The sequence below is a fragment of the Sorex araneus genome, chromosome 8, assembly GCF_027595985.1.
Source record: "Sorex araneus isolate mSorAra2 chromosome 8, mSorAra2.pri, whole genome shotgun sequence".
NCBI lineage: Eukaryota > Metazoa > Chordata > Mammalia > Eulipotyphla > Soricidae > Sorex > Sorex araneus.
In genome coordinates, this window is record NC_073309.1 from 47,091,637 (window position 1) to 47,163,532 (window position 71,896).

The window sequence follows — 71,896 nt, forward strand, 5'->3', positions numbered from 1 at the left end:
GCACAGCTGAGATATGGTCGGGACAAACCCGTTTTCCTGTCCAGTGCACCTCACTTCACGAAGCTGCAGGGGCACTGTGGTTAATAATCATCGTCAAATTGTCAGAATCCTCTATTGTTTTTTTTTAAAATAATTTATTTATTTTTAATTAGTGAATCAACGTGAGGGTACAGTTACAGATTTATATATTTTTGTGCTTATGTTTCCCCCATACAAAGTTCGAGAACCCATCCCTTCACCAGTGCCCATTCTCTACCACCAGTAAACCCAGCATCTCTCCCACCCTACCCAGTCCCGGCTCCCCCCACCCCACACTGCCACTATGGCAGGGCAGAATCCTCTTTATTGTTTTAAAACTGGAGTTCAGGTCCTGAGAGCTAGTAAAGAGGCTACAGCGCTTGCTTTGCCTGCAACCCACCCCAATTTGGATGCCCCGCTGGGACCGCATGTGGTCCCCCAGCACCGCCAGTAGTGATCCCTAAGCGTAGGTCCAGGGAACAGCCCCTGAACACTGCGAGGGTGGCACATCCCCCTTCCTCGACCCCCTCCGCAACCCCAAAATAAATTAAGTTCTTTCTTCTTTTTGGGTCACACCCAGCAATGCACAAGGGTTACTCCTGGCTCATGCACTCAGGAATTACTCCTTGGCGGTGCTCGGGGGACCACATGGGATGCTGGGAATCGAAACCCGGGTTGGCCTCGTACAAGGCAAACACCCTCCCCACTGTACTACCTCTCCAGCCCCTAAGTTCTTTATTTGCCTTTGAAGGCCCATCTGCTGTTGGAGGCTGGAGCGATAGTACAGCAGGCAGGGCTTTTGCTTGCATGACCTTATGCGTGTTCGATCTGTTGCTTCGATATGGTCCCTTGAGCACCGCTAGGAATAACTCCAGAGTGCAGAGCCAAGAGGAACCTCTGAGCATTGTCGGATGTGATCCCCACCCCCAAATAAAAGCCAAAAAGGTCCGGCCACCCACTGGCCGTGTCACCTGACTCCAGCCTCACCTGCAGGTTTCCAACTATATCCTTAGAACGCTTTGTACCTAATCCCTGTGAGACTCACCCTCGGAGGACTTTCAAGGTGGAGTCTGGACTTTTGAAGGATGGTACCTCCTTATCAGGCTTACCCCAGCTCCCCTTGTGAACTGGCAAACAGTCCAGTCACTTCCCACACCCTACTAATCACCTTTCTTTTCGATGACAGACATTATATTCTTTTTTTTTTCTTTTTGGGTCACACTTGGCGATGCACAGGGGTTACTCCTGGCTCTGCACTCAGGAATTACCCCTGGCCATGCTCAGGGGACCATATGGGATGCTGGGATTTGAACCCGGGTCGGCTGAGTGCAAGGCAAACGCCCTACCCGCTGTGCTATCTCTCCAGCCCCAGACATTATATTCTACAGGTGTATTTGGTCTGTGACTTACCAGCCTTCAACACTTGTCAGTTTCCAGGGGGAATTTTTTGTCTGTATTTTGGGGGCACACCTGGTGGTACTCAGGGCTTCCTCCTAGCTTGCTCTCAGGGATCATTTCTGGCAGCGCTTGGAGATGATACAGATTGCAGGAGATTGAACTTGCATGAACCACGTACATGGCAAGTATTGTCTCTCCAGCCCTGACTGTATCAGATTTTATTTGAATCTGAAAATCAATCTGCAAATGTAGCATCTGTACAGTAGAGCCAAGCCACATGTCAATTCTGTATTTTATTTCTCAGTAGGATTTTGAAGGTTTCTTCTTCTGTCTTTCGATATCTTACTAAATTAATATGCAGGATTTCGGGGGGCATCTATTATGAATAAGTGTAAACCCTTTTGTGTTTTTTTTTCTTTATGGGTCACACCTGGCAATGCACAGGGGTTACTCTTGGTTCTGCACTCAGGTATCACCCCTGGCGGTGCTCAGAGGACCATATGGGATACTGGGAATTGAACCTGGGTCAGCCACGTGTAAGGCAAATGCCCTACCCGTTGTACTATTGCTCCAGTCCCAACCCTTTTGTGTTTTATCTGCAAACAGTATTGCTAATGTGAGGAAAGGCTCTGATATGTAGGCAATGTCATGGATCATGAGAGTTAATAGTACAGGGGTTAAGGCACTTGACTGGCATGTGGCTGACCCGGGTGTGATCCCTGCACCCCTAAGCACAGAGTGACTCTTGAGTAGAGAGACCGGTGGCAGCCCAGAAAAACTGCTGGGTGTGGTCCATATTGAAGTAAAATTAAAAATTAAAAGATCAGAGTACCAGTTCTAGAATTGGATTCTTGGACTCAGTCCCAGCTCTGACCTTTTGATTTAGATAAATTATGTAGTATTTAGGGTTTCCAGTTCATCATCTAGAAAATGAAATTAACAATGTGATTTCTGAAGAATTGCTTTGAGGATAGAATGATATATATGGATATGCATATCTATGACCAATGCATATCTATGATCAATGAACAGTGCCTAGTAAGAATGTTACATAAATATTACTTTCTACTTTCCAAACTACCTGTGATGTTAATGTTTATTTTTTTAAATCTCGTTCTCTTAGGTCTTATTATCTTTTTACTTTCATTATATGATATCATTATAATAGAGCATTTATTATATGAGCATATACCAATGGGCAAGAACGATAGTACAGCAGATAGGGCACTTTCCTTCCACATCGCCAGCCCAGGTTCAATCCTGGGCATCCCATATTGTTCCCATTACCTGCCAGGTGTAATTCCTGTGTGCAGAGCCAGGAGTTACCTCTGAGCATCTCTGGGTGTTGTCCCCAAACCAACATATATACACGTGTGTGTGTATGGTATATATCATTTGAAATTGACTAGGGCCATGAAATTGCCTTGCATGCAGCTGACCCAAGCTCAACCCCAGTCACCACATGTGGTTTCTTAGCCCCGCCAGGAGTGATCCCTGAGCTCAGAGCCAGGAGTAAGCCCTTAGCACACCAGGTGTGCCCCCCAAATTAAAACAAATTATTTTTAAATAAAATTGATGGGCTGGAGAGATGGTTTCAGGGCTAGAATGGATTCATTGCATGTGGGACCCCCTGGTTCAATCCCCACTTGGACTTGGTCTTTCGCCTGGTCTTTCCTTGTCTCTCTCACCCTGGAGAGCAGTGTTTGCTTTCAGGAGTTCCTGAGAACAGGAAATCCAGAGCCCTGACTCCTGAGGCACCATAGACTTTCTAGAAAAAGGAGACCAAAGATTTGTCACAAACCCATGGGCTCTAAATGCAGGGAGACATAGGTGTGGGGGGGTGACTGAGGAGAAGACATTCCGTGGGGGTTAAAGATAGATGTTCCTGTGCCTTTGCTTCTCACTCTGCTTCTTCAGTCATGGGTGGGAGAACCCATTGGGTCTGTCCATTTCTGGGGTCTGCAGGGAACAGAACCTCTGTGGGCCTGAGTGGTGCACATGCTGCATATTTTCAAGAAAGGCCCATTGTCATCCCTCCAGAGCCCCTAGGGACCGAGTTGTATGAGCTGTGTGAGATGTTGTGTTATGATGCCACTGATATACCGGATTAGCACACCACATTTGATAGGGTGTAAGGAGAAGACAACAAATCTTTTTTTTTAAATTTTATTGAATCACTGTGAGATAGTTACAAGTTTTCATGTTTGGGTTACAATCTCACAATGATCAAACACCCATCCCTCCACCAGTGCACATTCCCCACCACCAATATCCCGGGTATACCCCCCCTTTCCCACCCTCCCCCTGCCTCCATAGCAGACAATATTCCCCATACTCTCTCTCTACTTTGGGGCATTATGGTTTGGAACACAGACACTGAGAGGTCATGTTTCGTCCATTATCTACTTTTGGCATGCATCTCCCATCCCAACTGGCTTCTCCAGGCATCATTTTCTTAGTGATCCCTTCTCTATTCCATCTGCCTTCTCCCCTCTGCTCATGAAGCAGGCTTCCAGCTATGGGGCAATCCTCCTGGCCCTTGTATCTACTGTGATTGGGTGTCAGCCTCATGTGATGTTATTCTATACTCCACAAATGAGTGCAGTCCTCCTGTGTCTGTCCCTCTCTGACTCATTTCACTTAGCATGATACTCTCTATGGAAGACAACAAATCTTGCTTTTATATATATATATATATATATACATATATATACATACATATATATGTTGTTGGACACGGAGCGGGGCAGGAGCAACTCCATCTTGCCTACTCCTGCTCTACATCTTGTTTTTGTTTTTTTTTAAACATCTTGTTTTTATTTAAATCCTGCTCCTTCCTCCCTTGGTCATCTGGGAGGGAAGGACACCTGGGCTGATAACTCGACCTTGGTTCTCAGAATTCTGCTTCTCCCTGCCGACCATCTGCTGGGAAGAATGTCTAGACTGGAAACTTGGCCTTGGCCAATAACTCTAAAGCTGCCATTCTTTATCTATAGAAACCACCTGGACGGGAGCAGGGGAGGGGTGAACAACCGCCAGAATGGCCTGGGAAACAGGATAAGATGAACTATCTGTAACTATTCATTGTGTTGTATGAAATCATGCTGAAACTTGCAGTTTTACTTATGTTTCTCTTTGAACCTGTAAGCGTGGACTATGACGCATACATTGACTATAAAACTTGCAGCTTTTCCCTTGTTTGAGGTCTTGCTTTGGCCTGTGTGCCTGAGAGCTTGACCCCAGCTAGCTGGCTTGAATAAACTCCGCTTGTGTTTTGCATTACTGGCTGGACTTTTGTGTGGTTCGGAGAGGGGAGATTATTATCCTCGAATCCTAATAATATATGTACACCCCCCAACATATATATATACATATATATATCTCACTGTCACTGTCATCCCACTGCTCATCGATTTGCTCGAACGGGTACCAGTAATGTCTCCATCGTGAGATTTGTTGTTTCTGTATTTTGGCATATTGAATATGCCACGGGTAGCTTGCCAGGCTCTGCTGTGCGGGCAAGATACTCTTGGAAGCTTTCCGGGTTCTCCGAGAGGGGCAGAGGACTCGAAACCAGGTTGGCCGCGTGCAATGCCTTACCCAATGTGCTAGACTCAAAACTCTAACAACATGTTAATGATCTCTAATACAAGGGCTTAATGACTCCCAGATGATATACAACAAGTTTCACACACTTTCCTCTCAGGCAACCTTTTTGGATCATTTTTGATCAATCATTCATAGCAAGCAATACAAAATAAATTATTTAGTATCTGCCTTTTGGGTAGGCTTGGGTGGTGATGGTGGAAAGGTATAATGGCCTGGGATTGATGTTGAAATATTGAAAGTAATCAATTACTGTGAACAACTCTTTGAAAATGAAAATTATATATATGTGTGTGTATATATATACATACATATATATATGTATATGTATGCTGTTTCTGAAGGCTTCTGGACCATTGCTTTGGTGGACCGATGTCCACATACATCCTGCTACAGTCTTCCAGCTGCTGGTCCTGGAAACTTGGCCCTTTTCTCTTATGTTTCTTTTTTCTTCTTTCTTCTTCTTCTTCTTCTTTTTTTTAGCCAACTAGTTACCTGTTAGTTTTTTAATGATAAAGCAATACTGTGGACTGGAAGAGCGAGGGAGAAAAGCTTCACATTCCAGGGAGCTACTACATCACTTTTATCCTCTCTTAACACTTCCAAATTGTCAGTGATCAGGGTTAGGAGAGAGAGTACTGTGAGAAGGGTATTTGCCTGGTTGGCCTAACTCCAGTCCAAGGCACGGGACATTTGCCAAGGTTGGAGTTCTCTGATTCTCATGGAGGTAATTTCCATATTCTTCACGCAAAAGCCATTCTGTTAAAGAGAGAATTGGTGATTGACATTTTCTGGGTGGGCCCCTGGGTCAGCTTGCTCTAAAGCCCTCAATTTAAACAGGCTGGCACACTCCTTCCCCCACCCTTGGAAAATCCAAAGATCTTTCTCCTTTTTTAACTGCACTTCAGACACTGCTTGAGTCCCACAGTGGCCCAGGGAAGGCAGATTTGGTTTTGTTTGTTTATTTTTGGGGCCTTCTCCTAGCTCTGTGCTCAGAAATTACTCTTAGTGGTGCTCAGGTGGGGGGTGGAGGACAACATCATATGGGGTGCCAGGATCGAACCCAGGTGGACCATGTGCAGAACAAGTGGCCTCCCTGCGGTACTGTTGCTTCCACCTTCCTGTATCTATTGAGACTGACAGGGTGACCCCTCACTGTCCTGGGATCCCTGGTAATAAGCAAAAGCCTCTCCCAGAACTCAGGCCTGGGAGCAAGGAGAGACCAATTTAGATGTAATATTTCCAGGAAGACCTTTTTTGTTCTGCTGGTGAAAAGGGGAATGGTAGGTTCCCTCCATGTTACCCTGGCAAGGAGTCTGAGTTGCTAAGTTTATGCCAGTTCACAAGCCCTTTAGATAATGAAGCTGTTCTGGTGGTGTCAGGGTTCATTCCTGACTCTCTGCTCAGCGATCACTCCTGGTGGGCTCAGGAGATCCTATGGGGTCCTGAACCAGGTTGGCCACATACAAAGCCAGCATCTTGTCCACTGTGCTATTGCTTCAGCCCCTTAAAAACTTCTTTTTATTATTATTTTTTTTACATTTTTTGGGGGGTAACACCCAGCGATGCTCAGGGGTTACTCCTGGCTTTGCACTCAGGAATTACTCCTGGCAATGTACCAGGGGACCATATGGGATGCCAGGAATCGAACCTTGGTCGGCTGCATGCAAGGCAAATGCCCTACTCACTGTGCTATCGCTCCGGCACCTTAAAAATTTCTTTTAAAAGGACAGAATGAGAGAAAACAGAGTGGAACTGATGACAACCCAAGGAAAGAGAAAAAAAGACAGTGGAAACCAAGAAAGAAGAAAAACAGTGAGGAAGGAAGGAAGGGAGGGGGAGGAAGGGAGAAATGAAGGGAGGGAAGGAGAGAGGGAATCAAACAGGGAAGCAACTCTAGAAATGGAAGTGAACAAAGAACAAATGAATTGCAAGGTAGGACACAGAATGCAGAGGAATAGAAATAAAGTAAGATGAAAGATAAATGAAGGCTACTGGGGACAGCACAGAGGAACGAATAACATGGTGGGGAAATAGGAGCAGGGAGTGGATCTGATTGTGGGTGGAAAGAAGAGAAAATGGGATGAGAAGAAAAGGCATGAGAAGGACATAAAGGGATACAGCATAAAGGAGTTGAAGAAGAGAAGGTAATGGAATGTGGCAAAAAAAAATGAAGTGGGAAGGGCCCTGGGTCTGCAGAGACAGACCTCCATGAGCAGTTAAAGAAAGAGCTATTAAAGAAAGAAGTTAAAGAAAGAGCCACCAAGGCGCTGTGTCACAGGAGGTTTCTGGGGATGTGGTGTCCTGCTTCCACGCCACCCACAAGAACTCAAGTCAGTGGCTATAAGCGTGAGAATAAGGGGACAAAGATGGGGTCAAGTTCAGTGAGCAGAAAGAAGGCAGCGGGAGATGCAGGAGCAGGAATGGTGTCTCAGGGAGTAGAGTTTTGGCCTCGGGAGTAGAAGCAAGAGTGGCCTAGAGAGGAGAGGCGAGAAGTTCGTGGGGCAGAAGTGAGGACACTTGACAGGAAATCCTCTTGATGATTTCTCCTAATTTGCAACAACAGGTTAGGAAACCATCAGACAAGGACTTAATGTCCCCAGGTGAGATAAAACAATTTTCAAAAGTTTCTCCTATAGAAATGATTTTGATTATTCTGTTAACTATTTGGTGGTAACAAATAATATAAAACGAATTATTGTAAGGGGATGAATGATAGTACAGCAGGGAAGTTATCCGCCTTGCACTTGGCTGACCAGGGTTCGATTTCCAGCATTTCATTTGGTCCCCCCAAGCACTGTCAGGAGTAAATTCTGAGTGCAACGCCAGAAATAACCTCTGAGCATCACTGGGTGTGATTGAAAAAGCAAAAATAAGTAGATAAATGAATAAATAAATTATTGTGGACAAGTTATGGGGCAGGTTTGAGGGGTGTTTGGGAAAATGGAGACATTGATGGAGGAAGGTGACAGTTGTGGTAGGATTTGGGTTGGAATACTCAATGCCTGGAAAAAATCACCACAAGCAGCATTGTAATCAGGGTGTTTAAATAAAGTGGGGAGAGAAACAAAACAAAGACTTGGATTTCTATCACTTACCTCATAATCAAACCTCAGAGTTTCTTCAATTTCTTCATGCTCCTGCTGGGAGAGAGAGATATTGTTGAGGTTCTCGTTCATGTTGTGTTTATGTTTGGGTTTCTGAGGCCACGACCTGGCTCTGTGATCAGGGAAATCATAGAAATATGATTTCTGGGAGGAGTATAAAATAATTGATTGCGAGGTGGCCTGAGAGATAGTACAGCGATGAGGGCATCTGCCTTGTAGTTGGTCGACCTGGCTTCAAACTCTTGGCATCTCATATGGTCCTCCAAAACACCACCCAGAGTTATTCCTGAGTGCAGAGCCAGGAGTAACCTCTGAGCATCACCGGGTGTGACCCAAACAGCAAAAATAAATAAATAACTACATAAATTATTGTGGGCCTGCTATGGGGCAGGCTTGAGGGGTGTTTGGGAAAATGGAGATATGGTGGAGGGAAAGTGACAGTGGTGGTGGGATTGGGGTTGGAATATTCAATGCCTGGGATAAATCATCATAAACAACTTTGTAATCAGGGTACAAAGTTGGAGAGAAACAAAACAAAGATTTAGATTTCCATCACTTACCTCATGGCCTAAGCCCTTGATTTTTACAATTTCATGGCGAAAACGACGCCCCAAGTTTAGTACAGGTGAATTCCTCTGCAAGGAGAGAGAGATGTTGTTGAGGTTCTCATTTATGTTGTATTTTATGATTGGGGTTCTGAGGCCACTTCCTGGCTCCCTGCTCAGGGGTCACTTCTGGAGGTGCTCAGGGAGCCCCTTGGTGCTGGAGATCAAGTTCGGGTCAGTTGCGTGCAAAGCAAATGCCTTGACCCCATTACTATGTCTGTGGCTTCCAGGAAGTCAGTTGGGGTGAATCGATACAGATGCCTTGGAAATACAATGTCTGGGAAGAGACAAATATCACTTTTCAGAAACCCAGAGAGGAAGAGCTTGCCCAGATTCTTGCAAGCAGCCAGAGGTGGAAGTAGGGCTCGTGGGGCCCCAGGGCCTTGCCCCTGACCTGGGGCAACACTGTTCTCCCGCCTGACTGGTCCTGCACCCTTGACTCTGAATTGGGCCTCCACCGTTACACTCATGGCCAGCCTAGGATTCAGAAGCCACTCGGAACAGTAACCAGAGTCCTCAGGTTTAATCCAGGTCACCATTGTGTCCTGGGTCTCATTGTCCCTGTTCACAACCCTCTAGGGGCAGAGGAGCATAAGTGGACAGAGAGGAGAGGCGAGGGGTGCCTGGGGAAGAGCGGAGGAGGCTTGACAGGAAGTTCTCAGGGTGGTTTCTCCTATGCAGAGAGTCAATGGCGGGCTGATCCAAAGACTCCGGGTTCTGTAACCACTCCCACAGCCCTGAGCTGCCGCCATGCCGTTGGCCCGACTTCATCGCGTCAGGACTGAGCCTCACAGAGAACTTAGTCTGTGGAAAACTCTAGACACCTGGGTTCCTGTGGCAGAGAGCGCCAGGCCTTCTCTGAGTCAGGGTGGGTGGCCTTCTCCCTGCACTTCCGGAAGCCCTTGCAGCCTCGCCACATCCCAACGCCACCATGCCCCTGCCACCACCACCATGGAAGCTCATCCACTGGCCTTGTTCCAGAGACTCATATCAGTCAAAAATTTAACTCCAGCTGGACTGCCCAGTTATGAATTCTGGGTTTATGGAGTGCAACGTTGCCACCCCAGTAGGAGCACACCAGACTGGATGGGATGTAACGCAGAAGCCAACCATCTTGACTAATATAAACTTTAACACAGAAGCCTTCATTTGCAGTAACAGCTTAGGAACCTCTGACAAGGACTTAATGTCCCCAGCATGAGATACAACAATTTTCACAAATTTTCTTCTATAGAAATGATTTTTGATCATTCTGTTAGCCATTTAGGGGTAAACAGTACAAAATAATTTATTTCGAGGGGGCATGAGCGATAGTACAGCCGGAGTGCATCAGCCATGCAGTGGTTGAACTGGCTTCAAACTCTCGGTATCTCATATGGTCCTCCAAAACACCACCCAGAGTTATTCCTGAGTGCAGAGCCAGGAGTAACCTCTGAGCATCACCGGGTGTGACCCAAAAAGCAAAAATAAATAAATAAATACATACATAAATTATTGTGGGCCTGCTATGGGGCAGGCTTGAGGGGTGTTTGGGAAAATGGAGACTATGGTGGAGGGAAGGTGACAGTGGTGGTGGGATTGGGGTTGGAATATTCAATGCCTGGAACAAATCATCACGAACAACATTGTAATCAGGGTATTTACGAAAAATGGGGAGGGAAACAAAACAGACTTGGGGTTTCCATCACTTACCTCATCAGTTAACATTCTGTTTTCTGTAATTGTGTGGCAAACATGATACGAGTCTGGTGCAAATAGATTCCTCTGCAGGGAGAGAGAGATGGTGTTGAGGTTCTCATTCATGTTGTGTTTTATGTTTAGGGTTCTGAATTTACATCCTGGTTCTGTGCTCAGGGGTCACTTCTGGAGGTGCTCAGGGAGCCCCTAGGTGCTGGGGATTGAACTGGGGTCAGCTACATGCAAAGCAAGTGCCTTGACCCCATTACTATGTCTGTGGCTTCCAGGAGGCCAGTTGGGATGAATCAATACCGATGCCTTAGAAATATGATGTCAGGGAAGAGAGAAATCTCACTCTTCAGGAACCCAGAAATCTCACTCTTCAGGAATCCAGAGAGGAAGAGCATGCCCAGATTCTTGCAAGCAGCTAGAGGTGGAAGTAGGGCTGGGGCCCAGAGCCTTGCCCCTGACCTGGGGTAACACTGTCTCCTGCCTGCCTGGTCCTGCACTCTTGACTCTGAAGTGGGCCACAGCCCTTGAACTCCGTGGCAGGCCAGGATTCAGAGGCCACTCAGAGCAGGAACCAGAGTCCTCAGGTCTAATCCAGGTTCCTGTGGTGTCCCGGCTTGTTGTCTCTGTTCTCAGCCCTCTGATGAGAGATTTTGAGGATAGAGTATCCACCTCTAAATGTGTCAAAGTGTTTTGTGACTGTGCCTCTGTTCTTTTTCCCTGGAAACTGAGAAGGACCCTCTATGGTTCAAAATAGACCTGAATTAACAAGTCTGTAAAACAGTACAGAGGGCAGTGTGTTTCCTTGCATGTGGCCTACCTGAGTCCAATCCCCAAGACTACACATGTCCCCTGAGCCCATTCAGGAATGATCCCTGAATACAGAGCCAGGAGTCAGCCCTCAGCACTGCTGGGTGTGACCCCTGAACCAACCAAAGAAATAGAAAGTTCTCCATTGTTTTTCCTTTTGTATTTTCTCAGTCAAATCCAGCAAATTCACATCCTTCATAGACCCATGATTGTTGGCAGAAGTTACCAGGAGGGGGAGGGGTGGTGTTATTGAGGCTACTTCTAAAAATTTTCATTATCACCTGGGCCTCCCCCAGGACATAGAGGGAAATCCAGACTGGCCATGGTCGTGCTAGAGAGAGAGAGATAAGAACAGGTGGAGGCCAGAGAGGGGCTGGGGATGCCCAGAGTGCCAGGAGAGATGCAGAGACCCAAGTGCCACTGGGCATCCTCCAGAGAACATGCTTGACCTCATCCCTAAATGGAAGGACCCAAAGAATCCTCCGTGTCTGGGGGGACTAGATAGGGGTTAAGGAGGGTCTCTGTGGAACATCACCCCTTGGGTCTGTCTCTGGGGTTCGTCTGTGTTTGGACAAGGCCCAGCCTGTCTGGAGAAATGAGCCCATCTTGAGTCAAACCAGCGCTAGAAAGAAGGTGGAGGGAGAAGAGGGGAAGGAAGGTGGAGGGGGAAGGAACATGTTTTGGGGAGCAGCTGCGTGTATGGGGAGGGAAAGGATGAGAAGAATGAGGGGCCGGAGCAACAGTCAATTGGGGAAGGCAGTTTCCTTGCATGTGACTCACCTGCGCTAAATCCCCCGCATCTCACAAGGTCCCCAAGCTCTGCCAGCAATGATCCCTGAGCACAGAGCCAGGAGCAAACCGTGAGCATTGCTGGGTGTGGCTAAAAACCCAACCCAAACCAAAACAAAGGAATGGGATCAGCAGAGAGGAGAGGAGAGGGTGTTGGGTGGGGAGTTGTTGGCTGGACGGGAAATTTTCTTGATGGTTTCTCATCTGCAAGATTGGCAAAGCACTCAGGGCAACAGCAAGCGCCTCATACTCTGAGTCCCTGTTTCCTGGGGGAGGTGACTGGTCCTGGTCCATTCTTTCAGAAGACTATCACCTTTGCAAGTGGAGAGAGGCCAGATTACTTTGTGTTTTTTCTTTTCTTTTCTATTTTTTGGTGGACGGGAGCGGGAATTTTGAGGCCACATCCTGGTTCTGTGTCCTGGTGTCCCTGCTGCAGATACCGGGATGGAACTGGGCTCTGCTGTGTGAGAAGCACGAGCCTTAACCCCATCCTGTCTCTCCAAGGGGTCTGAGTACCTGAAATGCTGGTGCCATGGTTAGGGAAGGGAAGTCTACGTCCTCTTCCTCAGATGAATAATCATTGATTTGAAAGCGTGGGCACTCTGCAAGGGGACAGAGAGAACATTCAGGGCTAATCAGCACAGACACCACGGAACTGGGTGTCTCTAGGGGGAGACAGCTCTCAATCTTCAGGGACACAGACGGCAAGAGGCCCCCAAGAGAAAGGCATGGACAGTATTCCTGGGCTGTGGGCGGCAAGGTCAGGGGGACTCTGGTTCATCAGCCATGTAACTGTGGGGTCTGTCTCTGGGGTTTCGGGGTTCTGTGGACTCCAGGTTATCTAGAGAGAGAGAGAGTAAATGAGAGTCGCTGGCTGGAGTTAGGGATTACAGGAGGAAAAGGGGTGTTTCCCTTTTTTCCCTCTTTTCTCCCCCACGACACCCGATCACCTCTCCAGGAAACCTGACCTAGGAATGTTCTAGAAGTCTGGTTCTGCATTAGTCTGGTTCTGCATTAGTTGAAACTGGTGGTGTGAAGTGGAGAGAATGCTAGAATTAAATGCCCAGGGGCCGGCGCCATAGCACAGTGGGGAGGGCACTTGCCTTGTAGGCATCCAGCATCCCATAGGGTCCCCCGAGCACCACCAGGAGTAATTCCTGAGTGCAGTCAGGAGTAACCCCTGAGCATGACCAGGTATGGCCTCAAAACAATAAATGAAAGAAAATTAAGAAAAATTAGGTGCCCAATTATGTGAGTGGGCTCCCTGGCTGGAACCTGTGTCTATCCATTTTTTGGGGCCTGGGGGCACACCAGGCAGTGCTTGGGGGACCTGAGGTGGTACAGGGATGGAGCTGGGGTGGTGGCAGCATGCAGCAAGCGCCTGAAGCCCCAAACTATCTCTCTGGGCCTGAGTCTGTCCTCATCCTCCTGGCCTTGGTTATCCTCGCTGCAGTCCTGAGCTGGCCTGGACCGTCCTGCCATTTCCTGTTCTTCCAAGGTCTTCAGCTGAGCTGACAAAGGTATTTTTCTCTCTGCCTTTCCCCAGACCAGGGAGGTCCGTGGTTGGGTTTGGAGTCCAAGGGGAGGAGGGTGGGACGGATTCCTTCCACAGCCACCAGCAGGCAACTTTCCTGAGTTGGTCTCGAGGAAGAGGACAGAGCCTTTTGCCCATGGACGGAAGTTGGTCACTCATTCCACTCACCCATTTCGCAAGTGGGGAGCCTGAGGCTGGGAGGGAGCAGAGCATGGCTGCACTTGGGGGAGGGTTGCAGGTGGGAGTAGAAGCTGGGGTGTCTGACAGTGCTCCCTGTGGCCACCAACATCACTTACCCATTGAACCGGACACCGAGAAAATCTTCTCTGCCCTTCTGGGTGGACTCTCTCTTGTTCTCATGGGCGGACTCTCTCTTGTTCTCCTGGAGGTCAGAGAACCTTAAAGCTCTCACTCTTCAGTGCTCTGCCACCCACCCAGCCCCACTCTCCAGCAATGCCCCCAAGCCCACTAGGCCCCGTGGGGGCATAGTTTGTGACACTGCTGCCTGGTGGCCCCCACCCCACCCACAGCAGGATCCCCCCCACCCCAATATCCAGCTTTACCTTCTGAGGAGGAAGAAGAACAGCAAGCCCAGAACAATGGCTGCTAAGATCCCCAGGACGATGCCAGCGATGGCCCCTGCAGACAGGCTTGTGGAAGGACCTGGGCAGAGACGGAGCAGCACTTAACCGAGTGGGCACCTCTCATCCCTGACTGCCCGTGCCCCTCTCCCCTCTGTGGCTTTGTCTCCTTTGCCCCGTCTCCAGGCCCAGAGGCAGCTGTCGGAGGAACTGCAGGGAACTCCACAGGCTGGAGAGATTGGACAGAGGTCCAGGTGCTGGTCCCATCCGGGTACTGCCTTTGTTCCCCAGCACCTCCAGGAGTGATCGTGGACATAGTCAGGTGTCACCCCAAAATCTCTCCTTCCAAAAATGTCTGATTTCAACTTTCTAGGGTCAAAAGTCTCAATTCACATCCCAGCTCCTGGTCATGCTCATATTTAATACATATAAGGCTCAGTAGCACCAGCAAAGTTAAATTGATTATTAGTGTTATTATTATTATCATTACTATATATTGGGGGCACACCTGCAGTGCTCAGGACTTACTTATGATTTTGAGCTCAGGGATCACTCCTGTTGGGACTGGGTTAATACTATAGGGATGTCGAGGATAAAACCCAGGTGAACCGTTTGGGAGGAAAGTGCCCTCCCCCTGTGCCATGGCTCTGGTCCAAAGGTAAAGTCTGTAGACCCCAAGAGAGGCACAGAGAGGTGCAGTGACACGCCCAAGGTCAAGGTCATACGGCACCAAGATGGGTACCCAGCTAATGAGCTGCCCTATCCTGTCTGGGCAGAAATGCAGGAAGAGGCTGTCCGTCCCAGCTGCTTACTAATATCATCCCAGACCACCTTAGCGGCCTCATCACAGCCTCTAACTCGTCATGGTTCTCAGCCACTCTGATAGGCAGCCTCATAGTGCCACAGCAGTAAGGGAAACTAAGGTGGGAGAGCATAGCTAAGCCGAGAGGCAGGAAGGAGAGGTTTGAAGGTCTGAGCACTAAGGGCAGGGGGCTGCAGGAGCCAGGCAGAAGGTGAGGGCGCGGGCCTTGGATGCGACTGACCGTGGGTCCAACGCCCAGGGCAGCAAATCCCTGGGCACAGAGCCAGGAGCCAGGAGTAGTTCCTGAATACTGCGGGGTGTGACCCCCCAAACACGCGGGCCTTGGATGCGACTGACCGTGGGTCCAACGCCCAGGGCAGCAAATCCCTGGGCACAGAGCCAGGAGCCAGGAGTAGTTCCTGAATACTGCGGGGTGTGACCCCCCAAACAAAACAAAACAACAACAAGAGATTGAAAGGGATCAGAGTGGTAGGATGGGGGCGGTGGGAGGGTGGAGGGCCTTTGCCTGCACACGGTGGCTGATCTGGGTTCAGCCCCTAGCCATATGGTCCCCTGAGCACGGCCAGGAGTAAGTCCTGAGCACTGCCAAGTGTAGCCCCAAAGCAAAAACAAACAAAAAAGGCTTAATACAAGAGATAAAGGACCAACCCATATTTAATAAGCTAATTTATTATTTAGGGGATGGAGCGATAGCACAGCGGGTAGGGCATTTGCCTTGCACGCGGCCGACCCAAGTTCGATTCTTCCATCCCCGGCAAGCTACCAAGTGTATGTCGTCTGCACGGCAGAGCCAAGCAAGCTCCCTGTGGAGTATTCGATATGCCAAAAACAGTTACAACAAGTCTCACAATGGAGATGTTACTGGTGCCCGCTCGAGCAAATCAATGAACAACTGAGGACAGTGCTGCAGTGCTACCATGCATTTGTTATCTAATAATAAGATAAAAAGGTTAAGGCACTGGCTTTGCCCATGGCTGACCCGGTTTTAGCCTTAACACTACAAATGGACACCCTGAGTCCCACCAGGTGAGACTCCTGAGCTGGTGTGACTCCCAAATTGCAAAAAAAAAACTAACCTAAGTTAATAATAAACGTGATGCATAATCGATTTAATAATGAAATAAATCAATATGATTGGAAAAGGGTTTGGCTGTCTGCCTGCATGAGCCGCTCCTGGCTGCAGCCCTGCTGTGATTCCTTAGGAGGCTCCACCTCCACCACAAGGTGCTGGGGTTGGGGTGGGGGTTGGGGGGACTCACCCCACACCTTGAGCACCACCGAGTTGGAGCTGCTCTTGCCAGTCTGAGGGCTCGTGGCCGTGCAGGTGTACTCTCCCTCATCCTCCCAGGTCAGGGCCTCAAAGACAAGCTGGTTGGTGTCAAATGTCTGGTTCCTGGAGGTCCAGTGGTACTGAGGGCTGGGGTGGGCATCCGCATGGCAGTACAGGGTCAGTTTGGAGCCCAGGACGGCCTCGAGGATGGGTCCAGGCATGTCCTGTGTGCTGCTGCTGATGTTCACCAGGTCAGGGCCATCTGTGTGCAGGGCAGGCACAGGTGGTGTTGTGGGGGGGGTCTGCTCAGAGTCCCCCTGCACGTACCTCAGTGCAGACTTGTCTTCCTCTTCCTTTACTTCTATTTTTGTTTTGTTTTATTTGGGGGCCACACCTGGTGGTGCTCAAGCCTTCCTCCGGGCCCTGCACTCAGGAGTCACTCCGGTGATGTTTGGGTAACCCTATGGGATGCCGGGTTTGAACCCAGGTCCACACATGGCAGGCCATTACCTGAACTGCTGGACTGCAGACTTGCCTTCCTGGCATCTGCCCTCCCCTCCCCTACAGATACACTTCATTCCCCCTAATTAAACCCTTGCTGGCCATCATCCACTTCGCCCCATGGTCAGGGCCCCTAGGAATATGGGTGGATACTAACCCCCTTTACTACCCACTCCAAGCTTTTCTACCCGCACCTAAGACCCAGATTGCTCAGGGAGTCCACTCTCCTCTGGCCAGTGCTTCCTGGGACTCTCCCCACCAGCCCCCGCCATGGCCCACAGGTCCTTGAGTCATGTCCCACCCACCTTATTTCCTGGGCTCTTCTGTCCACTCTCCCCCTCCCACCCGATGCATCTTAACCACCTGTGGACCCTCTGACACCTCCCTGATGTGTTGACCTCCCTGAGTCCCTCCTATCCTGGGCACAAAGACCCTTCCCCTGGCCATTCCAGCTAAGACGCTCCCAACCTGCCCAGTCCCACTCCAGGTTGAGGGTCCTCCTGACCCTTCTCCCCACCCACCCTTGCTTCTGTCCCTTTGTAATTCCCGGTGACTCATACAAAGAAAAGAACAATTAAAAATAAAAAGATGACAGAGCCTTGGGGTCTGGTAAAGGCTGCTTGCCTTGCATACAACCAACTAGGTTCTATTTCTGGCAGCCCATAGGGTTGCTTGAGCCACCAGAAGTGATCCCCGAACTCAGAGCCAGGAGAAAGCCCAGAGTACTGCCAGGTGTACACACACACACACACAAACACACACAAACACACACACAAACACACAGACACAGGGCTGGAGAGGGGGACAGGGGCCTGTCAGGTGCTGGCCCTGTCTGTAGTCACATCATCACTGCAACCCAGTTCGACCCCCAGCAACTTGATTCCTTAAGAGCTGCCAAGAGTAACCCCTGAGCACAGAGCCAGGAATAGCCTCTGAGCACCGCTTGATGGAGTCTCCCAAAGTCTTGCAAACAAAGCCTGCCCACCACATCTCTTTTGTGACCCAGGCAGGATTTTGCATTCAGCAGGCAAAGGTTAAAGGAGCTCCATTTGGGAGGCTCCATTGGGAGGTAAGTAAGGGGGAGATTTTCAGCTGCCATGCAAACGGAAGTTATGGGTGATTGAGGGGGTTCCAGGAGAGGTTCGGGGCTGGGGCTCCCAGACACACACTGATGGCTTCTCAAGCTGGAAGCCAGGGTGGAATGACCCAGGGCGTGGGGGCCAGCGGAGGGCGGAGGCCAGACAGGGACTCACAGTTGACCGTGATGTTCTGGGGGCTGCTCTTCTGGGACTGACCCCCATCTCGGGCTTCACACTGGTAAGTGCCGAAGTCTGTCCGCTGCACGGTGGTGAGGGTGAGGTTTCTGCCATCGGCCGACACACTCATGTGCGTTCCCAGCACCAGGGGGAGGCCATGGAAGAGCCAGTGGATGGTGACCGCGGTGTCCGGGGTCTCACACTGCAGCGTCAGTGGCCCTTTGTGCTCCGTGACCAAGGACAGGCTGGCTGTGAGTGTCGGCTTGGTCAGCAGCACTACAGGGGACAGAGGAGACGGTGGAGACACAGTGGCACAGCCCTGGAGGGCCCTGGAGAGAAGGGGGTGGACGAGAGGCACCGAGAGGCCATTCTTGGGGCCACCCCTCCAGCAGCCCCTTTCTAAGCCCCACTCAGGGCGTGCACCCCGGAATTCAGAGGGTCTAAGATGGGCATTAGCTGTAGGGGCCAGAGAGATGGTCCCAAGGGGAAGGTGCGTAACTTGTCTGTGGGCATTCCAGGCACCACATGGTGTCTCTTTGCCTAACTCTGGGCACTGCCAGCCCTCTGCCCCTCACAAAAAAAATTAGCTGCAAAGAGACTGGAGCTGGTACTGCAGGTGCCAACTGTGTACCCCACCTCCTTCTCAGTCACCTCCCACCCATGTCTGTGCAGCCCCTTGGACCCCAGGAGAACTGATCACACTGGGTCCATTAGCCATACCCTGTGGATTTCTGGGCACTTGAGGCATTGGGGACACGGATCCGAACAAGTCGTATCTTTCTGATCCCACTTCCTCGCGAATCTGGGGTGCCCGGAGGTGGGGGGATTCCAAGGTCCGAACATCCTCCTCCTCACTTCGGGTGACGGTGAGCAAGCCGGCTCCTGGGGTGTCCTGGGCAGCAGTGGGCAGGCCATGGGCAGTGAGAAAGGAGGATGCTTGGGAGAGAAACAACAGTTGGCGTTCAGAGGGTGGGTGCACCGAAGGGTGTCTGAGTCATGAATATCATCCCTGACGCTGCCAGGCCTGACTCTGAGCCTCAGTTTCCCCAGATATCATGTGACCATAATGTTACCTGCAGCCTAGGGCTGTTGGGGCAGGCTCATGGGCATGCCCACCTGGCTCTTCCTGGTTTCTGGCACAGCCACCAAGCCCACAGAGACCAACAGGCTCAGAGAGGCAATGTCACTTGGCAAAGTCTGGGCAGAAACTTCTAGAACCCAGCATGCACAAGCCTGTCTTTTTCTCAGCAACATGTTGTTTTGTTTTGGTCCACATCTGGCAATGTTCAGTTTAGGAATCACTCCTGGAGGTTCTCAGGGACCCTATGGGATGCCGGTGATTGAACATGGGTAGGCTGTGTGTAGGACAATGCCCTCCCCGCTGGACTATGGCTCTGGGTTTCTTCAACTCTCCTGGGAGAAGCTGGCTTTTGGCCTTTTGGCTCTCCCTCACTCAAGACGCAGCCCTCGCCTTGAATTTGACCTCTTGGCACAGTTCTTCAAGCCACGAGGGTGTGTGGCCATGGGTGCCCCATGTCCAGGGACACTGAGCTCCATGCCCCCAAGCAGCCCGTCGCCCAGAGAACAGGGTGGGGCCCAGGTTCCCTCTCACTCCCCACCCACCCACCCACCCGACTCCCCAGGCTCCACCCCTGCCTCTAAGTCAATGTTTGCAGGCTGGAGCTGGGCTGTCTGGAGCAAACACGGGCTTGGGTTCCTGCCTGGGCGCCATCGCCGAGTGTCGGGGTGAGCCTCTGTGAATCAGGGACGTGGCTCATCAGGCTACTCAGAGGATCCCTGAGGCCTGCAGAGTCCACCAGGGTGTGGTCATTGGGAAGATGACCACATCTCTGTTTTCCAGGCTGAGTAGGGCTGAGGCCTTGAGCCCAAAGCTGACTTGAAGGCAAAATTTTAATCCTGAGACAGGTGCCCCTGGGAACCCCTCTGGTCACTTTCCCAGAGTCCTGCTCCCATGTCACTAGCTGATCTGCCAGAGAAGCCCAAGGAGCCCACAGCACCGTCCCTTCCTCGTCATCTTCCCCTCCTTACACATTTTTACACACTCGCATATACACACTCACATGCACCCTCACTTGCACAAACTCACATACATATACACACACCCTCATTCATACACACACACTCACACATATAGTCATACATACACATTCACAAACACATTCACAAACTTCCATGCGCATACTCACACATACACTCACACATCCAATCTCATAACACTCATACACTGATTCACAGTGCATGACACAAACTCAAAGGCACACATTCACACACAATTAGACTGACATATACATTCACAAATACACTTCTACATACACTCACACACACATTCACATGCTCACACAGATACACACACACTCACATCCACACACTCACACATATTCACTAACATACATCCACACACACAATCACACATATTCACACTCACACTATTCACACTCACACACACTCAAACACACACTCACATATACTCACACACAACCTTACACTCCTTCCATCGGAAGGGGGCTGGGTACTCACCCAAGAGCAGGAATACCAGCCCGGAGAGCCACATGGGTGGGAGCCCTAATGTCTGGGTGCTCAGCCCTCTCTTGCCTGCATGCAGAGATGACGCGCACTGTGGTCCCCTCTCTCCTGGCATGTGGCGAGTGTCCAGACAGGGGCACAGGGCCTCCACACTGCAAGGAGGTGGAGGGACTCTGACTCCACTGCTGCCCTCTCCCGAGTCTCCCCTTTATTCTCTGTCCCACCCCTAGAGCACTTCCCCGAGGAGGAGCAAAGAGCAAGCACCTGCCCTTTGGCCCTGGGTGCCCTTGAAGGTTCTGTATGTGTGGGCCGGTCCAGGGAGAGATGGGAGAGAGGCTCAGGAATGGTGGGGCCGCAGGAACCCAGATTCTGCTGCTCAGGGCGACCAGGATCGGTCACATGCAAAACAAACGACTGAACCCCTGTTCGATGGCTCCCACACCTACAGCAGCCTTTAGGGGAGGCAGGAGCACTGCTCCATTTGACAGGGGAGTGAACTGAGCAGATCAGAGAGGTTGATGACTTATCTCAGGTCACAGAGCCGACTGAGCTAAAACACAGAATTACCTGGGGGGACAGGCCTGGGGCTGGCACAGTGGCCCTGTGAGCCCGAGGGTGTAAGTTTCATTCTGGTGCTGCCAACATTCACAGAGCATCGCCCTCAAACTTCCTCAGCTTGGGGCCCTCCAACCCGTGGCCAACAACACTTCAGAACCTCGGTTCTCAGCCCAGTGTGTGCGAGCACTGCAGCTGGACCATGCCGACTCTGAGCACTGGAGCCATGAGCACCACAATGTAAAAGACACCAGGGCCAGAAATAGCACAGCAGAGAGGGCTCTTGTCTCACCTGCAGCCAACACACCCAACCCAGGTTTCATCCCTGGCACTGCAGAGGGTCCCCTGAGTCCCAGAAGCAGAGTGCAGGAGTCAGCGTTGAGCACCACTGAGTTACACACACACACACACACACACACACACACACACAAATCACCATCACTTGATGTACACAGTTTGAATGCTCTGTTTGGCTAGGGCTTCCATGATCACTTCAGTCTCAACAGAATCAAAGACCTTCTTTAAATTGATGAACGCTAGACAGAGCGACATCTTAGACTCTCACGAAACCTCAATGAGCTTGGTCACTGTGTGGATATGGTCGATTGTGCTGGATCCTGTTTGGAACCCAGCTTGCTTGCATGGTTGTCCTTCGTCTAGTGTTCTACCAATCCTATTCAGGATGACTGGAGTGAACAACTTGTAGATGATGGACAACAGGCAGATAGGGTGATAGTTGCTGATGTTGTGGATGTCTCCCTTGTACAACAGAACAGTCCTGCTGGTTTTCCATTGGGATGGAACCTTGCATTCAGACAGGCAGGGTGTAAAGAGCCGAGCCAGTGTATTGACAGTACTGGCACTGGCAGCAGATTCTTCAGGTGTTTGGGTCCGATCTTGTTTGGACCGGGTGTGTACGCTTCTTTACCTATGAAATGGCATGTCAGATTTCAGAAGGGAGAATGATGGGAATGACATATCCATCCTTCTCCAATGCCCTTCTGGAAGATGTGATAGATCCATCAGGATGTCGGAGGGCAGTCATTTTGGTCTTGTAGTTGACAAAGGACAGGCAGGCATTGCGAATACTTTTCCTGGCTTCTGCCACGTCGGCCAGCACTGCTGCTCTTCTCTCTTTAAGGTCTTCCTTTATCGCTTCTCTGCACAACTTTGCGAGCTCAGACATTATCTTGTGATTGCCTGAAGCTCACGCCAAGCTGCGTTGGCGAATGATCTCAAGAGTTTCCGAAGACAGGCGTCTTTTTGTGACTTTCACACTCTTGGCATTCCTTGCACAGTCATGGAGGTGCTGAACTATTCGATTGTATTCCTAGTCAATGTTGTCAATAGAACTTCTCAGCTCTATGTAGAACTTCACAATTTCTTCTTCACTGTAGTAGGATGTTGGTGCATAGACGATGAAGATAGAAACTGCCAGCAATGAGCCACATCTATTCAAACTCAAGCATACGATTTGGGTTGTTAGGCATTTGAATGAATTGATGTTCATGGCCAAGTTTGTGTTGATGAGGACACTGATACCACTGAGGTCTCTTCTGTTGCATGTTTCGAGGAACAGTTCTCTAGTGTCGAAAACAGTGTGATGTGATCGATGCTTTCTTGTCTCGGTCAGTCCAATGACATCATACATGATCTTTTCGCTTGCACCATCAGGTCCTTGATGGATGCTTCCAATGCCAGCATACATGCATTGAAAGTACAGACAGTCATTTCAGTCTTTCTTCATTTTGGCAGCCTAGTTAGGCCCTGAGATTTTGTCAGCCTTTCCTTGCTCGTTCTTCTCAATGCTGCCATATTGGGTGTTCTTTCAGGGCCAGGGGAATGAGGCCCATTATTGTTACTGTTTTTGACATATCGAATACGCCACAGGTAGCTTGCCAGGCTCTGCCGTGAGGGCGGTATACTCTTGGTAGCTTTCCAGGCTCTCTGAGAGGGACAGAAGCTTTTAGGGCGGCTTCTAATCGCCCTTACAGGTGCTCCCAGTCTACCAAACGCAAGCTTTTGGTCGACTGGCATGTTGCAATGATCTGAACGTTGACAAACACGCACCTGCCTGCATCTCTGGGCAGCACTTGCTGGTTCACTCTTCACCGGTTGGCACAGTTGCCACCCCCCGGCATGATGAGGTGGTTGACCATCGAAGGGTGTGGTCCATAACTAAGCAAAATTAAAAATTAAAAGATCAGAGCACCAGTTCTAGAATTGGATTCTTGGACTCAGCCCCAGCTCTGCCCTATAGATCTAGGTAAGTTATATAATATTTTCGGTTTCATGTTCATTATCTAGAAAATGAGAATAATAGTGTAATATCTGAAGAATTGCTTTGAGGATGGAATGAGATATATGGATATGCATATCTATGACCTTAGAACATTGCCTAGTAAGAATGTTACATAAATACTACTTTCTACTTTCCAAACTACCTGTGATTTAAATTTTAAAAATACTCATTTTCTTGGGTGTTGTTCTCTTTTTTACTTTTATCATGTGAGAACATTATGATAGAGAATTTATTATATGAGAGTACATACCACTTATTGGGCAGGAGCTATAGTACAGCAGATAGGGCACTTTCCTTGCACATTGCCAACCTGGGTTCAATCCCGATCATCCCATATTGTCCCAGGATAAATGGGGTAACTGAGGTAAATAAGGCGCAGGCTTCCCAGCTAGCTGGGTTTGGGGCACAGGGAGGAAGTTGGCTCCCCAAAACCCTGCTCAGGCCCTCCTGCTCCAGCTGGAGCTTGTGGGTGCCTTTGCAGCCCCGTCCCCTCCTTCCTTCGTCTGTGGCTCTGTCACCCACTCATCTCTCCTGACAATTGTGCTGGTGCCTCTGCCTGGCAGAGGGACCACAGGCCTAGGATGGTGCCTAGCATATGCAGATGCCTCCTGTGTCCGTCATTCACACCTGGGTGGAACCCCAGCAGGAGTGCGGGGTGCATGAGGCCATGTCACTTGCCAGCCCAGTGTCCCGTGAGGAACCTGGAATCAGGAGCTGGAACCATGTCCAAGGCAAAGCCCATGTTCTGTTTTGGTTTCCATTTGGTTATCCTTCCCTCCCCCCTGCCCTTCCCATTTTTATTGCAGTACTGTGTTTTATAGTACTGTTAATAAGGGGCCCCGAGCGATAGCATGGTGGGTAGGGCACTTACACAGTGGCCAGGACACTTGCCTCACACACAGCTGACCTTGGCTCAAGTCAGCAACACCAGCAGTGATTTTTAAGCGTAGAACCAGGAGACAGCACTGAGCACAAATACTGATAATGACCGTTTCATACACACACTGTTTCATGACCGTTTCCTGCACACATCATTTATCGACCATTCACCGTTCCAGCACCAAAACCACCACCAGGTGCCTGCTTCCCTCCACCAACGCCCCAAAGACCCCCTCAACCACCCCACCCTCACTTGTAAGCTCAGTTCTATAGACTAATTCTCCAGTTCTGTTGTCTTCTAAAACCCTTGTTTTTGTTTTTGTTTTGTGGGGGCATTCCTAGCAATGCTCAGGAATGGTCCCTGTAGTGCTCAGACGGGGTGCTGGACATGGAACCAGGGTTAGCTGTGTGCAAGGCAGGTGCCTTCCCAATACTATCTCTTCGCCCCAGGGTCACCCATGATACTTTTTTAAAAAATCACTGTGAGATAATATGGTTACAGAGGTGTTCATGATTGGCTTTCAGTCATACAATGTTCCAATACCCATCCCCTGTCCAGTGCACATTTCCCACCACCACTGTCTCCAGTTTCTCCTACCTCACCTCCACCCCAGCCTGACTCTGGCAAACACTTTTCTTCTCTCTCTCTTTACCACCATTTTTTCCCCCTTTTAGGCACTGTGGTTTGCAACAGTTACTGAAGGCCCCAGTTCTTAACCACGTGCAATACTGACTGAGGACCTAGAGATGTTGTGGCAAGGCCCAGGAAAAGTGCCCTTCGGCACCCCCTCCGTTAACTAGGATGCTCAAAGTTACATGAGCAAAGGTTGTATGTTCTCAGTCAGAACCTGGCAGAAGATCATCCCTAAGGTTTTTCTCCAGCAGCAAACACCACTTGGCAGTGGGCAGCTCCGCCTCCTGGTGGCCATTTGCCAGCACTGCCCCAGGCGATGCAAATGCTACTGTATAAAAACTGGGAAACTCCAGGAAAAAGTGAAGCGATTTGTTTGGTTTGTTTGGTTTTGGGGCCATACCTGCGATGCTTTTTTATTTTTTGCTTTTTGGGTCACACCTGGCGATACATAGGGGTCACTCCTGGCTCTGCACTCACGAATTACCCCTGGTGGTGCTCAGGGGACCATATAGGCTGCTGGGAATCGGACCCAGGTCGGCCACGTGCTATCTCTCCAGCCCCATACCTGGGATGCTTAAGGCTTCCTCCTAGCTCTGCATTTATTTATTTGTTCATTTTTTTTAATTTAAATTTTTATTTTATCACCATGTGGAAAGTTACAAAGTTCTTAGGTTTATGTCTCAGTTATACAATATTCAAACACCATCCCTTCACCAGTGCCCATATTCCACGACCAAAATCCCCAGTATACCCCCATCCCCCGCCCCCACCCCAACTGTATAACTGATGAATTTCACTTCATTTTCTCTTTACCTTCATTACGTTCCATATTTCAACACAAAACTCACTATAGTTGTGGAAGTTTCCCCCCAAAAAAGATAGCCCTACTAAGGAAGCATTTGATAATTAGTTTTCCATTAAAAGATTGTATGTTTTCAATTTTTAAAAAATTGAAAACACATCCGCGCGGCTCGGATGTGTCCCAGTCCTGCATCCTGGAGCCGTGTTAGTTGCTGCTCAGTGTCGCCAGGGCTCCATCCGGAGAAGGTGTTGTGGCTGCACCTCCTCCGTCCGGATCCCCGGTGTGGCTGGCCCTGATTCGGGTCTGGAGCATTTCTCTGGCCGCATTGCTCACCAGAATGTCTGGCTGCTTTTCTGTTGAATGTAGCAAGATGGCGCCGAGGGTGGGTTAAGGGCGCTAGCTCTGCATTTAAGAATCACTCCTGGCAGTGCTAAGAGGGCCCTATGGGATGCCAGGGATTAAAATTGAGTCAGCCACATGCAAGGCAAATGCCTTATCCACTGTGCTTTCTCTCTGACCCGAGAGAAGCAATTTCTTACATGGGCAGTTACGGAAAGAGTAATTCCCAAAAGGCCTTATTGGCAACTGATTTGTCAACCAGGAAGAGAAGTACAGCTTTGTTAGAGGCTATTCCTGGAGTGATAGTTTATCTGGAAGGTCGCTTGCTTTGCACTCGGCTGACCTGGGTTCAATCTCCAGAATTCCATATTGTTCCCTGAGCACCACCAGGAGTAATTCCTGAGTGCAGAGCCAGGAGAAACTCCAAAGCATCAATGGGTTTATGACCCTTCAAAGGAAAACCTAAAACTAAAAATAATATGCAACCAAAGCAGAACTGAAACATCCATGTTCTTGCATGGGTAGGCGAATAAAGGCAAACAATGACATTAATTAGTTAAACTGCACCAGAAAAAGAAGTGTTTCCATAGACAATTACCTGGGTTAAATCTCTGAGATGTTACTACTTATTAAAATATTCAATGGGAACAGAGCAATAGTACAGTAAGTAGCGTTTGATCCCTGAGCACCACCAGGAGTTATTCTTTTTTTGTTTTTAAATATTTTTATTGAATCACCATGTGGAAAGTTACAAAGCTTTCAGGCTTAAGACTCAGTTATACAATGCTCGAACACCCACCCCTTCACCAGTGCACATATTCTACCACCAAAAACCCCAGTAAACCTCCCACTCCCCCACCCCCACTGCGTATCTGATAACTTTCACTTTACTTTCTCTTTACCTTGATTACATTCAATATTTCAACACAAAACTCACTATTATTGTTGGAGTTTTCCCCCCCAAAATCATATCTGCTGAAAAGGAAGCATTTGATAATTTGTTTTCCATTGCTGAGAATGAAGAGATATGAAGTCGCACAGCCGCTATTGAGGCCGCATGGTTTTGAATTTCTGTATTTCAGTATTTTAGTAACTAAGTCCAGGGAAGTTTCTGCTAGAAATTGCATCACTGCAAGCTCGTACCTCTGTAGTGGTCCTTATAATATGGCGGTCACCACGCCGTTTCCCCATACCCCCCATGGGAAAGGGAAACGCCGAGAGAGAAAAACCTTTCCCTCCTGGGGTGGCATGGGGCCATGGCTTAGTTCACAGTCTAGAGACATTTCTGCAAGAAGCTGCTGGTACCAAAAGAAGTTTAGCTGGCCTCCGGATCATGGGCGATCAGCAGCGGAGAGGCCGCATGTGCAGCCGCTTGGGTTACATCTCAGTGGAGAGTGCGCCAGTATCCCAGAAGTTATTCTTGAGTGCAGAGCCAGGAATATCGGGTGTGACTCCCACCCTCAAATAAAACCCAAAATGACCTGACTGCCTCCCCTGCCATGTCACTTGGCTCCAGACTCACCCGCAGGTTTACAGCTGTCCCCTTAGCACACTTTGTGCCTAATTCCTGTCAGAATCGCCTTTAAAGAACTTTCTTTATTTTTTAAAATTTTTTAAAAATTCATTGAATCACCGTGAGATATTTACAAACTTTCATGTTTGGGTTACAATCTTACAATGATCAAACACCCATCCCTCCACCAGTGCACATTCCCCACCACCAATAAACTGGGTATAACCCCCCCTTCCCCACCCTCCCCCTGCCTCCATGGCAGACAATATTCCCCATACTCTCTCTCTCCTTTTGGGCATTATAGTTTGCAACACAGACACTGAGAGGTCATCATTTTTGGTCCATTATCTACTTTTGGCATGCACCTCCCATCCCAACTGGTTTCTCCAGCAATCATTTTCTTAGTGATCCCTTCTCTATTCCATCTGACTTCTCCCCTCTGCTCATGAAGCAGGCTTCCAGCAATGGGGGAATCCCCCTGGCCCTCGTATCTACCGTCCTTGAGTGTCAGCCTCATGTGATGTTACCCTACACTCCACAAATGAGTGCAGTCCCTCTATGTCTGTTCCTCTCTTTCTGACTCATTTCACATAACATGATACACTCCATGTTTATTAATTTATAAGCAAATTTCATGACTTCATCTCTCCTAAAAGCTTCATAGTATTCCATTGTGTAGATGTACCAAAGTTTCTTTAACCAGTCATCTGTTTTAGGGCACTTGGGTTGAAGAAACCGTATTACATGAGAGTAAGGAACTAGGTGAGAAAACCAATTGAATCTACTATACTTTCACATTTTATAGATCAAGAATAGAGAAAGAATAATTTCACATAAAATATAGAAGCTAAAATCCTAAGTAAGATGTTAGCAAACAGAACACAACAAGACATTAAAGTAGCAACAGATCTCTATAAAAATTTTTTCATTCATGAATAAATGTCAGTGTGTTGACCAGTTAAAAACTGCCATTAAAAATTGAAAACAACTACAAATACTTTTTTAAGCCTATAACAACAGAATTGAGGGAATTGTGGATTCTCCTAAAATGTTTTTTAATGCTTTTTTCACTTTGAATTAATTTAATTTTAATTTTTTAAATTTTTATTTAATTATTTTATTAATGAGTCACTGTGAGGGTACAGTTACAGAGTTTTGTACTTCTCTTACAGTCATACAATACTCCAGTACCTTTTTTTTTCTTTAGAAAATGGTTTGAAGAGAACAGTTTAGCTTTACCTTTTTTTTTTTTCTTTAGAAAATGGTTTGAAGAGAACAGTTAGCTTTTATTTTTTTTTCTCTTTTTGGGTCACACTCAGTGATGCTCAGGAGTTACTCCTGGCTCATGCACTCAGGAACTACCCCTGGCAGTGCTCAGGGGACCATATGGGCTGCTGGGAATTGAACCCGGGTTGGTCGCGTGCATGGCAAACGCCCTACCCACTGTGCTATCGCTCCAGCCCCTATTTTAATTTTTTTCTTTTTGGGTCACACCTGGCGATGCTCAGGGGTTACTCGTGGCTCTGCACTCAGGAATTACTTCTGGCAGTGCTCAGGGGACCATATGGAATGCTGGGAATCGAACCCGGGTTGGCCGCGTGCAAGGCAAACACCCTACCCGCTGTGCTATCGCTCCAGCCCCTAATTTTTTTAATTTTTAAAATTTAATTTACTTTTTGATGAATCACCATGAGGTACAGTTATAGACTTGCAAACTTTTGTGCTATGTCTCAGTCATACAATGTTCGAGTACCCATCCCTCCACCAGTGTCCATTTTTACCCATTAATGATCCCAGGATCCCTCCCACCATCCCCACAGCACCCCCATCCTGCTTTTGTAGCAGTATTCCCTTTTTCTCTCTCTCACTCCTTTTGGGTGTTGTGGTTTGCAATAGAGGTATTGAGTAGCTATCATTCGGTCTATAGTCTACTTTCAGCACGTATATCCCATCCCGAGAGGGTCCTCCAAGCACCCTTTACTTGGTGGTCCCTTCTCTATCTGAGCTGCCTTTTCCTCCAGCATATGAGGCTGGCTTCCAAGCCATGGAGCAATCCTCCTGGTATCATCTCTACTACTCTTGGGTGTTAGTCTCCTTTACTGTTACTTTATATTTCACAAATGAGTGCAATCTTTCTATGTCTATCCCTCTCTTTCTGACTCATTTCACTTAACATGATACTTTCCATGTTGATCCACTTATATGAAAATTTCATGACTTCATCCTTTTCTAACAGCTGCATAGTATTCCATTGTGTAGATGTATCATCTGTTCTTGGGCACTCGGGTTTTTTTTTCCAGATTCTGGCTATTAAAAACAGTGCTGCAATGAACGTACAAGTGCAGATATCATTTCTACTATACATTTTTGCATCTCTGGGATATATTCCCAGGACTATTTCTGGGTCAAATGGGATCTCAATTTCTAATTTTTTGAGAAGCACCCATACTGTTTTTCTAAAGGATTGAACCAGTTGGCATTCCCACCAGCAGCGAAGGAGAGTCCCTTTCTCCCCACATTCTCACCAACACGGATAGCTTTTGTTCTTTTGGATGTGGGCCAGTCTCTGTGGTGTGAGATGATATCTCATTGTTGTTTTTATCTACATCTCCCTGATGATTAGTGAGGAAGAGCATTTTTTCACGCGACTTTTGTCCATTCGGATTTCTTCTTTGAGAAAAGTTCTGTTCATTTCATGGCCCCATTTTCCGATGGGGTTGGATGTTTTCTTCTTGTAGAGTTCAACCAGTGCCTTGTGTATCCATGGTATCAGCCTCTTCTCAGATGGATATTGGGTGAATATTCTTTCCATTCTGTAGATTGTTTTTGTATTCTGGTCACTGTATCTTTTGAGGTGCAGAAGCTTCTTAGTTTAAGATAGTTCCATTTGTTTATCTCTGTTTCAACTTGCTTGGGCAGTGGTGAGTCATCTTTGTTGATACTTTTAGCTTCAACGTCATGGATGCTTTTGCTGACCTTGTTTTCAATGTATTTTATGGATTCTGGTCTGATGTTGAGTTCTTTAATCCATTTTCATCTGACTTTTGTACATGGTGTTAGGTAGAGGTCTGAGCCCATTTTTTCGCATGTAGCTACCTAGTTTTGCCAGCACAATTTGTTATAGAGGGTTTCCTTGCTCCACTTCACACATTTCTTGCTTCTGTTACCAAAGATTAGATGATCATATATTTGAGGGTGTGTGTAAGGTTGAGGTTCCACCCTGTTCCATTGATCAGACGCTCTGCCTTTGTTCTAGTACAATGCTGTTTTAATTATCACCGCTTTGTAATAGTTTGAGGTTGGGGAAGGTGATGCCTCCCATTTTCTTTTTCCCAAGAATTGCTTTAGCTATTCGTGGGGATTTTTTTCCATATGAATTTCAGGAGTGTTTGATCCATTTCTTTGAAGAATGTCATGGGTGTCCTTATAGGGATCACATTGAATCTGTATAATGCTTTGGGGAGTATTGCCATTTTGACAATGTTAATTCTCCCAATCCATGAGCAGGGGATGTTTCCATTTCCTCATGTCCTCTTTTATTTTGTGAGGTAGTTTTGTAGTTTTCTTTGTACAGGTCCTTTATTTCCTTAGTTAAGCTGATTCCAAGGTACTTGATTTTCAGAAGCAAGATGGTGAACGGGATTGATTTTTTCATGTCGCTTTCCTCTCTCTCATTATTTGCATATAGGAAAGCCATGGACTTTTGGGTATTGATTTTATAGCCTGAGACTTTACTATACAAGTCAATAGGTTCTAGAAGTTTTTTGTTAGAAGCTTTAGGGTTCTCTAAATATAGTATCATATCATCTGTGAGTAGTGAGAGCTTGACTTCTTCCTTTCCTACCTGGATGCCCTTAATATCTTTTTCTTGCCTAACTGCTTTTGTCAGTACTTCCAGTACTATATTGAATAGAAGAGATGAGAGTGGGCATCCTTGTCTTGTCCCTGATTTTAGAGGGAAGGCTCTTAGTCTTTCCCCATCGAGGATAATGCTTGCCATAGGCTTGTGGTAGATGGCTTTAACTATATTGAGGAAAGTTCCTTCAATACCCATTTTGGTGAGAGTTTTCATTATACATGAGTGCTGGATCTTGTCAAATGCTTTCTCTGCATCTATTAATACGATCGTATGTTTTTTTATCTTTTCCTTTGTTGATATGATAGATTATGATGATTTATTTATGAATGTTAAACCATCCTTGCATCCCTGGGATGAATCCCACTTGGTCGTGGTGCATGATCTTTTTGATGAGTTGTTGGATTCTCTTTGCTAATATTTTGTTGACAATCTTCACATCGGTGTTCATCAGGGATATCGACCTGTAGTTTTCTTTTTTAGTGGTGTCTTTGTTTGCTTTTGGTATTAGGGAGATATATACCTCATAGAAACAGTGTGGGAGAGTGTCTGTTTCTCAAATTTCCTGGAAAAGTTTTAGAAGAACTGCAACATGTCCTCTTTAAATGTTTGGAAGAATTTGCTAGTGAATGCACTTGGGCCTGAGCTTTTGTTTTTGGGAAGAATTTTGATTACAGTTTCAATTTCCTTGATAGTGATAGGTCTATTCAGCTATTTCAAGTCTTCTTGCTTCAGTCTTGGGAGATTATAGGAGCCCAGGAATTTATCCATTTCTTCAAGGTTCTCTTGTTTCATGGCATACAGTCTTTTGAAATAGTCTCTGATGATCTTTCAAATTTCTTTGGTTTCTGTTGTGATGTCTCCCTTTTCATTTCTGATTTGGTTTTTTAGGGTTCTCTCTCTCTCTCTTTCTTTGTGAGTCTTGATAGTGGTTTATCAATCTTGTTTATTTTCTCAAAGAGTCATCTCTTGGTTTCATTGATCTTTCGGATTGATTTTTGGGTTTCCATGTCATTAATTTCTGCTTTGTATCACTGTATCATTGTCATCTTATTGTTCATCGATTTACTCTAGAGAGTTCCAGTAACGTCCCATTCGTCCCAGCTCTGAGATTTTTTTTTTGTGTGTGTGTTTTATTTTATTGAATCACCATGTGGAAAGCTACAAAGTTCTTAGGCTTATGTCTCAGTCATACAATACTCAAACACCCATCCCTTCACCAGTGCCCATATTCCACCACCAAAAGCCCCAATATACCTCCCACCCCAGGCCCCCTGACCCCACCTGCGTAACTAATGAATTTCACTTCATTTTCTCTTTACCTTGATTACATTCCATATTTCAACACAAAACTCACGGTTGTTGTTGGAGTTTACCTCCAACAAAGATAGCCCTACTACCAAGGAAGCATTTGATAATTAGTCTTCCATTGCTGAGAATGAAGAGGTATGAAGTCCCACTGCTCCAAGTACAAAACTCTTTTTTTTCCTCGTTTTTATTTTTTTTCTTCCCCCTTCCCACGCCGCCCAGTTTGTACCTGCTTAATAGACCTCATAATATGGTGGACGCCACGCCGCGTTTCTCCCCCAAAATGGGAAACAACCGAGAAAGACGGGTATTTCCTCTCCTCGACCGGCGTGGGGCTATGGCTTAGTTCACAGTCTAGAGAAATGGCTGCTACTTTGATTATCTTAAATATTTCAACAAAAAACTCACTGTTATTGTTTGGAGTTTTCCCCCAAAGTCAGACCTGCTAAAAAGGAACCGTTTCACATTGCTGACAATTAAGAGATGTTAAGTTGTGCGGCTGCTGTAGCAGCCGCGCGGTTTTGGATTTCTGTATGAAGTCCAGGGAAAATTCTGCCAGAAATTGCATCACTGCAAGCTTTTACTTCCCTTTTGTGGTGCTCATAAGATGGAAAATCCTGGAGAGAGAAACCCTTCTCCGCTGGCGCTGAATGGGGCAGTGGCTCAGTTCACATTCCAGAGGCCTCTCTGTGAGCTGCCAGTGTCCAAAGTAGTTCAGTTGGCCTCACGGATCATGCTTGTGCAGCAGCCGAAAGGCCAGACACGTGTGGCTGGTGCGCTGAAATATTGACGGAGGGCGGGCCTGTACCCCCGCCCCCTGGGAACTCCCGCACATCCCACAGCAGCCAGGCTGGTACCTCCATTTTGTGTTCAAAAAGTGGTGATCGCCATGCTGTGCCCAGAAAGGAAGGGTTGAGAGAGACCAGCCCTGAGATTTTAGCAGCCTCTTCTTACTCATCTTTCCCAATGATGCTGTATTGGAGGCTCTTTCAGGGTCAGGGGAATGAGGCCAGTATTGTTACTGTTTTTGTCATATTCAGTATGCCACAGGTAGCTTGCCAGGCTCTGTCATGTGGGGTGGATGCTCTCAGTAACTTTCTGGGCTCTCTGAGAGGGATGGAGAATACAAGCAAGTATGTTAAAACCAAACACATGTGTAGTAGAGTTTGAGGTTGGGGAAGGCGCTTCAGGATATACTGCGTCACTCTCTTCCAGGAACTTTGTTTCATAGTCTCTGGATCTTGGCTTAAGCTTTGTTATTTGTTTCCTGATTTCCAGTTTGGGATCCTTTTGTTGGTCCTTATCTAAGAGCTTGAGCTGCAAAATCAAATTATTCATGTGGGCCATTTTTTCCTTTCTGAGAAACGCTTGCAGTGCTATAAATTTCCCCCCTAATACGTCTTTAGCTGCGTCCCATAGGTTCTGATAACTTGTGTCTTCATTCTCATTTCTTTCAGGTATCTTTTGACTTCTTCCTTGATTTCCTTCCTAACCCACTCATTGTTCAACATTGAGTTGTTTAATTTTCAGGTGTTTGATTTGGTTCTCCGCATCTGTATGAGTTTAACTTCTATCTTCAGAGCATTGTTGTCTGAAAAGATAGTTAACACAATTTCTTTTTTTTTTTATTTTATTTTATTTTATTTTATTTTTTATTTATTTATTTATTTATTTTTTGCTTTTCGGGTCACACCCAGCGATGCACAGGGCTTACTCCTGGCTCTACACTCAGGAATTACTCCTAGCGGTGCTGGGGGACCATATGGGATGCTGGGAATCGCACCTGGGTCGGCCGCGTGCAAGGCAAACGCCCTACCCGCTGTGCTATCGCTCCAGCCCCGAGCATTGTATTACATTTTTTTTTATTAATAGTTTATTTTTAATTAGTGAATCAACGTGAGGGTACAGTTACAGATTTATACATTTTTGTGCTCATGTTTCTCCCTTACAAAGTTTGATAACCCATCCCTTCACCAGTGCCCATTCTCCACCACCAGTAAACCCAACATCCCACCCCCCCTTCCCAGTCCCGTCTCCCCCCACCCCACCCTGCCACTATGGCAGGGAATTCCCTTTTGTTCTCTCTCTCTGGTTAGGTGTTGTGGTTTGCAATAAAGGTGTTGAGTGGCCATTGCGTTCAGTCTCTAGTCTATATTTGGCCCACATCATCTTTCCCCCACATGACCAACAACCACATTTTACTTGCTGTTCCCTTCTCTGAGTTGCCCAGAATGAGAGAACAGCCTCCAAGCCATGGTGACAACCTCCTGGTACTTATTTCTACTATTCTTGGGTGTTCGTCTTATAGTCTATTATTCTATATTCCACAGATGAGTGCAATCTTTCTATGTCTGTCTCTCTCTTTCTGACTCATTTCACTTAGCATGATACTTTCCATGTAGATCCACTTATATGCAAACGTCATGACCTCATTTTTTCTAACAGCTGCATAGTATTCCATTGTATATATGTACCAGAGTTTCTTCAACCAGTCATCTGTTCTAGGGCACTCGGGTTTTTTCCAGATTCTGCCTATTGTAAACAGTGCTGCGGTGAACATATAAGTGCATATGTCACTTCGACTATACTTTTTGGCTTTTCTGGGATATATTCCCAGCAGTGGTATTGCTGGGTCATATGGGAGCTCAACCTCAAGTTTTTTGAGAGTCGTCCATACTGTTTTCCAAAAGGGCTGAACTAGCCGGCATTCCCACCAGCAGAGTTAACACAATTTCTATCTTCCTGATTCTATTGAGGTACATTTTGTGACCCAGCACGTGGTCTACTTTGGAAAATGTTCCATGTGCACTGGAAAAAAATGTGTATTCTTTCTTTTTGGGATGTAAAGCCCTGTATAGATCTATTAGCCCTCTCTCTTCTATTTCTTCCTTCAAAGTCAGTGTTTCCTTGCTGAGTTTTAATCTTGTTGATCTATCTAGAGGTGATAGGGCAGTGTTGATGTCTCCAATTACTATTGTGTTGCTAGCAATGTCCTCCTTAAAATATGCTAGCAGTTGTTTTAAATAGTTAGCTGGTCCCTCATTAGATGCGTATATGCATAGGAGTGTGACTTCTTCCTGCTGTACGTATCCCTTGATTAATAAAAAACAGCCTTCGCTGTCCCGCCTAATATTTTTCAACCTGAAATCTATGTTGTGAGATACTAGTATGGCCACACAGTCTTTTTTGAGGGAGTTCTTTCCAAACAATTGCAGGATTGTTTTCCATCCTTTGACTTTGAGTCTGTGTTTGCTCTGACCGTTCAGATATGTTTCTTGTAGGCAGCAGAATGTCGGGTTCAATTTCTGAATCCATTTTGCCACTCTGTGTCTCTTAATTGGTGCATTTAGACCATTGACATTGAGAAAGATTATTGTCATGGGGTTTTGTGCCATATTTCTGTAGGGGTTTGTTGCGCTTGTAGGGGTTTTTCTTGTCTTACAGTAGCCGCTTTCGTCCTTCTTTTAAGCTTGGTTTTGAGTCTATGAAGCTCTGAGCTATTACATGAAATAGTGTATTGTTCCTTCAAGTTTGAGCGATAAGTTTTCTGATAAAGTTTTCTAAGTTAGGCGTTCATTTCATTGCGTTTTTTCACTATAACCCACCATTGTCTTCAGGTTTGGAGGGTTTCCTTTGTAGGTCTGTAGGTCTGCTGTAAATCCAAGGGGTGCTCCTGTGTATGTGATTTCCTTCTTTGACCTTGCTGATTGCAGTATTGTATCTCTATCCGTGGCATCCATCATTCTGACTAGATATGTCTTGGTGTAGTTTTATTAGGGTCTCTTTTAGCTGGCACCCTTTGGGCTCCTTGGATCTGGATGCCTGCATTCTCCAGCTCTGGGAACTAAGCAATGATATCTTTAACTGTGGTTTTTTCATTGGGGTTGCTTCCCTATCCTTCTGGTACTCCGATGATTCTTATGTTGTTCCTCTCGACATCATGCCCTAGGATTGATTTGCCCTAGAGCTATTTTGAGGTCTTTCACCATTGTTGGAAGCCTGTAAGCTTTCTTCACCTCATCTTCAAGTTCACTGATCCTGTCTTCGACTGTAGCCATTCTATTGTTGAGGACACCCACTGAGTTTTTTTTTTAATCTACCAAAACCTTTATTTGTGACACTTCTGTTTGTAGCTTTCTAATTTCTGCTTCATTTCTTCCTGTATTTTATTGGCTCTCCGTTCCACTATTTATTTCATATCCTTCATTAATTTGCTGGATGCCTGTTCCACTGTTACCTTGAGTTCATTGAACATCTTCAACATTTCATCTCTGAATTCTTTATCAGAGAGATCGTATTTGTAGGTAACCCCTGCTGAGGCCTCTGGAATCTTTTCTTCATTCTCTCCTCCTGGGGGTATTTTCGCTGTTTTTTTTCATATTGTTGTGGAATTATGGAGGTGTGACCTTCCAGTTCTCTATCACTACTACCTCTTGCTGTGAGAACAGTTTCTGGATGAGCTCAGTGGATGGTGGTCGCCTTTTTCTCCCCCTAGAGTACCTCATTCCTCTGAGGTGCTCCTCAGTGACTTATATGACTCCTCAAGTGAAGCTTTGGAGGATGTGATCTTTTATATTGGGCTTGTTCAGCTTCTTGTGTTCGCTGGTAGTTTTGGTGAAATTAGAATAGGCTAGTGGATTATTGGCCTATTGTGTTTGAAATGACTAGGGTATTCTTCACAGAATTAGGTGATGGAAATTGAGATGTAAATCCGGAGTATTGGGAAGGGGGAAAAATATCTGCAGCTGCATGAGTGGCTGCTGACCCCACAGGAGGCCATGCCACCTGCCGTGGAGGCCACGCCCCCTGACGGTCCCTGGATGTTTGGGGATCTCGGGGATGTCTGGATGTGTGGGATCACACACCTGGGGAGGGGATGGGCGGGGCTAGGAGGCCAGTGTGCAAGAGCCAGAAACCGTCCCTGGATGTTCGGGGACACACAGGTCCCGGTGGCGGAGCTAGGGTGCGGGGGGCTCTCTGGGGGCTCACACCTCTCAGTAGGATTTTGAAGATTTCTTCTTGTGTCTTTCGATATCTTACAAAATTAATATGCAGGACTTTGGACAATATATTTTATGAATAAGTGTAAACCTTTTGTGTTTTATCTGCAAAAAGTATTGCTAATGCGAGGAAAGGCTCTGATGTGTAGGCAATGTCATGGATCATGACAGTTAGTAGTACAGGAGTTAAAGGTGCTTGCCTGGCATGTGGCTGATTGGGGTGTGATCCTGCACCCCTAAGCACAGAGTGACCCTTGAGCAGTGATACCAGAGGCAGCCCGAAAAACTGCTGGGCGTGGTCCATAACTAAACAAAATTAAAAATTAAAAGATCAGAGTACCAGTTCTAGAATTGGATTCTTGGACTCAGTCCCAGCTCTGCCTTTTTGTTCTAGGTAAGATATGTAGTATTTTCTGGTTTCCAGTTTATCACCTAGAAAATGAAAATCACAGTGTGATCTCTGAAGAATTGCTTTGAGGATGGAATGAGATGTATGAATATGCATATCTAGACCTTAGAACAGTGCCTAGTAAGAATGTTACATAAATATTACTTTCTACTTTCCTAACTACCTGTGATGTTAATTTTTTAAAAAAATTCATTTTATTTGGTCTTGTTCTCTTTTTACTTTTATTAGGTGAGAGGATTATAATAGAGCATTTATTATATGAGAACATATATCACTTAATGGGCAGGAATGATAGTATAGCAGATTGGGCACTTTCCTTACACATGGCCAACCCAGATTCAAACCCGAGCATCCCATTTTGTCCCCAGAGCCCTGCCAGTGCAATTCCTGCATGTAGAGTCAGGAGTTACCCCTGAGCATCACTGGGTGTGGCCCCCAAACAAATATATATAGGTGTGTGTGTGTGTGTGTTGTATATACTATTTGAAATTGACTAGGGGCCAGTGAGATGATACAGCAGATAAAACACTTGCCTTACATGCAGCTGACCCAAGCTCAATCCCAGACACCACGTGTGGTTTCCCAGCCCTGCCAGGAGTGATCCCTGAGAGCAGAGCCAGGAGTAAGCCCTGAGTACACCAGGTGAATGCTCCCAAAATTAAAATATATATATATATATTTAATAAAGTTGATGGACTAGAGAAATGGTTTCAGAGCTAGAGTGGACCCTTTGCATGTGGGATCCCCTGGGTTGATGCCCAATAGTCTAGCATCAGTGAAAAAAAAATGGACTTTGTCTTTCGCCTGGTCTTTCCTTGTCTCACACAAGAGAGCAGTGTTTGCTTTTAGGACTGACTGAGGAAAGGAAATCCAGAACCCCATCTCCTGAGGCACAGGAATCTTTCTAGAAAAAGGCCTAAGGAAGCCAGAGATTTTTCACAAACCTATGGGCTATAAATGCAGGGAGACAGAGGTGTGGGGGGTTTCTGAGGAGAAGAGATTCTGTGGAGGGTAAAGATAGATGTTCCTATCCGCCGAGATGTGACCCAAGTGGCCGCACATGTGCGGCCTCTCCATTGCTGAATGACCATGATCCCGGAGGCCATCTACTTTTGGCACCAGCAGCTTCTTGCAGAAATATCTCTAGACTGTGAACCAAGCCACAGCCCCATGCCGCCCCAGGAGGGGAAAGGTTTTTCTCTCTCAGCTTTTCCTTTCCAGTGGGGCGGCGGGGGTGCAGTGTGGCGACCGCCTGTTTCAACATATGTTGCAGTAAGTTTTGGTTAGACAGTCTGAGGCATTTAAAATATCACTTGTATCACTTGTCTTTCCGTTGATCTTCGATTTGCTCGAGTGGGTGCCAGTAACGTCTCCATTTGTCCCCGTCGTGTGCTAATGTAGCCCAATGATATCTGCTCGCTCCAGGGACAGGAAGTGCCTCAAACCGTTCATTCAGGCTTTTGACGAAGAAGTCTGACCATCTCGTTGGTGGGCAGCCAAGCGGTCTTTTTCTTTTGATGTCCAGTGGAATCCAGTCAGTAACAGCTCTAGCCCAGCGGACGTCTCTGAATCTCATTACATGTCCCGCCCATCTGATTTTTGATGCCTTGGCAAACGAGACAGCATCCCTGATTCTTGACCGTCGATGGATGTCGGAACTCCAGATTCCTTCTCTTATTTGAGTGAGACGTGATACTCCTAGCATAGCTCTTTCAATTCCTCTTTGGGATACCCGAATAGCGTTCTCATCCTGTTTGCGTAGGGCCCAGGTCTCTGAGGCGTACATTAGTGCAGGAAGAACGGCGGAATTGAAAAGATGTGCCCGGAGCTGGAAATCCTTCGTCCTCTTAACCACTTCTTTAACGGTTTTGAAGGCTTTCCACGCTGCTCTCTTCCTCCTGTGCAGTTCTGGCACCAGTTGTTCCTCATGTTGAGTTCTCGACCCAGGTACACATAGCTGCTGCATTCGGAGATGTTCATTCCATTTAGAGTAAATGGAGCATCAGGGAAACTAGTTCATTTTTCATGAGTATCGTTTTGTTGAGGTTTAGCTGCAGTCCGGCCTTTCTACACTCGCGGTCGAAGTCAGCCAGCATTGTGCCACTTGGCTAATGTTTGGCGTTGTAAGAACGGTATCATCAGCAAAGCAGAGGTGGTGTAGTTGCCAACCATCTATCTTCACTCCCATTCTTTTCCATTCCAGTCATCGCATAATGTTCTCGAGGGTGGCACTGAAGAGTTTCGGTGAAATGGTATCGCCCTGCCGAACCCCTCCCAATGATCACTTCCTTGTAGAATGGTGAGATCCTGGTGGTGAATCTGCAATACAGATTGTGGAGGATCTTGATGTACTGAGTTTGAACGCCCTGTTGGGTTAGGTCTTCGATGACCGCTTCCTTCTCAACAGAATCAAAAGCCTTCTTTAAGTCAATGAATGTTGGACAGAGCGGCATCTTGAACTCTCGCGAAACTTCAATGAGTTTGGTCACCATGTGGATATGGTCGATCGTGCTGAATTCTTTTCGGAACCCGGCTTGCTTGCTTGGTTTGTCCTTCATCTAGTGTTCTGCCTATTCTATTCAGGATGACACAAGTGAACAACTTGTAGACAACAGACAGCAGGCAGATTGGGCAATAGTTGCTGATGTCGTGGATGTCTCCCTTCTTGTACAACAGAACGAGACTGCTGGTTTTCCACTGGGACAGAACCTTGCATTCAGACAGGTAGTGTGTGAAGAGTCGAGCCAGTGTATTGATGAGTACTGGAGGCAGATTCTTCAGGTGTTCGGGTCTGATCTTGTCCTGACTGGGTGCTGTATGCGTCTTTACCGACGAAATGGCGTATCAGATTTCGGAAGGGTGGACATTGGGAATGACATATCCATCCTGCATAATTTGGTATGTGGGCAGGAGGACGTGGCTGTCAAAGAGATCCGAGTAGAAGTCGTGAATAATCCTCTCCATTGCCCTTCTGGAAGATGTGATAGATCCATCAGGACGTCGGAGGGCAGTCATCTTGGTCTTGTAGTTGGCAAAGGACAGGTGAGCATTGTGAATACTTTTCCCATCTTCTGCCGCATTGGCCAACACTGCTGCTCTTCTCTCTTTGAGATCTTCCTTTATCGCTTCTCTGCACAGCTTTGCGAGATCGGACATTAGCTTGTGGTTGCCTGAGGCTCATGCCAAACCACGTTGACGAATGAACTCGAGAATTTCCAAAGACAGGCATCTGTTTGTGACTTTCTCATTCTCGGCATTCTTCACGCAGTCATGGAGGTGCTGAACAAGTCAATTGTATTCCTTGTTGATGTTGTCAAGGATGGCATCTCCCCACATTGCGGCAATAGTGCCAAAGAGCTCCCAGTTGGTGGTCATTCTGGGAGTTCCCTTCTTAAACTTAAACTTTGCAGACCTTTCTCCCCTCTCTGTGAAGTAGAATTTTGTATGAAGGAGACGGTGGTCCGATCCCGTTTGGAATTTTGGGACAACAGCGACATCAGTCAGGCAAAACCTTCGATTGAATATGATGTAGTCAATTTCATTGTGGAACTGTCCACTGGGAGACTCCCATGTCCAGCGTTTAGATTCAGCCTTCTGGAACTGTGTGTTACCATGGATGGTCTTGGTCAACATTATGAACTCAGTCTCTCACTCTGATGGCTTCATTCTAGGCCATGTGTCCCAATGTGGAGTTCTTTGGGTGACCTTTCGGTCCTATCTTGGCATTAAAATCACCAACAATGGTCTTGTAGAAGGTATGGTCTTCTTTTTAGAGCTTCTCCAGTTCCACGTAGAACTTCCTAATTTCTTCTTCATTGTAGTTGGATGTTGGTGCGTAGACGATGAAGACAGAAAATGCCAGCAGTGAACCACATCTATTCAAGCGTAATCATCCAATTCAGGTTGTTAGGCATTCGAATGAATCAATGCTCATGGCCAAGTTTGTGTTGAGAAGTACACCAACACCACCGATGCCTCTGTTGTTGCATGTTCCAAGGAACAATTCTTCTCCAGTGTCAAAAATGGCTTGATATGATCGATGTCTTCTTGTTTTGGTCAGACCAATGGCATTGTACTTGATCTTCTGCGCTTGCACCATCAGATCCTCGATGGATGCTTCTGATGCCAGCCTATGTGTGTTGAAAGCACAGACAGTCATTTTAGTCTTTCTTCATTCTGGCAGTCTAGTTCATCCCTGAGATTTTTTTCAGCCTCTCCTTCTCATCTTTCTTAACACTGCCATAGTGGGGGCTCTTTCAGTGTTGGGTGAATGAGGCCCATTGTTGTTACTGTTTTTGGCATATCAAATATGCCATGGGTATCTTGCTAGGCTCTGCTGTGCAGGCGGGGTACTCCCGGTAGCTTACCAGGCTCTCCAAGAGGGATGAGGCTTTTAGGGTGGCCTCCAATCGCCCTTAGAGGTTCCCATGGTTCACACCATATTTGAGCCTTATCAAATATGGTGCGGGAATTATGGGAAATGGGTATTAATTGTATTATGGTGTGTCACGTGGCTGCAAAGCGGCCACGTGGTTCGGAGAGCAGCCTGGAGCATGGCGGTGGCATATTTAAGATATGCACGTGAAAGAAATATATGTTTTCTGGGAGGATCACATAGCTGTCTCCGGAGTTTTTTGTGTTGTAGCCTGACGGAGAGCAGCCTGCTCAGCCCCCTTTTATTAACTAGCTTGATGTTTTAACCAATGATATTCAGCCACATAGACAGAATATGCAAATTAACTTGGTTAACGGAAACAGTATCAAAGTCAGTTACACAACCAGAAGTATAGTCAGTTAAAGTTACTGTTTCTGTTATAAACAGTAACAGAAAAATGATGTTCACAGCCAAGCCTAGCTAGGCCTGAGATTATGGGATGTTGTACACCAACAACCGCCATACTATAAGGACCACTAAAGAGAAATACGAGCTTGTAATGATGTAATTTCTGGCAGAAATTTCCCTGGACATAATTACTAAAATACTAAAACACAAAAATCCAAAACCTCATATCTCTTCATTCTCAGCAATGGAAAACAAATTATCAAATGCTTCTTTTCAGCAGGTCTGATTTTTGGGGAAGAAGCTCCAAACAATAAGAGTGAGGTTTTTTTAAAAAAATATTGAATGTAATCAAAGTAAAGAGAAAGTAAAGTGAAAATTATCAGCTACACAGGCGGGGGAGGGGGGTGGGATGGGAGGTATACTGGGATTCTTGGTGGTGGAACATGTGCACTGGTGAAGGGATGGGTGTTTGATCATTGTATAACTGAGACTTAAGCCTGGAAGCTTTGTAACTTTCCACATAGTGATTCAATTAAAAAAAAAGTTCCTGTGCCTTTGCTTCTCACTCTGCTTCTTCAGTCCATATTTGGGAGAACTCATTGGGTGTGTCCATTCCTGGGGTCTGCAGGGAAGAGAAAATCTATGGGCCTGAGTGGTGCACATGCTGCATATTTCCAAGAAAGACCCACTGTCATCCCTCCAGAGCCCCTAGGGACCGAGTTGTATGAGCTGTATGAGATGCTGTCTTATGATGCTATTGATACACCAAGATTAGCACACCACATTTGATGGGGTGTAAGGAGAAGACATCAATCTTGATAAAATATGTATATATGTACACACATATATTAGCACATGAGGCTCAAAACTCTAACGACATGTTAATGATTTCTAATAAAAGGGCTTTATGGCTCTGAGATAAGATAAAAGAATTTTCACACACTTTCTTCCCAGGAAGACTTTTTGGATCATTTTTAATCAATCATTCATAACAAGCAATACAAAATAAATTATTTAGCATCTGCCCTTGGGGCAGACTTGAGCGGCGGTGAAATAATGGGGTGGGAATGTATAATGGTGGTGGGACTGATGTTGAAATATTGAATGCAATCAATTACTGTGAACAACTCTTTGAAAATAAAATTAATAAAATTAATACATATCTAAGAGATGCTGTGTCTGCAGGACTTGGGTCCAGAGCTGAGGTGGACTATTGTCCACATAGATCTGGGTACAGTCTCACAGCTTCTGGCCCTTGATAGTGGCCCTCTCCTGTGTTGCTTTTTTCTATATTTCCTTCCTTCCTTCCTTCCTTCCTTCCTTCCTTCCTTCCTTCCTTCCTTCCTTCCTTCCTTCCTTCCTTCCTTCCTTCCTTACTCTCTCTCTTTCTTTCTTTCTTTCTTTCTTTCTTTCTTTCTTTCTTTCTTTCTTTCTTTCTTTCTTTCTTTCTTTCTTTCTTTCTTTCTTTCTTTCTTTCTTTCTTTCTTTCTTTCTTTCATTCCTCCTTTCTTTCCTTCTTTCTTTCTGCCAGCTAATTGCCTGTTTGTTTGTTTGTTAATTACAAAGCAATAATGCGGAATGGAAGAGGTAGAAAAAAACTTCACATTCCAGGGACCCTCCTACATTGCCTATATCCTCTTTTGAGCACTTCCAAATTATCCGTGATCAGGGGCTGGAGAGAGAGAGCACAGTGGGTAGGGTCCTTGCTTGGTATATGCCCAACTCAGACTTGATCCCTGGCACCCCATATGGGCCTATAACAAACAAAAAACACAGTGGAGAATTGGTGGGCCCTGAGCAACGTGTTGAAATAAAACGTCACACGGATTCCATTGTCTGGAATACTCTAGGTCCTTCCTCAAGAGTGATGTGGGATTTATCTGGTTCTTCCGGAGCTAACAACACTCATTTTCTTCCTGCCACAAGAAACTGTTAAAGAGAGAATTGGTGATTAACATCTTCTGGGTGGTCCTCTGGGTCAGCTTGCTCTAAAGCCTGGGGCTTTCCTCACCCTTGGAAAATCCAAAGATCTTTCTCCCTTTTTAACTGCACTTCAGATGCTGATTGGGTCTGAGAGTGGCCCACATACTCCCCCCGTGGAAGACAGATTTGGTCTTTTTTGTTTGTTTATTTAGTTTTGGAGCTACACTTGGTGATGCTGAGGGGCCTACTCCTGGCTCTGCGCTCAGAAATTATTCCTGGTGGTGCTCAGGGTGAGGCGTTTTTTTTTTTTTTAAAGGGGAATTTTGAGGCCACATCTGGTTCTGTATCCAGTGGTTACTGCTGCAGCTTTCAAGGTAAAACTGGGCTCAACTCTGTGCGAAGCATGAGCCTTACCCCATCCTGTCTCTCCAAGGGGTCTGAGTACCTCATTACCTGAATGCCTCGACACAGCTCATGACCTTTAGACACAATGACATCGAACTACGGAGATAACGGAGACAATCTGCAAGGGCACAGAGAGGGTGGTCAGAGCCCATCGGCACAGGGACCCCGACAAAAAGAGGCCCCAGGTTCCTGCAAAGACCCAGAAGTGGAGGCCGAGTAATGGTCAGAAGGGAGGGCACGTTCCATCCCCGGCATCTCATAGAGTCCCCTGAGCACTGCCAGGAGTGACCCCGGAGTGCACAGCTAGGAATAACCCCTGAGCATTGCTGGGTGTACCTTCCCCCCACCACCACACCGGAAAAAACAAGAACCAAAGAGAGAAGCAGGGTGAGGCCCCAGTGCCCTTCTCAGCCCAGCAGGTGGCGCTCTCCTCCAACGGGGCCTCTGCAGCTTCTAAGGGCAGGGCCACCTCCCTGGCCATGCATGAAAGGCCCACACATGGGGGCCAGAGTTCTCGGAACTAATCCAGCTTCATGAAGATCCCTAGGTCCCTTTGTCCCCATTCCCAGCCTCCCGGCATCCTGCTAAATACACAGGGTGTTCTCCATCATGGCCATCATCCTGCTGCTGCTTCTCAGTCAAGTCCAGCAAATTCACAGCCCTCAGAACCAGAGACCAATGACAGAAAAATTTGTGGGGAAAGAATGTGGCAGAGAAGTGGTGGGGCTTGGCCTGGGGGCTACTCCTGGCCATTCCCGGGGACCACCTGGGCCTCTCTGGGGGCTCTGTTACCCCAGGGCACAGAGGGAGTTCCAGACTAGCCACTGGACACTAGTGGGGGAGGCACTGGCCTTGCACGTGACTGACCCTGGGCCAACCCCGGGAACTGTGTAGGGTCCCTGAGCATGGCCAGGGGTTACTCCTAATCACAGGGCCAGGAATAGCTGTTGAGCACTGCTGGGTGTGTCTCAGTGACAGAGAATAAAGAACAGGGGTACGGCCAGGGAGGGGCTGGATGCCCAGAGCAGAGACTCAAATGGCACGGAGGGTCCTCCAAGGAACTTGCCTGACCCCCACCCCTTGGCCCCAAATGAAAAGCCTGGACAGTATTCCTGGGCTGTGGGGTGCAAGGTTGGGGGCCCTTGAACTCATCACTCACCTGACTGTGAGGTCTGTCTCTCAGGTTCGGGGGTGCTGGTGGGCTCTGCGTTATCTAGAGAGAGAGAGAGAGAGAGTAAATGAGACTCATGGGTTAGAGTTAGGGGTGACATGAAGGAAGGGAGATATTTCCCATTCATGCCCTGGCCCAGTGAAGAGGTGAGAAAAATCTTCCTTCCTCCCCCACGACCTCCCATCACCTCTCCAGGAAACTTGACCTAGGAATGTTCTGGAAGTCTTGTTCTGCATTAGTCAAGACTGGTGGTGTGGAGAGGAGAGAATTCTAGAATTAAGTGCCCAGGGGCTGGAGCCATAGTGGGGAGGGCACTTTCCTTGTAGGCAACTTGCCCAGATTTGATCCCCGGCATCCCATAGGGTCCCCTGACCACCACCAGGAGTAATTCCTGAGTGCAGAGTCAGAAGTCACCCCTGAGAACCACTGGGTATGGCCTCAAAACAAATGAAGGAAGATTAAGAAAAATAAAATTAGGTGCCCAATCATGCCAGTGGATCCCCTGGCTGGAACCTGTGTTTATCCATTTTGTGGGGCTGAGGGGGGCACACCCGTCAGTGCTTGGGGGACCTGAGGTGGTACCAGTGATGGAGCTGGGTGGTAGCAGCATGCAGCAAGCGCCTTGAAGTCCCAAACTATCTCTCTGGGCCTGAGTCTGTCCTCATCCTCCTGGCCTTGGTTTTCCTCGCTGCAGTCCTGAGCTGGCCTGGACTATCCTGCTGTTTCCTGTTCTTCCAAGGTCTACAGCTGGAGCTGACAAAGGTATTTTTCTCTCTGCCTTTCCCAAGCCCAGGGAGGTCAGTGGTTGTGTTTGAGTCTCAGGGGAAGAGGGTGGGACAGATTCCTTCGACAGCCACCAACAGGCAACTTTCCTGAGCTGGTCACAAAGAAGAGGACAGAGCCCTTTGCCCCATGATGGAAGTTGGTTACTCATTCCACTCACCCATTTCCCAGGTGGGGAGCCTAAGGCTGGGAGGGAGCAGAGCATAGCTGCATTGGGGGGAAGGTCACCGGTGGGAGTAGATGCTGGGGTACTCGACTGTGCTCCCTGTGGCCACCACACGTCACTTACTTGAGCTCATTGAACCGGACACCGAGTCGATCTCCTCTGGACTGCTGGGTGGACTCTCTGTTGTTTTCCTGAAGGTCCAAAAAGCCCAAAGCTCTCACTCCCTGATCTATGGCACCCACCCAGCCCCACTGGCCACTCTGCAGCAATGTCCCCAACCCAATGAGTGTCCTGTGGGCCAAAGTCCATGACACTGCTGCCTGGTGGCCCCCACCCCACAGCAAGAACCCCCCACCCCCACCCCAGTTTCCAGCTTTACCTTCGGAAGCAGAAGAAGCACAGCAAGCCCAGGGAAATAGCAATGGCGGCCACAACCCCCAGGACGATGCCAGCGATGGCCCCAGCAGACAGGGTCGGGGAGGGACCTGGGCAGAGACGGAGCAGCACAAACCCCAGTGGGCACCCCGCATCCCTACCCGCCTGTTCCCAGGTGCCTTTGCACCCCATCTCCACTCGCTGGCTTTGTCTCCTTTGTCCCCATCTCCAGGCCTGGAGGCAGCTGTGGGAGTAACTGCAGGGGACTCCACAGGTTAGAGAGATCAACAGAGGTCCAGGTGCTGGTCCCTTCCCAAAAAGAAGGCGCTTGACATGCCCTTGGGCATCCTGGGCACCACAGATGTCCCCTAAGTCTAACCCTGAGCACTTCCAACCCTCCACGCCATCATAAAAAAATTAGCTGCAAAGAGACAGGAGCTGGTATTGTGGATGCCAGCTATGTACCCCACCTCCTTCTCAGTCACCTCCCACCCATGACCATAGAGCCCCCAGGACCGCAGGAGAACTGATCACACTGGGTCCATCAGCCGTACCTTGAGGATTTCTGGGTACTTGAGGCATTGGGGATATGGATTCGAATGAGTCGTATCCTTCTGAGCCCGCTTCCTTGCGAATCTGGGGTGCCTGGAGGTGGGGGGATCCCAACGTCTGAACATTTTCCTCCTCACTTTGGGTGATGGTGAGCGGGCCAGCTTCTGGGGTGTCCTGGGCAGCAGTGGGCAGGCCATGGGCAGTGAGAAGGGAGGATGCTTGGGAGAGAAGCGACAGTTGGGGTTCAGAGGGCTGGGTGCACTGAAGGGGGTCTGAGTTGTAAATATGGTCCCTAACCCTGCCAGGTCTGACTCTGAGCCTCAGTTTCCCCAGATATCACGTGAGCATAACGTTACTCGCAGCCTAGTGTTGCTGGCAAGAGGTCATGGGCACACCTACCTGATTCTTCTCACTCGCTGGCATGGCCGCCCAAGCCCATACAGAGGCCAACAGGCTCAGAGAGGTAATGTCACTTGGCAAAGCCTGGGCAGAAGCTTCTGGAACCCAGCCTGCAGAAGTCTGTTTGTCTCTCAGCAACATGTTTTGTTTTGGGGTCTCACCGGCAATGCTCAGAGATTAAGAATCACTCCTGGAGGTGCTTGGGGGACCCTATGGGATGCTGCAGATCAAACACAGGTAGGCTGCCTGCAGAGCAAATGCCCTCCTCGCTCTACTATGGCTCTGGGTTTCTTCAACTCTCCTGGGAGAAGCTGACCTTTGACCCTTTGGGCTTTTCCTCATTCAACTTCCTTCCTCAACTTCTTCACTCTTCCTCGCCTTGAATTTGACCTCTTGGCACAGTCTTGAAGCCACAAGGGTGTGTGGCCATGGGTGCCCCATGTCCACGGGCACTGAGCTGCATGCCCCTATGGATGCAGAGAACAGGGTGGGGACCCAGTCCCCCCTCACACTCCCCACCCACACCCTGCTCCCTAGATATCATCCCTGCCTCTGAGTCAATGTTTGCAGGCTGGATCTGGGCTGTCTGGAGCAAGCACAGGCTTGTGTACCTGCCTGGGCGCCATCGCCGAGTGTCGGGGTGAGACTCTAAAAATCAGGGATGTGACTTATCAGGCTATTTGGAGGACCCCTGAGAGATGCAGAGCCTACCAGGGTGTGGTCATTGGGAAGATGACCACATCTCTGTCTTCCAGGTAGTAGGGCTGAGGCCTTGAGCCTAAAGTTGACCTCAAGGTGAGATTTGAATCCTGAGACAGGCACCCCATACCCCCCGGAGCCCTCTCTGTTCACTTTTCCAGGGAGTCCTGCTCCCATGCCACCATCTGACCTGCCAGACAAGTCCAAGGACCCCCTTGTTCTGGCCAAGGGCCCCACAGCAGCGTACTTCCCTCGCCATCTTCCCCTCCATACACACACAAACACATACACACACATACTTACACACTCACATAGACATACTCACATGCACCCTTGCACTGACACATGCACTCACACACATTCACATACACACACACATACCCTATCTCACAGCACACTCACACACTCATACAGTCATACACACATTCACAAACATTTACACTCACCCATGCACACACACATATACTCATACACCCACAACTATAATCTCACACACTCTCATACACACATGCACATACTCACACACACTCACATGCACACATTCTTGGACTGACATACACATTCACACATACACTTATACATACACACATTCACACTCTCATACATGTACTCACACACTCACACACATATTCACACACACACTTACACTCACACACATACCTCTACAGTCATTCCATTGGAAGGAGGCTGCGTACTCACCCAAGAGCAGGAATCCCAGCCTGGAAAGCCCCATGGGTGGGGGACCTAATGTCTGGGTGCTCAGCTGTCTCCTGCCTTCATGCAGAGATGATGTGCACTGCGGTCCCCTCTCTCCTGGCATGTGGTGAGCGTCCAGACCAGGGCACAGAGGCTCCACACTGCAAGGAGGTGGAGGGACTCTGACTCCACTGCTACCCTCTCTCGAGTCTCCCCTTTATTCTCTGCCCCACCCCTAGAGCAGGAACCTCGAAGGGGCTTCCCCGAGGAGGAGGAAAGAGCAAGCACCTGCCCTTTGGCCCTGGGTGCCCTTGAAGGTTTTGCCTGTGTGGGCTGGTCCAGGGAGAGATGGAACAGAGGCTCAGGAATGGTGGGGCAGCAGGAACCCAATTCTGCTGGCCAGGGCGAGAGCAGCAAGAACAGGAATGGAGGGTCCTCCTTGAGTCAATTCTAATTTTTGTTTAATTTAATTTATTTATTGACTTTTTTACTTTTTGGGCCACACCCAGCGATGCTCAGGGTTTACTCCTGGCTCTGCACTCAGGGATCCCTCCCGGTGGTGCTCTGAAGATCATCTGCTGTGCTGGGGATCAAACCTGGATCAGCCACATTCAAGGCAAGAGCCCTCCCCTCTGTGGCATAAGGGCGCTCTGAAACCTTATGTCTATTGGTATAAAAATTGACTTTGGGGGCACTCCTGGTTGTGCTCAGGGTTTGCTTCTGGCTCTGTGCTTGTGGAAACTTATGTTGTGGCGGGGATTTGAAGGAGGATAGGTCACATAAAAAAAAATGCCTGAAGCGCTGTTCGATGGCTCCCATGCCCACAGGAGCCTTTAGAGGAGGCACAAGCACTGCCCCATTTGACAGGGGAGTGAACTGAGCAGATAAGAGAGGTTGAGTGACAGGTCACAGAGATAACTGAGCTAACACAGAATTACCTGGGTGGGGTCAGGGCTGGGCCTGGCCCAGTGGCCCTCTGAGCCTGAGAGTGTGAGTTGACTTCTGGTGCTGCCCACATGCACAGAGCATCACCCCAAACTTCTATGGTTTGGGCCCCCAACCCCTGGGCAATGACAGAGTGCAGAGCCTCGGCTCTCAGCTCTGTGTGTGAGAACACTGCAGCTGGAGCCCCCCTCCCCCAACTCTGAGCACTGGGGCTGTGAGCACCACAGTGTAAAAGGCACCAAGGTCAAGAAATAACACAGTAGGGAGGGCACTTGTCTCACCTGCAGCCAACACACCCAACACAGGTTTCACCCCTGACACCGTGAGGGTCCCCTGAGTCCCAGCAGGAGGGACCCTAGAACAGAGAGCAGGAGTCAGCCCTGAGTACCATGAAGTGACTCACACACACACACACACACACATCACAATCCCTGGGGAGCTCTGAGGCCAGTGGGGGTCATCACAGTCAAGAATAGTGCACACTCTGCTATGGTGACCCCAACAAAGAGAAATCAGGGTCGGAGCAATAGAACAGTGGGGAGGGCATTTGCCTTACATGCACCGACCCAGGTTTGGTCCCTAATACCCTATATAGTCCCCCAAACCTGCTTAGAGTAATCCCTGAGCACAAGCAGGAGTCAGGCTGAGCACCATGTGTGCCCTCCTTCCCCCCAGTCCAAAAAAAGTGATCATTGGAGGGGCCCATCATCACTTAACAGAGAAAACTCCCTCCTGGCATCTCGTGAGATAAGAGGTGAGTGTCTGTTAGGTGTGCATATTTCCGGGAGTGCAGGTGGGGTTGGAGGACCAGAACCCCGAGAAGTGCCTCCCTGCCCTGCTTTGAGCCCCTCCCCTGTGACCAGGGTTCAGGGGACCAGCTGGGTGTTTAAGTGCTCTCACAAGTGCCCCTGGAGATGGTGAAAAATCCGGCCACCCCAGGCATCTGTATCCCATAGGATGCTGTGCCAAGGCCTGGCTGCTGGCCAGGGAGAGGCTGGCCCAAACACTCTGGTTTACAGCTGTCCCTTATCGCCCCATCCTTGGCCAGTTCCCGGCAGAGGACAGGTGCCCTTTTCTCCTCCCAGTGACCTCGGGAGATCACATGGTAAATGTAATACCTAGGATAAATGGAAAATCTGAGGTAGAGGAGGGCGCAGGCTTCCCAGCTGGATGGGATCTGGTGTACAAAGAGGAAGTCGGCTTCCCAAATCCCTGCTCACGCCCTCCTGCTCCAGCTGGAGCTTGTGGGAGCCTTGGCGGCTCCGTACCCACCTTCCTTCCATCTGCCGCTCCATCACCCACTCATCTCCCCTGACAGCTCTGCTGGTGCCACTGCCTGGCGGGGGATACCTAAGGCCTAGGACAGCGCTTAGCATATGCAGATGCCTCCTGTGTCCGTCACTCACACATGGGTGGGACCTCGGCTGGAGTGCGGGGTGCATGAGTCCATGTCACTTGCCAGCCCACAGCGTTCCGTGAGGAACCTGGAATCAGGAGCAGGAGCCATGTCAAGGCAAAGCTCATGTTCTGTTTGGGTTACCATTTGGTTACCCCGCCCTCTCTCCTCCCACTCCCGCCTTTTTTGTTCTTGTTGCAGTACTCTGTTTTACAATACTGTTAATGAGGGGCCCAAGGGGTAGGATAGGGGTATAGTTACAAATCTTTCATAATTGAGTTTTAGTCATACAATGATAGAACACCATCCCTCCACCAGTGCACAATCTCCACCACCAATGTCCCCAGTATTACCCTCCTCCTCTTTCGGACCCCCCCCCCTCCGCCTCTATGGCGGATAACTTCCCCCAAACTCTCCCTCTACTTTTGGGCATTATGGTTTGCAATACAGCTACTGAGAGGCTATCACGTTTGGTCCTTTATCTACTTTCAGCACATAACACCCCAGCATCCCATATGGTTCCCCAAGCACCACCAGGAATAATTCCTGAGTGTAGAGCCAGAAGTAATATCTGAGCATCACTGGGTGTGACCCCCACAAAACAAACAAACAAACAAAACTGGGTTGGCCATGTGCAAAGCAAGTGCCTTATCTATTATACTCTTTTTTTTTTTTTTGCTTTTTGGGTCACACCCAGCAATGCACAGGGGTCACTCCTGGCTCATGTACTCAGGAATCACCCCTGGCGGTGCTCAGGGGACCATATGGGATGCTGGGATTTGAACCCGGGTCGGCTGCGTGCAAGGCAAACGCCCTACCCGCTGTGCTATCACTCCAGCCCCAAATCTATTATACTCTTTCCAGTTCCAGAGACCATAGGCAAATAGGGAAAGAGTAATTCCCAAAAGACCTCACTGACAACTGATTTGTCAACCAGAAAGAAATGTACAGCTTTGTAAGAGACTATTTCTGGAACAATAGTTTATCTGGCAGGGTGCTTGCCTTTCACGTGGCTGACCAGGATTCGACCCCCGGCACCAATATAGTCCACTGAGCACCACCAGGAGTAATTGCTGAGTGCAGAGCAAGCAGTAAATCCAAAGCATCAAGGGGGAGATGATTTCCCCCCCCCCACAAAAATACACCTAAAACTAAAAATCATATGCAGCAAAAGCAGAACTGAAACATCTATGTTCTTGCATGGACAGTTAAAAAAAGGGCAAACAATGACATTAATAAGCTAAACCACAATGGGAAAAGATGTGTTTTCAAAGATGCTTGCATGGGTTAATTCTTTGAGATGATAGTACTATTTAAAATATGCACTTGGGGGTATGGAGCTGCTAGCTGGACAACTTGTACTTGCGGGGCGAGTTCGTCAGCAGTCTGATAGTGCCATCAGACTTCCTGATACTCCCAAATTGCCATTGTGACTTTGGCTGGATCCCAACCACTTGGGTCCAAGTTTATAAAGAAATTAAAAGGCCAAAAGTTAGGTATGTGGGAGCCACACCCACAAACCACCTTTGGCTCAGCTATACAAGCTCATTTACTGACCTTATTTACTGACCTTATTTCAGAGACCCATAAATCCTGAAATTGTTCAAAAGCTGCAGTTAAGGCCAATAACGCATAAGCCAACGGTTTGTTTCTCTGGAAAAGATGGAAACAAGGGGCATGATCTAGAGACACACAAAAGAATCTCCGAACTGAACAGCTCGCTGCAGAGATGCCTCCAGACTTAAAGGCAGGCTGACTTCACCAGGGTGCCTCAGACGGGGGCAAGCATTGTCCCTCCACCTTCCTCTAAGAACCATAAGATCCCTGGTGGCTGCTGACTTCCAGAACCCAATGAGAAGTGTAAGCACGTGGGTTCAGTGGCAGTAAATTTCAGGCCTCAAGAAATAGGAGATGGGCCAGTCCTTCTTATACCCTCCTTCCCATGGTACCCTGGAGGTGATGCCCACAAACTACCTCCATCTGCTACTCAAGCTCCTTAACAGCCATGATTCAGAGTCACACAAAGGAATTTTCGAACCGAGCAGCTCGCTGCTGTGATTTCTCCAGACCCTATTTTCTAAAATTTTAGAATTATAGGAGAGAGCGGCTGCGACATCTTATGCTATCCATAACAGGCAATACAAAAGAGAGTATGGGGGAGATTGTCAGCCAAGAGGCAGGGGAGGGGTGGGATGGGGGGGATACTGGGGATTTTGGTGGTGGTAGATGTGCATTGGTGGAGGGTTGGGTGATTGATCATTGTGTGAATGAAAGTCTACAGGAAAGTATCTCATGGGGATAAAGCACTGTAGCACTGTCACTGTAGCATTGTCATCCCGTTGTTCATCGATTTGCTCAAGTGGGCACCAGTAATGCCTCCATTGTGAACTTCTTACTGTTTTTGGCATATTGAATACACCACGGGTAGCTTGCTAGACTCTGCCATGTGGGTGGGATACTCTCAGTAGCTTGCTGGGCTCTCTGAGAAGGACAGAGGAATTGAACCCAGGTCCACCACATGCAAGGCAAATGCCCTAAAATACTAATAAAATAAAAACATTCTGAATTAAAAAAAAGTAATGTTGAGTTCATGGCCTACTTAATCAGCTTAATCAAAGACTGAATAAATAGCAGTACTTCTACATTATTAAATAAATAAATAAATAAAGATTCACTGACCCCCTCCCCCCAAAAAAAAAGCACGGGGACCAGAGCAATAGTACAACGACTAGAGTTCAATCCCTACCATGCTATATGGTTCCCTGAGCACCACCAGGAGTTATTCCTGAGTGCAGAGCCAGGATCACTGGTGTGACCCTGACCTCCAAATAAAAGTGAAATTAGCCTGGCTGCCCCTGGCTGTGTCACCTGGCTCAGCCTCACCCGCAGGTTTCTAGCTGTGTCCTTAGCAAGCTCTGAGCCTATTTCCTGTTAGACTCGCCCTCCTGTCAGATTCGCCCTCTGAGAACTTTCAAGGTGGATCTGAACTTTACAAGGATGGTACCTCCTTATCAGGCTTCCCTCCGCTCCCCTTGTAAACTGGCAAACAGCCCAGTCACTCCCCACACCCTCCCTGTTCACCTTTATTCTCGCAATCAGACACTATATTCCACAGGTGCATTTAGTCTGTAACTTACCAGCCTTCACCACTTGTCAGTTTCCAAGGGGAATTTTCTGTTTGTGTTTTGGGGGCACACCTGGTGGTGCTCAGGGATTCCTCCTGGCTCTGCTAGGGGATCACTTCTGACAGCGTTTGGGGTCATATAGGTTGTGTTGGGTTGAACTTGCATGAGCCACATACATGGCAAGTGCCTGACCCGTTGTATTGTCTCTCCAGCCCTGACTGTATCAGATTTGATTTGAATCTGAAAATCAATCTGCAAATTTAACATCTGTACAGTAGAGCCAAGCCACATATCAATTCTTTTATTTCTCAATGGGACTTTGAAGGTTTTCATCTTGTTTTTTAATATCTTACTAAATTAATTTGCAATACTTTGGGGCATCACTTATGAATGAGTGTAATGAGTTTTGTGCATTATCTGCAAACAGTATTACTAATGCTAGGATAGGCACTGATGTGTAGGCAATGTCATGGAGCATGACAGTTAGTAGTATAGGGGTTAAGGCACTTGCCTGTCATGTGGCTGACCCAGGTGTGATCCCTGCACCCCTAAGCACAGAATAACCCTTGAGCAGAGAGACCGGAGGCATAGCAGAAAAAGTTCTGGGCGTGGTCCATAATTAATCAAGATTAAAAATTAAAAGATCAGAGCACCAGTTCTAGAATTGGATTCCTGGAATCAGTCTCAGATCTGTCCTTTTGATCTAGGTTAAGCTATGCAATATTTTAGGGTTTCCAGTTCATCATCTAGAAAACAAAAATAACAGTGTGATCTCTGAAGAATTGCTTTGAGGATGGAATGAGATATATGTATATGCACATCTATGAATGTAGAACAGTGCCTAGTAAGAATGTTACATAAATACTACTTTCCAAACTACCTGTGATGTTAATTTTTTTTAAACAAGTCATTCTCTTGAGTCTTGTTCTCTTTTTGATTTTATTATATGAGAGCATTATAAGAGAGCTTTTATTATATGAGAGTATATACCACTTAATGGGCAGGAGTGACGACAATACAGCAGATAGGGGACTTTCCTTGCACAGGGCCAACCCAGGTTCAATTCCGAGCATCCCATATTGTCCTCTGATCCCTGCCAGGTGTAATTCCTGATTGCAGAGCCAGGAGTTACCCCTGAGCATCACTGGGTGTGGCCCCCAAACCAATATGTGTGTGTGTGTGTGTGTGTGTGTGTGTAGTATATATCACTTGAAATTTATTAGGGGCTAGTGAGATGAAACAGCAGATAAGGCACTTGCCTTGCAAGCAACTGACCCAAGCCCAATCCCAGATACCATATGTGTTTTCCACTCCTAGGAGTGTTCTTTGAGTTTAGAGCCAGATGTAAGCTCTGAGCACCACCATGTGTGCCCCCAAAATTAAATGAAATTTTTTTAAAAATAAAATTTATGGGCTGGAGTTATGATTTTAGGGCTAGGGTGTATCCTTTGCATGTGGGATTCTTGTGTCGATCCCCACTGGTGTAAAATCAATAAAAAAATAAGCACCTGAAATTTTGCCTGGTCTTTCCTTGTCTCTCTTACACAGGAGAGCAGTATTTGCTTTCTGGAGTGCTGAGGACAGGAAATCCAGAACCCCGACTCCTGAGGCATAGGAATCTTTCTAGAAAAAGGCCCAAGGAAGCCAGAGATTTTTCACAAACCTGTGGGCTCTAAATGCAGGGAGATGGGGGCGGGGGGGGGGAATAGATGTTCCTGTGCTTTTGCTTCTCGCTCTGCTTCTTCAGCCCATGGGAGGGAGAGCCCACTGGGTGTGTCCATTCCTGGGGTCTGCAGGGAGAGAACCTCTGTGGGCCTGAGTGGTGCACATGCTGCACATTCCCAAGAAAGGCCCATTGTCATCCCTCCAGAGCTCCTAGGGACCCAGTTTTATGAGCTGTGTGAGATGTTGTGTTATGATGCCACTGATGTACTAAGATTTGCACACCACATTTGATGGGGTGTAAGGAGAAGACAATCAACCTTGATTAAAAAATATTCATATATGTACACACACACACACACACACATATATATATATATATATTAGCACACAAGGCTCAAAACTCTAACATGTTTTGATCTCTAATACAGGGTCTTAATAGGCTTTGAGATGAGATACAACAGTTTTCACACACTCTCCTCTCAGTAAACCTTTTTGGATCATTTTTAATCCATCATTTATAATAAGCAATATAAAATAATTTATTTAGCATTTGCCTTTGGGGAAGGGTTGGGTGGTTTTGGTAGGAATGTGTAATGGTGGTGGGATTGATGTTGAAATATGGAAAGTAATCAATTACTGTGAACAACTCCTTAAAAATAAAATTATAGTGGGGCGTTTGCCTCGCATGCGGCCGACCTGGAATTGATTCCCAGCATTCTATATAGTCCCCCGAATACCGCCAGGAGTAATTCCTGAGTGCATGAGCCAGGAGTAACCCCTGTGCATCACTGGGTGTGACCCAAAAAGCAAAAAAAAAATTATATAGATAGAGAGAGAGAGAGAAAGAGAGAGAGAGAGATAAGAGATGCAGTATCTGCAGACTTGTGGCATCCAGTTCTGGTGGACCAATGTCCAACTAGATCTGGCTACAGTTTCCAGGATGCTGGCCCTGGAAACCTGACCCTGTCCTCTGATACTGCTTTTTTTCTTTCCTGTTTTTTTTTTTTTGCTTTTTGGGTCACACCCAGAGATGCTTAGGGGTTACTCCTGGCTCTGCACTCAGGAATTACTCCTGGTGGTGCTTGGGGGACCATATGGGATGCCGGGGATCGAACCCAGGTTGGCCTCGTGCAAGGCAAACGCCCTATCCGCTGTGCTATCGCTCCGGCCCCCTTCCTGTTTTTTTTTTTTTTTTTAAAGCAACTAGTTACCTGTTAGTTCTTTAATTACAAAGCTATACTGTGGACTGGAAGAGAGAGGGAGAAAAAGCTTCACATTTCTGGGACCTTCCTACATCACTTTTATCCTCTCCTTAACACTTCCAAATTATCAGCGATCAGGGGCTGGAGAGCACCGTGGGTAAGAAGAGATTTGCCTGGTACAGGGCCAACCCAGGTTTGATCCCTAGTCCTGGAACATTTGCTGATGTTGGAATTCTCTGATTTCTATGGAGTAAATTCTTATATTCCTCTCACAAATGCCATTGTGTTAAAGAGAGAATTGGTGTTTGACATTTTTTGGGTGAGTTTCTGGGTCAGATTTGCTCTAAAGCCGTCGGTTTAAACAGGCTGTCACGCTCCTTCTCCCACCCTTGGAAAATCCAAAGATCTCTCTCCTTTCTTAACTGCACTTAAGACACTACTTGAGTCTCAGAGTGGCCCATGGAAGGTAGATTTGGTTTTGTTTGTTTAGTTTAGGGCCACACTTGGTGATGCTCAAAGGCGTACGTACTCCTAGCTCTGCACTCAAAAATGACTTTTAGTGATTCTCGGGGTTGGGGCGTAAGATCACATGGGGTGCCAGGGATGGAACCCAGGGCCATATGTAAAGCAAATGGCTTACCTGCTGTACTGTTGCTTCCACCTTCCTGTATCTATTGAGACTGGCAGTGTGACCCCCTCACTGTCCCAGCCCCCCTGGTAATAAGCAAAAGCCTCTCCCAGAGCTCAGGCCTGGAAGCAAGGAGAGGCCATTTGGGGTTTTTGCTCTGCTGGTGATAAAGGGAGCGACAAAGTTACTTTCCTGTGACCTGGGCAAAGGGATTGAGCTGCTAAATTTATGTCAGTTCACAAGCTGTTTAGGCAATGAAGCTGTTTTGGTGGTACCCAGGGTTTAATCTGTGCTCAGCGATCACTCCTGTTGGGCTCAGGGGCTCCTGAGGGGGTCCTGGACCCAGGTAGCCACATACAAAGCCAGCATCTTGCCCGCTGTACTATTGCTCCAGCCCCTTAAAAACTTCTTCTAAAGGGATGGAATGAGAGAAAATGGAGTGGAATGGATGAGAGCCCCAGGAAAGAGAAACAGAAAAAAGACAGTGGAAACCAAGAAAAGAAGAGAAACAATGAAATAAGAAGGAAGGAAGGGGATCAAACAGGGAAGCAACAAAATAAATGGAAGGGAACAAAGAACAAACGAATTGCAAGGGAGGACACAGAATGCAGAGGAATGGAATTAAAGCGTGATGACACAAAAATGAAGGCTTCTGGGTGCAGCTCAGAGGAATGAATGACATGGTAGGGAATTAGGGGCGAGCGGGAATGAATCTGATGTGTGGGTGGAAAGAAGAGAAAATGGGATGAGAAGGAAAGGCATGGGAAGGAGATAGAAGGAGGGAGCATACAGGAGCCAAAGAAGAGAAGGTAGTGGAATGGGGCAAAAAAAAAAAAAAATGAAGTGGTAGGCCCTTGGGTCCGCGGAGGCAGACCTCCATGAGTGATTAAAGAAAAAGCTGTACCACCAAGGTGCTGTGTCACGGGAGGCTTCTGGTCTAGGGTGTCCTGCTTCCACGTCACCCACTATAACTGTGGGAATAAAGGGACAAGATGGGATCAGGTGAGCAGAAGGAGGTGGCAGGAGATGAAGGGGCAGGAAAGGTGTCACATGGACTGGAGAGGAGAAGCAAGAGTGGACCAGAGAGAAAAGGCAAGGGGTGCGTGGGCAGAGCTGAGGACACTTGACAGGAAATCATCTTTTTTCTCCTAATTTGCAACAACAGCTTAGGACAAGGACTTAATGTCTCTGGGGGAGCTACAAGAATTTTCACAAATTTTCTTCTATAAAATTATTTTTTATCATTCTGTAAGCTATTTAGTGGTAACAAACAATATAAAATAAATTATTGTGAGGGGGCTGAGCAATAGCACAGCAGGGAGGGCATCTATCTTGCCCTTGGCTGACCCAGGTTCAATTCCTAGCATCCCATATGGTCCCTCCAAGCACTGTCAGGAGTAATTTCTGAGTGCAGAGCCAGTAGTAACCTCTGAGCAGTTAAGTAAATAAATGAATAAATTATTGTCAGCCTGCTCTGGCTCAGGCTTGAGGGGTAGTTAGTAAAATGGAGACAATAGTGGAGGGAATGTGACAGTGGTGGTGGGATTGGGGCTGGAATATTGAATATCTGAAACAAATCATCACAAACAACTTTGTAACCAGGGTGTTTACATAACTAAAGTGGGGAGGGGAACAAAACCAAGACTTGGATTTCAATCACATACCTCATGATCTGTCCACTGGTTTTCTAGAATTTCGTAACGATAATGACACCCCGAGTTTGGTTCAGGCTGATTATCCTGCAGAGAGAGAAAGATGTTATTGAGGTTCTTGTCCATTTTGTGTTTTATGTTTGGGGGTTCTTTTTTCAAAAATTTTTTAATTGAATCACCATGTGGAAAGTTACAAAGTTTTCAGGTTTAAGTCTCAGTTATACAATGCTCGAACACCCATCCCTTCACCAGTGCGCATATTCCACAACCAAGAATCACAGTATAGCTCCACCCCGTCCCCCCACACCCCTAGCCCCCCACACCCTTAGACACCCACCACCCCTAGACCCCCCCTTGCCTGTGTAACTGATAAATTTCACTTTGATCACATTCAATATTTCAACAAAACTCACTATTATTGTTTGGAGAGTCTCCCCCCTAAAGTCAGACCTGCTGAAAAGGAAGCATTTGACAATTTGTTTTCCATTGCTGAGAATGAAGAGGTATGAGGACGAGTGACCGCACCTAGTGGCCTCACGGTTTTGGGTTTCTGTATTTTAGTATTTTAGTAACTAAGCCCAGAGAAATATCTGCCAGAAATTGCATCACTGCAAACTTGCACTTTTCAATTATGTTATATTCCACATATGAGTGCAATCTTTCTATGTCTGTCTCTTTCTTTCTGACTCATATCACTCAACATGATACTTTCCATGTTGATCCATTTATATGCAAATTTCATGACTTCATGTTTTCTGACAGCTACATAGTATTCCATTGTGTATATGTACCAGAGTTTCTTTAACCAGTTGTCTGTTTTGGGGCACTCTGGTTTTTTCCAGATTCTGGCTATTGCATATGTTTGGGGGTTCTGAGGCCACATCCTGGCGCTGTGCTCAGGGGTCATTTCTGGTGCGGGGGATGAAGTGGGGTCAGCCGTGAGCAAAGCAAGTGCCCTGACCCCATTACTATGTCTGTGGCTTCCAGGAGGTCAGTTGAGGTCAGTTGATACAGATGTCTTAGAAACATGATGTCAGGGAAGAGACAAATCTCACGGCTCAGGAACTCAGAGAGGAAGAGTTTGCCCAGATTCTTGCAAGGGTCAGAGGTGGAAGTAGGGCTGGGGCCCAGGGATTTGCCCTTGACTCGAGGTAACACTGTCCTCCCGCCTGGCTGGCTCTGCACCCTTGACTCTAAAGTGGGCCACAGCTCTTGTACTCCATGGCCAGCCCAGGATTCAGAGGCCAATCAGAGCAGGAACCAGAGTCCTTAGGTCTAATCTAGGTCCCCATGGTGTCCAGAGCCCCGTTGTTCCTGTCCCCAGCCCTCCAGGACCTTAGAGAGATTTTGAGAACTGGTGTCTTGGCTCTAAATGTGTCCAAGTATTTTGCAACTTTGCCCTGTTATTTTCCCCTGGAAACTGAGAAGGATTCCCTAAGGTTTGAAATAGACCTGAATTAACAATGTCTGAGAAACAGCACAGAGGGCAGTGGTTTTGCCTTGCATGTGTCCTTACCTGAGTCCAATCCCCTGAACTGCACATGGCCCCATCCCCCAAGGTGATTCAGGAATGATTCCTGAATACACAGTCAGGAGTCAGCTCTCAGCACTGCTGGGTGTGACCCCAAAACCAAGCAAACAAATATTAAGTTTTCTGTTATCTTTCTTCTACATCTTCTCAGTCAAATTCAGCCAATCACTTTCTTCATAGACCCACGACTGTTGCAGAAGGTGCCAGGATGCTGGGGTGGTGTCATGGGGGTTACCCTAAAAATGTTTAGGAATTACCTGAGCCTCCCCCAGGACACAGTGGGAAATCCAGACTGGCCATGGTCATGCTAGAGAGAGATAAGGACAGGTGGCTGGCAGAGAGGGGCTGGAGATACCCAGAGTGCCAGGGGAGATGCAGAGACCCAAGTGCCACTGAGCATCCTCCAGGGAACATTCCTGACCCCAGCTCCTAAGTGGAAGGACCCAAACAATCCTTCAGGTCCATGAGGGTCATAGAGGGATAAGGAGGTTCTCTATGGAACATCACCCCTTGAATCTGTGTGTGGGGTTGGCTGTATTTGGACAAGGCCCTGCCTGTCCAGAGAAATGAGCCCACCTTGAGTCAAGCCGGCAGCTAGAAAGAAGGTTGAGGGAGAAGAGCGGGAGGAATGTGTTTTGAGGAGCAGCTGCGTGTATGGGGAGGGAAAGAATGAGGTGAATGAGGGGGCGGAGCAACAGTCCAAAGCCAAGACACTTTCCCTGCATGTGACCAACCCAGGCTCAATATCCTGCGTCCCATATGGTCCCCAAGCTCTGCCAGCAGTGAACCCCTAGCACAGAGCCAGGAGTAAACCGTGAGCATTTCTGGGTGTGGCTAAAACCCCAAACCAAAACAAAGGAATGGGATGAGCAGAGAGGAGAAGAGAGAGTGTTGGGGTGGAGCTGTCGGCTGGACGGGAAACTCCCTTGATGGTTTGTCCTCTGCAAGAGTGGCCAAGAGATGAACCAAGAGCCGCGGCATGAGAAGCTGAGCCTCCCGCCTACTGACTGTGATCCTGAGGTCTCCTAACCCATTTTGGCACCAGAGCAGATTCTTGCAGCCATGCATTTTGACTGTGAACTGAACTACAACCTCGTGCAGCCCGGGGAGGGATATTTTTCCCTCTCCACCCCATTTTCCTGAGCGAAAATGGCGGCAGCGGCAGCAGCCACGCGGTGAGAGCCACCCTCTAAGACCCCTCCACCAGGAGGTAGGACTTTCTTTAGTGACGTAGCCTGTAGGTGGTCCTGGGAGGGGGGGCGTTCCCGGCGCGCCTTCCGCCCAGAGATGAACCAAGAGCCGCGGCACGAGAAGCAGAGCCTCCCGCCTACTGACTGTGATCCTGAGGTCTCCTAACCCATTTTGGCACCAGAGCAGATTCTTGCAGCCATCCATTTTGACTGTGAACTGAGCTAAAATATTAGAAACCCAAAACCGCGCGGCCTCTATCGCGGCCGCGCGGACTCAAAGTCTTCACTTTTACCAAGGAAGAGAAATTATTAGATGATGCTTATTCAGCAGGCCTGATTGTTGGGGAAAATTTCCAATCAACAATAGTGAGTTCTGTATGGAAATATGAAATGTACTCAATATATAGAGAGAATAATGGGAATATCATCAGCTACTTAGATGGGGGGTGGGGTGGGAGGGGGGTGTATTGGGGTTCTTGGTGGTGGAACGGGTGCACTGGTGAAGGGATGGTGGTTTAATCAGTATTTGACTGTGACTTAAACCTGAAAGCTTTGTATTTTTTTTCTTGTTTTCACGGTGGTTCAATAAAATATTTCTTTTAAAAAAAAAAAGAGTGGTCAAGAACTCAGGGCAACAGCAAGGACCTCATACTCTGATTCCACCATTCCTCGGGGAGTTGAGAGGTCCTGGGAACCTTTGAATGTGGGCATAAGCCCCCATTCTTTCTAAGGCCGCCTCCTCTGAAAGTAGAGAGAGGCCAGATTACTTTTTTTTGGCGGGGGAGAGAAGGGGTTGGATTTTGAGGCCACATCTTGGTTCTGTGCTCTGGGGTCACTGCTGCAGGTACCGGGATGGAACTGGGCTCCTCTGTGTGCAAAGCACAAGCCTTAATCCCATCCTGTCTCTCCAAGGGGTCTGAGTACCTGCTATGCTGGTGTCATCCTCTTCCTGTGATGGAAAGGAACCACGGATAGGAAACAATGGGGGCTCTGCAAGAGGACAGAGAGGGCAGTCAGGGCCCATTGGCACAGACACCACGGAATAGGGGTGTCTGCAGGGGGACGCAGCTCTCAATCTTCAGGGACCCCAACAGCAAGAGGCCCGGGTTTCTGCAAAGACCCAGAAATGGAGGCCGAGTGATGGCACAGCAGGGAGGGCGGGTTCCATCCCCGGCTTCCCATAGGGTCTCCTGAGCACTGCCAGGAGGGATCCCTGAGTGCAGAGCCAGGAGTAACTCCTGAGAATCGAGGGAGGTGCCCCCATCCCTCCCCCTGCCAAAGAAAACCAGAGGCAGAAGCAGGGTGAGGCCCCAGCACCCTCTCCAGGCCAGCAGGTGGCGCTGTCCCTCCACTGGCTGCTTCTGCAGCTTCTATGAGGCCAGGGCCACCTTCCTGGCTGTGCATGAAAGGCCCGCACAAGGACAGGAGTCAGAGACCTTGGGCTTGACCCAGGTCCCTGCAGAACCCTGAGTCCCTGGTACTTCCCCAGCCTCCAGGGATCCTACTAAATATGCAGAATGTTCTCCGTCATGGTCGTTGTCCTGCTGCTGCTCTTCAATCTAATCCAGCAAATTCACAGCCCTCAGAGACCTGGAGACCAATGGCAGAAGAATTTGTGGGGAAAGAATGTGACAGAGAAGAGGTGGGGCTTGGCCTGGGGCTACTCCTGGACATTCTCAGGGACCACCTGGGCCTCTCTGGTGCCCTGTCTCCCCCGGGGCACAGAGGGACTTTCAGACTAGCCACTGGACACTAGTGGGGGAGGCACTGGCCTTGCACGTGACTGACCCTGGGCCAACCCCGGCACTGTGTAGGGTCCCTGAGCATGGCGAGGGGTTACTCTTAAGCACAGGGCCAGGAATACCCCTTGAGCACAATTGGTGTGACTCAGAGACAAAGAAAGAAAGAAAGAAAGAAAGAAAGAAAGAAAGAAAGAAAGAAAGAAAGAAAGAAAGAAAGAAAGAAAGAAAGAAGAAAAGAACAGGTGGACAGATAGGGAGGGGTTGAATGCCCACAGCAGGGACTCAAATGACATAGAGGATCCTCCAGGGAACATGCCTGACCCCCCCCCCCCCCCAAGCCTCAGGCCCCTAGAGGAAAGCCTGGACAGTATTCCTGGGCTGTGGGCAGTAAGGTGTGGGGGCCCCTGGCTCATAACCCATCTGACTGTGGGGTCTGTCTCTGGAGTTCAGGGTTGCTGTGTGCTCTGGGTTATCTAAATAGAGAGAGAGAGACAGAGACAGAGACAGAGACATAGAGAGAGACAGAGAGAGTAAATGACAATCACGGGCTGGAATTAGGGGTGACAAGAAGGAAGAGAGGTATTTCCCATTCATGCCCTGGCCCAGCAAAGACGTGACAAAAATCTCCCTTTCTCCCCTGTTATGTCCCATCACCTCTGCAGCAATCTTGACCTAGGAATGTTCTGGTAGTCTTGTTCTGCATTAGTCAAGACTGGAGATGTGGAGAGAATGCTAGAATTAAATGCCCAAGGCCTGGAGCCATAGCACAGCAGGGAGGGCACTTGTCTTGTAGGCAGCCAGCCCAGGTTCGATCCCCGAAATCCCATAGGGTCCCCTGAGCACCACCTGAGTAATTCCTGAGTGCAGAGTCAGGAGTCATCCCTGGGCATCACCAGCTGTGACCTCAAAACAATAATCGAAAGAAAATAAAGTAAAATTAGGTGCCCAATTATGTCAGTGGGCCACCTGGCTGGAATCTGTATCTATCCATTTTTGGGGGGCTGGGAACAAACCTGGCAGTGCTTGGGGGACCTGAGATGGTACCAGGGATTGAACTGGGGTGGTGGCAGCATGCAACAAGTGCCTGAAGCCCGGAACTCTCTCTCTGGGCCTGAGTCTGTCCTCATCCTCCTGGCCTTGGTTTTCCTTGCTGCAGTCCTGAGCTGGCCTGGACCATCCTGCTGTTTCCTGTTCTTCTAAGATCTACAGCCTGAGCTGACAAAGGTATTTTTCTCTCTGCCTTTCCCAAGCACAGGAAGGTCCGTGGTTGGGTTTGGAGTCTGAGTGGAGGAGGGTGGAACGGCTTCCTTCGACAGCCACCAGCAGGTGACTTTCCTGAGCTCGTCGTGAGGAGGAGGACAGAGCCCTTTGCCCCATGGACAGAAGTTGGTCACTCATCCATTTCCCAGGTGGGGAGTCTGAGGCTGGGAGGGAGCAGAGCGTGGCCACGCTGGGGGGGGGACGGTCACAGGTGAGAGTAGAAGCTGGGGTCTCCAAAAGTGCTCCCTGTGGCCACCAACGTCACTTACTTAAACTCATGGAACCGGACACTGAGTTTATCTCCACTGTCCTCCTGGGTGGACTTTGTTGTTCTCCTGGGGGTTTGAGAAGCCCAAACCTTGCACTCTTCTGCTCTATGGCGCCTGCCCAGCCCCACCAGCCACTTTGCAGCAATGTCCCCAATCCACTGAGTCCCCCTGAGGGTCAAAGTCCATGACACTATTGCCTGGTGGCCCCCAACCCACCCCACAGCAGGATACCACCAACCCCACTCCAGTTCTCAGCTTTTCCTTCTGAAGCAGAAGAACAGGCAGCTAGGACCCCCAGGAATCGTCCAGCGGTGGCTCCTGCAGACAGGGCCGGGGAGGGACCTGGGCAGAGATGGAGAAGCACATACCCCAGTGAGCACCCCTCATCCCTGCCCACCCGGTCCCCGATGCCCCTGCGTCATCTCTCCACTCTGTGGCTTTGTCTCTTTGCCCCTTCTCCAGGCCCTGAGGCAGCTGTCGGAGGAACCACAGGTCTGAGAGATCAGACAGAGGTCCAGGTGCTGATTCCATCCAGATACTGCCTTTGTTCCCCAGGACCTCCAGGAGTGATCGCGGGTGCAGTCAGGGGTGACCCCCAAATCTCTCCCCCCAAAAATGTTTGATTCAACTTTCTAGAGTCAAAAAGCCTCAATTCACATCCCAGCTCCTGGTCATGTTAACCTTTAATTGATGTAAGGCTCAGCAGCACCAGCAAAGGTAAATTTATTATTATTATTATTATTATTATTATTATTATTATTACTCTATTTGGGGGCCACACCTGGCAGAGCTCAGGACTTATTCCTGGCTTTACACTCAGGGATCACTCCTGTCAGGATTGGGGAGGGCTGGAGTGATGCCGGGGAATGAACACAGGTGGACCGCCTGGAAGGAAAGTGCTCTCCCCCTGTGCCATGGCTCTGGTCCCAAAGGTAAAATCTGTAGACCCAAGGAGAGGCACAGAGAGATGCAGTGACATGCCCAAGGTCACCCAGCCCAGGATGGGAACCCAGATAATGAGCTGCCCTTTCCTCTCTGGGCAGAAATGCAGGAAGTGACTGTCCATCTTGGCTGCTTACTAGTATCATCCCAGACCCTCATTAGCGGCCTCAACCCCTCAACTTATCACGCTTATCAGCCACTCTGAGAGGCAGCCTCACCAGGCTGTACCCCTGGATTTCTGGGTACTTCAGCATTGGAAATACGGATTCAATGATTTGTATCTTTCTGAGCCTGCGTCCTTGTGAATCTGGGGTGCCTGGAGGTGGGATGATCTCAAGGCCCGAGCATCCTCCTCCTCTCTTTGGATGATGGTGAGCGGGCTGGCTTCTGGGGTGGCCTGGGCAGCAGTGGGCAGGCCATGGGCAGTGAGAAGGGAGGTTGTTTGGGAGAGAAGCGACAGTTGGGTTCAGAGGGGTTGGTGCACTGAAAGGGGTCTGAGACATGAATATGGTCTCTGACCCTGCCAGGCCTGAGTCTGAGCCTCAGTTTCCCCAGACATCACATGCATAATGTTACTTGCAGCCTAGGGTTGTTGGGGAGGGCTCATGGGCACGACCACCTGGCTCTCCCCTCTCGCTGGCATGGCTCCAAGCTCACACAGAGGCCAATAGGCTCAGAGAGGCAATGTCACTTGGCAAGCCTGGGCAGAAGCTTCTAGAACCCAGCCTGCACAAAGACTATCTCTCAGAAACGTGTTTTGTTTTGGGGTCAAACATGGCAATGCTCAGAGCTTAAGAATCACTCCTGGAGGTACTCAGGGGACCCTATGAGATGCTGGGGATCGAACATGGGTAGGCTGCGTGCAGGGTAAATGCCCTCCCCGCAGGACTATGGCTCCAGCTTTCTTCAACTCTCCTGGGAGAAGCTGACCTTTGGCCCTTTGGCTCTTCCTCAGTCCAGAGGCAGCCCTCGCCTCAAATTTGACCCGTTGACACAGTCTTCAAGCCACAAGGATGTGTGGCCATGGATGCCCCATGTCCACAGGTACTGAGCTGCATGCCCCCAAGCATCTCGTCAGACCAGTGAACAGGGTGGGGACCCAGGACCCCCCACACTCCCCACCCACCCACCCTACTCCCCAGGCACCACCCCTGTCTCTGAGTCAGTGTTTGCAGGCTGGAGCTGGGCTGTCTGGAGCAAACCTGGGCTTGGGTGCCTGCCTGGGTGCCATCGCCGAGTGTCAGGGTGAGCCTCCGAGAATCAGGGATGTGGCTCATCAGCCTATTCGTAGCACCCCTGGAGCCTGCAGAGCCCACCAGGGTGTGGTCATTGGGATGATGACCACATCTCTGTCTTCCAGGCTGTGTAGGGCTGAGGCCTTGAGTCCAAAGCTGACTTCAAGGCAAAGTTTGAATCCTGGCTTCCTCATTCATTTTGGCAAGGGGGGATGTCTGTCTAAGCCTCAGTTTCCCCATTTGTAAAAATGGAGGTAGTCACAGTTCATGCCTCACAGAGCTGTCATAAGACTAAATGAAGGTGCCCAATTCAATCACCTTAATCAGTGGTTGAATAAATAGCAGTACTCCTACACTAAAAAAAAAAGAAGACTAAATGAAGGGTGACCAGAGAGATAGGACAGCAGGGAGAGCACTTGTCTTATATGCAGCTGACCTGGGTTTGATCCCCAGTATCTAATAGAGTCCCTCAAGTAATTCCTGAGTGCAGAGTCAGGAGGAACCCCTGAGCATGGCCATGTGTAACACCCCCAAAATAAAAGAATAGATGAAGGTGCTGACCCAGGTTCGATCCCCAGCATATCACAGGGCCCCCCAAGCACCTTCAGGAGTGATTCCTGAGCAAAGAGGCAGGAGTGAGTCATGAGCACAGCTGGATGTGGCCCCCAAACAAACAAAGAAACCAAAAAAATTAATGAAGGGTCAAGATAGTGGGAGGGTTAAGGCACTTGCCTTGCACACACCTGACCCCAGTTTGATTCCCAGCACCTAAGGCCACCAGGGGTGACCCCTGAGCACAGAATCAGAGTAAGCACTGAGCAGTCACCACTGTGTTTGAGACCCAAAAACAAAAACCAAAAGAAAGAAAGAAAAAATAAAGAGAAAGAAAGAAAGGAAGGAGGGAAGGAAGAAAGAAAGAAAGAGAGAAAGAAAGGAAGAAAGAAAGAAAGAGAGTAGGAAAGAAAGAGAGAGAGAAGGAAAGAAAGAGAGAGAAGTAAAGAGAAAGAGAAACAGAAAGAGGAAGGAAGGAAGGAAGAAAGGAAGGAAGGAAGGAAGGAAGAAAGAAAGAGAGAGAAAGAAAGAAAGAGAGAGAGAAAGAAAGAAAGAAAGAGAAAGAGAAAGAGAGGAAGGAAGAAGGGAATAAAGAAAGAAAGAAAAAAGAAAGAAAGAAAGAGAGAAAGAAAGAAAGAAAGAAAGAGAGAGAGAGAGAAAGAAGCAGAGAGGAAGGAGGGTGGGAGAAAGGGAGGAAATAATGAAGGAAAAGAGGAAGGAAGAGAAGGAGGAAGGGAAGGAGGGAGGGAGGGGGCAGGGGCTGGGATTCAGCTGTTGGCACAGACCTTGCCAATGAGAGGCTTGGCGGGGTGGGGAGGGGTCCTCCACAGTGTTGAACATGATTTGGCATGGCTACAAGAAAAGGAACAAAGGGATGAAGGGAGTGTGGTTTCCCAGACAGGCCAGTCTCACCCTGATACGGGTGCCCCCAAGCATCCTGGTGCCTCCTCTGGTCACTTTCTCAGAGACTCTGTCCCCATGCACCATCTGACCTGCTAGATAAACCCAAGGACCCCCCTGCCCCAGCTCTCGGCCTTGAAGCACCGTCCCTTCCTCACCATCTTCCCCTCCATACACACACACACAAATTTACACACTCACATCCACACTCACATACACCTTCACTCACACACACACTCACATATGCACTCACACACATTCACCTACGGACACACGAACACCCTCCTCACACACACATACACTCACACACATTCACACACACACACACTATTCACACTCACACACAGCCCTACACTCCTTCCATTGGAAAGGGGCCGGGTACTCACCCAAGAACAGGAATCCGAGCCTGGAGAACGCCATGGGTGGGAGCCCTAATATCTGGGTGCTCGGCCATCTCCTGCCTGCACGTAGAGATGACGCGCACTGCGGTCCCCTCTCTCCTGGCATGTGGCGAGTGTTCATACCGGGGCAAGGAGGCTCCACACTGCAAGGAGGTGGAGGGACTCTGACCCCACTGCTGCCCTCTCCTGAGTCTCCCCTTCCTTCCCTGGCGCCCCGCCCTAGAGCAGGAACCTCACTTGGGCTTCCCGGAGGAGGAGGAAAGAGCAAGCACCTGCCCTTTGGCCCTGGTGCCCTGGAAGGTTCTGCCTGTGTGGGCTGGTCCAGGGAGAGATGGGAGAGAAGCTCAGGAATGGTGGGGCAGCAGGAACCTGATTCTGCTGCCCAGGGGGAGAGCATCAAGAACAGGACTGGAGGGTTCTCCATGAGTTGATTCTAATTTTTGTTTAATTTATTCATTTACTTTTTGCTTCTTGGGACACACCCAATGATGCTCAGGGGTTAACATTCCTGGCCCTGCACTCAGGGATCAGTCCTGGCAGAGACCATATGAGGTCAAACCTGGGTCAGCCACATTCAAGGAAAGAGCCCTCCCCTCTGTGGCATAAGGGCGCTCTGAATCCTTATGTCTATTAATATAAAAATTGGACTTTGGGGGCACTCCTGTCTGTGCTCAGGGTTTGCCCCTGCTTTGTGGTCAGGAATCACTCCTGGCAGTGCTCAGGGAAGCTTACTAGGGTAGGTCACATGCAAAACAAATGCCTGAACTGCTGTTCAATGGCTCCCATGTCCACAGAACCTTTAGGGAGGCACAAGCACTGCCCCATTTGACAGGGAGTGAACTGAGCAGATCAGAGTGGTAGAGTGACTTATCTCAGGTCACATAACTGACTGAGCTAAACACAGAATTACACAGAATAAAAAACACAAATAACTCATACCCAGTGGCCCTGTGAGCCTGAGGGTATGAGTTGATCTCTGGGGTTGATCTCTGGAAATGGCCACATGCACAGAGCATCGCCCCCAAACTTCTGCAGTTTGGGTTCCCCCTCAACCCATGGGCAATGACAGAGTGCAGAGCCTCGGTTCTGAGCCCAATGTGTGTGAGCACTGCAGCAGGAGCCCCCGACTCTGAGCACTGGGGCCATGAGCACCACAGTGTAAAAGGCACTAGGCTAAAAAAGTA

General features: G+C 48.2%; 1 protein-coding gene across 1 annotated transcript; it reads right to left on the bottom strand.

Annotated features, from left to right (window-relative positions):
• Positions 1–12,650: 12,650 nt before the first annotated feature.
• LOC129406851 (carcinoembryonic antigen-related cell adhesion molecule 20-like) lies at positions 12,651–48,706 on the bottom strand. The gene is made up of 9 exons (XM_055146445.1): positions 48,683–48,706; positions 48,286–48,457; positions 47,736–47,841; positions 47,480–47,547; positions 18,705–18,920; positions 17,982–18,260; positions 16,217–16,489; positions 14,117–14,216; positions 12,651–12,684 (listed from the first exon to the last, which is right to left on the bottom strand). The coding sequence occupies exons 1-9, from the start codon at positions 48,704–48,706 to the stop codon at positions 12,651–12,653; spliced, it is 1,272 nt and encodes a 423-aa protein (XP_055002420.1).
• Between the last annotated feature and the right edge of the window lie 23,190 nt (positions 48,707–71,896).

Excerpts from the sequence above, each read along its gene's own strand:
- LOC129406851 (XM_055146445.1), bottom strand. The coding sequence starts at position 48,706 with ATGCCAGCGAGTGAGAAGAATCAG. Across the intron at positions 18,921-47,479 it reads GTCCGGTTCAATGAGCTCAA|CATCCTCCTTTCTCACTGCC; the intron begins GTAAGTGACGTG and ends TTCTCTCCCAAG. Across the intron at positions 14,217-16,216 it reads GGTGGTGCTCAAGGTGTGGG|GTCCTTCCACAAGCCTGTCT; the intron begins GTGAGTCCCCCC and ends GTCTCTGCCCAG.